We start from the raw sequence: 61,165 nt of genomic DNA, 5'->3' as shown, positions 1-61,165 counted from the left end.
TGACACACGCAACGCACGCACACACGCAACGCACGCACACGGACGCAACGCACGCATGACACACACAACGCACGCACACACGCAACGCACGCACACACGCAACGCACACACGCAACGCACACACGGGCACACGCAACGCAACGCACGCACGCACATTTGTATACTTGCGAGGACATCGATATTTTGGATTTCATGAATGCAAATCCTTTTACAACCTTTGACTGTTTTTAACCCTATATATAACTCTCTAAAGCTTTTAATATATTGCTGTTCTTTGACTGTTTTTAACCCTATATAACTTTTAATATATTGCTGTTCTTTGACTGTTTTTAACCCTATATAACTCTCTAAAGCTTTTAATATATTGCTGTTCTTTGGGGCACGCTGACAATGCGAGCGCAAAAACTACAAGTAAACTCTTAACCACGACTCCTCCTCCTCCTCCTCCTAAACCTTCTAAAAAAATCTAATCTTAACTCCAACCTGAATATAGTTTTCTATAAGCCTTAAAACAACCATCAAAAACACAGACCATTTCTGGGAACATTTGGCCCTCACAAGTCTAGTAAATACAGACACACACACACGCACACGCAGACGCACACGCACACGCGCACACACACACACACGCACACGCACACGCACAAACACACGCACGCACACAAACACACGCAGCCTCGTCCGATTGCTTAGATAGAATGTTCTCAGGGAGTTGCGCGTTCATTAAACTCCAGCGTATAAACATCCTACTATTTGAACTCGTCTGTGAGGTTTCGATGGAGCTATATTATATTATGCCACGGAGTCTCGTCAAAACCCCTAATTTAAATCGCCTCACACACACACAGGCCCCCTTAAACAACACCCTGGAGAAACACACACACACAGGCCCCCTTAAACAACACCCTGGAGAAACACACACACACAGGCCCCCTTAAACAACACCCTGGAGAAACACACACACACAGGCCCCCTTAAACAACACCCTGGAGAAACACACACACACAGGCCCCCTTAAACAACACCCTGGAGAAACACACACACACAGGCCCCCTTAAACAACACCCTGGAGAAACACACACACACAGGCCCCCTTAAACAACACCCTGGAGAAACACACACACACAGGCCCCCTTAAACAACACCCTGGAGAAACACACACACACAGGCCCCCTTAAACAACACCCTGGAGAAACACACACACACAGGCCCCCTTAAACAACACCCTGGAGAAACACACACACAGGCCCCCTTAAACAACACCCTGGAGAAACACACACACAGGCCCCCTTAAACAACACCCTGGAGAAACACACACACAGGCCCCCTTAAACAACACCCTGGAGAAACACACACACAGGCCCCCTTAAACAACACCCTGGAGAAACACACACACAGGCCCCCTTAAACAACACCCTGGAGAAACACACACACAGGCCCCCTTAAACAACACCCTGGAGAAACACACACACACAGGCCCCCTTAAACAACACCCTGGAGAAACGGTTATTTGTTTGTGTTATATATCCTCCAGATGACCGTCCGGGACATCACTTTGAGTTGTGTGTGTGTGTGTGTGTGTGTGTGTTGCAGAGCCACATCAAAGGGCTGTATTTTGCGTGTCTTAAGTACCAGGTCTTATTCCCTAACTTGAGTAAACTAAAGACCTGGAGGCGTGATCAATGCTCTTTGGCCACTCAGAATAGCCAAATGGCATTGATCACGCCTCCAGGTCTTTAGTTTACTCAAGTTAGGGAATAAGACCTGGTACTTAAGACACGCAAAATACAGCCCACTGTCTCCTATAAATCAACAAAGCACTGCAGCAGCTTTTTATACACAACATGGATCAGAGCCATGAGGAGGAGGCATGGAGGAGGCATGGAGGAGGCATGGAGGCTAAAGTCTGTTTAGAATACGATGCCTCTGTGTCGGGCGGGGGGGGGGGGGTCATTGTCTAGCATATAGTGACCGCTGACCCACATCAAACAAAAAGGCAATCTGGGTTTTTTGCCTCTATAAGACCGACCGTTCCTGCAGGGGAATAACCCATTCTGAACGGGAACCCATTCTGGTGTTGTATACTCGTGGCGCGCTACGAGCTTGTAGATCTTGCTATTTTTTTTAAAAATCGAAAGAACGACTGACATGTTTTTTAGGAATCTAATCTCAGGTCAGAATGGGTTATAATCAGACCAGTATGTGTGTGTGTGTCCGCAGTGGAAACCTGGTATGAATCTGATCTCAGGTCAGAATGGAATAAACAACGCCAATTGCACCAGATGGCCTGGCTGCTGGCTCCGTGCCTTATTGTTATTATTATTATGGGATGGAACGGAGGAGGGACGGACGCTGAGCCATGGCAGACCCCGCGTGGTGTTGTGTTGTAGAAGGAAGCAAAATAAACGCTGTTTGTCAAAGTTGCTTCGGGAGGGGAGGGGGGAGGTCGAGGTAAAACAGTCAACCCCCAGCCTCCACCACCACCACCACCACCACCACCACCACCGCTACACCACCGCTACGCCGCAGGGAGAGTCCTGGGTTCGATTCCCGGCAGGCAGGCAGCGGTGAAATGCCTCCGACTTGGCCCGGGTGTTGTTTTTTATACGACAATTAACGCAACACGATTATTGGCCAGTGTTTTTGCGGCTGAGAAGAAGCCAAGCAGCCACCAGGGGATTGATTGTGTCCACCACAGCGCGGCATTTGTGACGCCCACCACGTTTTGGTATCAGCGGGGAGGGAGGGGAACTGCATGGGGAGAGAGTGTTGCTCTTTCCAAAAGGAAATGCCACGACCGACGCTGTCAGGTGAAAAGGAGCATGCTGGCGACTCACCAGGGGAGGCATGTGGTGGTTGTACCCCCTCCTTCCCTCCCTAGTCTTTGTCTTCAGGGTCTATAGAGCGCCGCAGTCCCCGCCCCCTTTCAGAAAGCGAGTGGCCCAGGAAGTGAAAGCCCCATGCATTCTGCCATCGGCACTTTTAATATAATTTATTTAAAGACGGTTACGCCGCGGACAAAGCCAATTCGGATCGTGACGAATCATGACAATGAACAAAATATTTTGGGCCGATCAAATAATTTATAAGACGAAAAATAAAACAAATAGTGTTGTCTCCTGACTTTCTTTTCTTCTTTCTAATGATTTGATCGTCCCAAAATATTGTGTTCATTGTCATGATTCGTCACGATCCGAATTGGCTTTGTCCGCGGCGTAACCGTCTTTAAATAAATTATATTAAAAGTGCCGATGGCAGAATGCATGGGGCTTTCACTTCCTGGGCCACTCGCTTTTCTGAAAGGGGGCGGGGACTGCGGCGCTCTATATCTAACCTGACGCTGCCAGATCCAAGAAGCTTGCTACACAAATTTGTTTCACAGCTTATTGGGATCTGGGATCTCGGGAGGCAATTCGATGACGGGGGCTGTTCCTTTTTTTTTCAAGATACTTGGTAGATGATTGGATGGGACCGCCTGTCTATCACCGTGTGGGGCGTGCAAACACAACCAATCATATTGACGTGTCTGTATAGCGTCACATCCGGTTTCGCACACGTCCCGCCCCTTAGCTCACGCTGATTGGTTCGAACCACGAGTGGTTCGGCGTTAGCTCAACTCCCTGAGAGATCCCAGATGGGATGCTGTGTTGGGGAACATGGTTACCCAATACCGCCCCCAGCTGGCAGAGTCAGGTTAGTCTATATCTGCCAAGCTTGGCAAAAACATGGGCTTTTGAGGAAACTATATATTTTTTTATCTCACGATTTTGTAACCCATTTTTCACCCCTGTGTCAATCATCTAATGTGATCCTGGGCTCTACACACCCTCCGCCAACCTAGTCCCCATATATGGGGGACAAGGGGAGAGCAACCTAGTCCCCATATATGGGGGACAAGGGGAGACCAACCTAGTCCCCATATATGGGGGACAAGGGGAGACCAACCTAGTCCCCATATATGGGGGACAAGGGGAGACCAACCTAGTCCCCATATATGGGGGACAAGGGGAGACCAACCTAGTCCCCATATATGGGGGACAAGGGGAGACCAACCTAGTCCCCATATATGGGGGACAAGGGGAGACCAACCTAGTCCCCATATATGGGGGACAAGGGGAGACCAACCTAGTCCCCATATATGGGGGACAAGGGGAGAGCAACGGACTTGAACTCATGCTTCCTTCATGCCTGAGTGTCCAAGTTGCTCCTTTTACACCTGACAGGGGGGAGTTTCCCTGGTTGGACGTAGCGCGTGGAAGGAACACGTTATTCCAACCAGTTCCTTTCCCCTCCATCAGGCGCCCCGGCTGGCCAGGGGGAGGCAGTATAGAGACCAGGATTAGGTCCAAATGGGTTAATGGGCGTGCATCTGGCAGAACACGTCGCGGGCTCTGCAGGGCAGAGTTTTGAGGGGCAGCGTGCCACAGCCACAGTGACCCCCGGATCACATGCTGTTATCCCCCTTTTCCTTTGGATTCAGATCGGGGAGGAGGAGGAGGGGAAGAAAATGGCATTCTGAAGAAAAGCCACAGAATGCCTCCTGTGTCTGTATAGCATAAACAGATGGGAGCTCTTTGCCCCTCGTTGTCGAGAAGGAGGAACGAACGGCTAAAACTCAACTTCTCTTGATCCATTGTTTTATTTATAACTTTGCAGTTTATACTGTGTTGTTGTAAAAGTCTCTGCATGCCAGGTAATCAGAGGTATAGCTCAACAAAATAATGACCCAATTGGCGAACGCTGTGAAAAATGATAGTCGACGTGCTGTGTTATATCACGAAGGAAGGAGTTCATTCAGGGTGTTGAAATGCACTATGAAAGGGTTTCCTTTATTATGAATAATTGTAATAATCACAGCTTGCTCCGTTTCCAAGGTCATAATACGACTTGGCTCGTTGTACTGATCCTTTATTACAGTACTGATTATTTACAGTACTGATACTTTACAGTCACATGAAGAGAAGCTGACGATGGTTGACAGTTTGACACAGAGACGCGGTGTGAAAATTACCGCCTGGGAGGACAGTTTTTCACAATGGGAGTTTTGCACATTATGGATCAATAGTGTGGACTTAGACTGTTTTTCGTCTGTGGCATTCATTTATAGACAATTCTATTATACAAATGTCTTCTAAATCCTGACAGTTTTCTTGAAAAATCCATGTTCAGTCAGTCAGACAACTCAAGAAGGATGTAATATAATATATATTTATTGAATATAGATGAGCATTATATTTATTATGGTTTGGCGATGTATTGGATCTGCTTTTTAGGTACTCAGATCAAGCGCTGCATCAGTCCCGGCCATAGGGACTCTGAATCCCACCGTACCTAAACAGTAGATCCCAAAATTACCTTTCTTTGTAGTTGTCACGTCCCCACCAAAGAGGTCCAGGTGTTTTTCCAATTAAATTCCCATTCAATTCAATGCAATTCATTTAGGGCTCATGGTAGGGGAAATAGCCAATAAGGAGCTTTTGCACAAAATAACACCTGGACCTCTTTGGTGGGGACGTAACAACTACAAAGAAAGGTAAGAAAGCCTTTTAGTATGGAATTCTCCTTTAAAGTAGCCGGTATGAAGATGGAGTGAGTGTGTGATTGGCTGAGTGAGTGAATCATGTGAATGAGAGCGGGATGCTGAGGCGGACCAATTAACGGCCGGCAGCATTCTGCACTGAGGTTCCCTGACTGAACTTGCGCTGCGCAGCATGTCTATATGACATCGTGTCTATGACATCATGTCTATGACATCATGTCTACGACAGACAGGCACAAATGCTCATTTTCTATATCAGTGGTTATCAAACATTTATAATGTTACTCCTGTGAATGCTCCAGGTAGCCAGTGCAGGTGTAGCCATTTATAATGTTACTCCTGTGAATGCTCCAGGTAGCCAGTGCAGGTGTAGCCATTTCAGCAATTAAGTGATTAGCAGCAGGAGTGCCAGCTTTGCAGTTATACAGTTCTTTCACAGTGAAAGAAGGCAGCTTCAGTTTGATGTCCTGTGTTTTCTGTGTGCCCTTGAGTCAGAAGCAAAGTGTGTAAGTAAATATGTTTCTATAATCTAAGGCCAGTTATGTAAATGTATGGGACGTTGGAGAACATATTATGTACGTTTATATTTACTGGTTTGAGTGTTGTTAAAGCCATGCTTTCTGGTATCTGATGTGTTTGATTTTGTTACAGTACAGATCCATGCCTATATACAGATAACTGGTTCCACTGTTTGGTCAATTATTGCTGTTAAATTCCTGTGATTTATCTATCATTGTATATAGATTATTCCTGTCATTTCAGTTTCATTACTTTAGTGATATAACTCATAATAATGCTCATTAGTTTTGATTATGCAAGTTGTGTACAATTATGTGGAATTCACACATTTCTCTCTTTTGTAGTTTCACTGCAGCTTCTATTAAAGATGTGTCAAGTTCAGCTCCTGTCTTAGAAGAGTGTTTAGCTTCGCTGCGTGCATATAGCCACATACGCATATGTGTGGTGAGGGCGGCAGAAGACCGTACGTTGTGAAGTTGTGAATACTCTCTTTGCGAACGCAGTGATTGCGAACCCAGTGAGCACTTACTATGAGACCTAGCAGATCATGTCTGTCTGTCTATGTGTCTCCTTTGTGCCCATATATGGAGCTGAGTGATTTGTTTGTGATTGATGCAACACACTCCATATTTGGACGTATAGCTGCTTTGGGGACTCCTTATATGGTTATGCGTTCGCTTCCCGCGTTTGCGCGTCTTACTGGTATTATACCTGGTGAATTAGTCTTTTTGTACTTTTTATATTCATACTTCTGATTGCAAATGTGCACTGTTCTTGTGATATACCTTGTGAATACTCTCACCAATGATTGTGCAATATGCTGCTATTGTGTATTGCCTGTGTGTGTTTTAAAACGTTGATGTATACATATGTATAATGTATACGTGAGGATTGGGGAGCAACGGATCACTGAATGCTAACGACCCAATGCAGCGTTTGGTCGTGCATACTAATTTGTCTTATTCTCTCCTTCTGGCCAACGTGTTGATGTTCCCTGCTACAGTTTACAGTAGGCTACCTCCTCCTCGCTTTTCTCTGCTGTAATTTACTTCTCCTCCTGTCTCTGTGTGTCTGTCGTTCAGACAGAAACACAGCCTTCTCCTGTCCCTCTCTGTGTGTCTGTCTCTGTGTGTGTGTGTCTGTCTCTGTGTCTGTCTCTGTGTGTGTCTGTCTCTGTGTCTGTCTCTGTGTCTGTCTCTGTGTGTGTCTGTCTCTGTGTCTGTCTCTGTGTGTGTCTGTCTCTGTGTGTCTGTCTCTGTGTCTGTCGTGCAGACAGAGACACAGCCTTCTCCTGTCCCTCTCTCTGTGTGAAACACAGCCACAATAGAGGCAAATATAAAAAGTCAATATCTCGGCCATCCCTACTCAAAAGTATATACTTAAAGTATACAGTACTTATACTGCACTTTCCACCACTGCAAACTACAGCAGCAGGGCAGTGCTTTCAAGACCCCCCCCCCCCCTTCCCCACCCCTTGCTGTCTTCATCCCCAGCTTGTTTACTTTTCCTCTGGTGCCACACAGGAGTATCAGTGTTTGAGTATAAATTGGAGCCATGCTCCCCCTGCTATCACGGCTGCTTTCATGTGGGACGGGCACACACTGTGTTGTCCTGAACTCGTATAGTTCTCTACCCACAACAATAATATAATGCTGAACAGGGATTCTCTGTTATTTCCCATGCTGGAGTCTGTATACTGTATATATAACCACTTCAACCTGTGTTGTGTACTTTGTTGTATAAGTATAAAAAATTGAAATAGCAAAAATCTACAGAAGATCACAATACGTGGCAATGCGACACACTGTGAGCCAGGGACAAAAATCTGCCATTGCGGGCCAGTGGGGCCCAATGTGTCCCATGCAGCTCTTGGCTCTCACAGGGGCCCTTCGGAGAAATTGGACCGCGCAGTACTATAGGTTTGACGTCCCTGAAAAGGGCCCCTGGGGGGCCCTTCATTGGCCGTTGACTTAGTTAAATTTAGGTCAAAAAGTTAAAAACACGGAAAAACATAAAAATGTTGCGTGTGCGCGCGCTATGGGGGGCCCTGCAAAAATGACCGGCCCAGGGGCCCTGGTGGGGGAAATAATCCGTCCCTGCTGTGAGCTTGTTGTGAGACACTACTCCTTTCGCAGAACGATGAGTGCCTCTGACTATAACAGTGTTGTTTTCCTCGACTAAAACTAAGGCGGAAAATGTTCGTCGACTACCATTTTTCCACTGACGAAAACTAAATGGAAACTAAATGAAAACTTAAAGCTATGATGACTAAAACTAAGACTAAATATACTGACGATTTGGTCAACAGATTAAAAACTAGACTAAAATGTTATAAGAAGGGACGAGTGGACAAGAGATCCAGCATAAGTCATTTTACACTTGGTTGCATGCTGAAAGTAGCAGATCTACAAGCTCACTGCGACGCGTTGTGGGCTTGTAGATCGGCTATTTTCAGCATGTGAAAACAAACAGCCATTACGACAGCATCAAGGCCCGCCTAAACACATTTTTTGTTCGACTAAATCAACTGTAGATTTAAGTCGACCAAAATCTTATGATATTTAGTCTACTAAAACTATAGACTAAAACATTCCAGGTGACTTATATAAAAATGTGACTGAAACTAAAATGAAAACTATAATATATTCAAGAGACTTATAGGACAATAAAACTATAAAATCTAAATATGCCTCATGCCAAAACCAACACTATGTATGAAGACAGACAGATCTCTCTTGGCCCCGGGAGACCTTAACCCATTCTGAACGGGAACCCCTTTTTGGTGTTAGCATTATGTTATGCTTTAGCTTTTGAAAAATAGCAGACCTACAAGCTCGTAGCGCGCCACTCGGTGGCGCGCTACGAGCTTGTAGATCTGCTATTTTTTTTAAACTGTCAGGATTTAAGACATTTTTAGAATCTGATCTCAGGTCAGAATGCGTTAGAGAACCACCATTCTTCTGTGCGTTATAGAATCTGATCTCAGGTCAGTATGGGTTAATACCGTGCTGTGTTGTGTACAGTGTGTTGTACAGTGTGTTGTACAGTGTGCTGTGTTGTGTACAGTGTGTTGTACAGTGTGCTGTGTTGTGTACAGTGTGCTGTGTTGTGTACAGTGTGTTGTACAGTGTACTGTGTTGTGTACAGTGTGTTGTGTACAGTGTGTTGTACAGTGTGCTGTGTTGTGTACAGTGTGTTGTACAGTGTGCTGTGTTGTGTACAGTGTGTTGTACAGTGTGCTGTGTTGTGTACAGTGTGCTGTGTTGTGTGCAGTGTGTTGTACAGTGTGCTGTGTTGTGTGCAGTGTGTTGTACAGTGTACTGTGTTGTGTACAGTGTGTTGTGTACAGTGTGCTGTGTTGTGTGCAGTGTGTTGTACAGTGTACTGTGTTGTGTACAGTGTGATGTACAGTGTGCTGTGTTGTGTGCAGTGTGTTGTGTACAGTGTGCTGTGTTGTGTGCAGTGTGTTGTACAGTGTGCTGTGTTGTGTACAGTGTGTTGTACAGTGTGCTGTGTTGTGTGTACCAGAGCGTCATTACATGCGAGGGAAACTATGCAGATGGTCGGTCTACTCGGTCGGCTGGCTTGTGGTGCCGTGCCGGGGAGGCATTTCTTTTCTCAGCCCTGCTCAGCTTTTTGTTTGGATTGTTTCTTGGGGGTTTGCGTGAGCTGGCAACGTTCAGCGGAGTGTGAGCATAATGGTTCCTGCTGTCCCCAAGCTTGTTCTCGATAATGCATCATTTGAACCCGGATTTGTCAGATGCAATTTGTTTAACCCATTTTGGAAGGGGGGGGGGGGGGGGGCTTTTTTGGTGTTTTATTAAAGCATTATGTTATACTTTAGGCTATTGAAAAATATCAGATCTACAAGCTCATAGCGCGGCACCGAGTGCCGCGCTATGAACTTGTAGGTCTGCTATTATTTATTTTTTTAATCGTGAAAATGTGCCTACATTTTAACTCAAATCAATTTGCTTCCCTGGAACAACATATTTTCAGATGGGGGGGGGGGGGGGGCGGAGGGGTCGGAGGCATATTACATAATAATTTTTGGGGGGTTCTTGACATGAAATATTTTACACCACGGATACAGAAACATGCGGTATTTCAGAAAACTTCTTCTTTTTCGACGTCAGGCCTGAATGGGTTAACGCTGGCGGGCACATTCTCAACTATAAAAAAAAGGCCCCACGGTTCAGTGGATCAGTGGTTCAGCGGTTCAGTGGCTCAGCGGTTCAGTGGCTCGCTCTGTATACTTTCTACGACGTGTCACTTTCTATCTGGCTATGATAACCCATTCTGAACAGGAACCCCTTTTTGCCGTTAGCATCATGTTATGCTTTAGCTATTGAAAAACAGCAGATCTACAAGCTCATAGCGCGCCACCGAGTGGCGCGCTATGAGCTTGTAGGTCTGCTATTTTTGAAAAAATCGAAAAACCGCACTGACACATAGAAACACAGCTTTTTCAGAAAACTGTCAGGATGTATAGAAGGCATTTTTTTTAGAATCTGATCTCAGGTCAGAATGGAATAACTTATATAAGAATAGCCCTTCAAGGCTTTTCCGCAACGTTTTCCACCCTTCACTGGGAGTTTGACGCGGATTGGATTCTGGGGTTTTTTTTCCTTGCATTGTTGCTGCTGAGCTGATACATGTTATTGGTTGTGGTTTTTAGGCCGCAGAAAAATACCAGCTCAAAACCCGAAGCCACTTGTGACACAGATCTGTCGTCAGCTCCTCCAATCAGCAGGGAGCATGCAGTGCAAGTTGGAGGTGGTGGTTGTTGTATATTTACGGCCAACGTTTCTGCTTCCTGTCAAACCAAAATGGTCACGTGGTTTCTATAGTGGCTCTATAGGGCATATATTATGCTCCGTTCCGGGATCTCTACTGCTGAGAGAAACAACGTGGTTCCATACACATCGGTGCATTCCGAAGAAAATCATATTTTTTGAGTGTGTGTGCATTTTTGCACATCTCTCTGCTAACACACCAGATGTTGTTGTGGTCAATGAAGAGAACAAATCAGTTTTCATTCTTGAAATGGCCTGCACCTTTGACTCTAGCTTAGAGGAAGCCTTTATGACTAAGGTCATTAAGTACCAGCCGCTCCTCCAGTCCATCATTGAACTAGGCTATAGGTGCAATCTATATGTGTTTATCTTCGGCAGCCTAGGACATGTACACAGTTTGGTTGTAAGAGGCTTCCAACAACTTGGGATGCCAAAAAAAGCAGCCAAACGGCTTGCGAAATTCTGTGCAATATCTTCCACTATCGGTAGCCGCCAAATATGGCGAAGACGCTGTTACCTGTACCCCTGAAGGGTGTGCGGGTATTTGTTCGGGATTTGCTGATTGCATTCTGTACGGCACCTTGTAAATATTTGTGTCCTTGTATTTGTATCTCTTATGTGGACATAAATAAATGATTAAAATGTGTGTCGGCGAATGTGGCCCCCGGGGGCCGCCAGTTGCCCATGTATGTTTTAGACATACAAGGTTTCTAGCCTACGAGGTTTCCCCCCCCGCCGACAGCAACAATACACAAACGCTGTGGTTGCCATGGTTTCCCCGCAGGCTGCGTGTTCAACAGCCCTTAAAGTTCAGACCCCTCTAAGGGGGTTATTTTCTGCCCTCGTGATGTTTGGTTTTGGGTGAAAGATATAAGTGGATGAAGAGGTTGGCTTTGTACTGATTGGTATAACGCATTTAGACCGGATCAGGACCATTCTACCAATGCCTTCTAAATTATGACCGTTTTCTGGTAAAAAAAAAAACCCTAATGTTTCTAATTCTGTGTCAGTCGTTTTTCAAACATTTTCATGTCCGAGGACCCCCAGAAATATATGTATTTGGCCGCCGACCCCCATCTGAAAAAGACCCCCCCCAGAAGCAAAGATTTGAGTTAAAAACAAATTGCAGATCTACAAGCTCGTAGTGCCGCGCTACGAGCTTGTAGATCTGCTATTTTCCAACAGCTAAAGTAGGCCTACAACATAATGCTTAAAACACCAAAAGGGGTTCCCGCCCAGAATGGGTTAATTCACCCCTCCGTTGCCGTATAATATGCATGTTGCTGAAAACCCCCCCCCAAAAAAAGTAAATATGACGTTCTATAAATGCTTTTAATGGCAGAATGGAAAAATGCAAACTGTCGCTTGAAATTGCAGCATGTTTGATGAGGTTAAGTGCAAACGGCCCATTATGGGGTCGTCAGGAAGACATCAGTAACGTAGAATTATAGGTAGGCCTACAGTATAAGTACAGTATAGTATTTTATTTTTATTTAACCTTTATTTAACCAGTAAAATCACATTGAGACTGCGTCTCTTTTACAAGCGGGAACTGAAGGCCAAGAGGCAGAAATAAAAATTACACTTCAATACCACATCGTCAAAGTTACATTTTGAACCAGCAAATACAACATCCATAATACACCTTAAAGTACCTATACATAAATACAACAAGTCACCTGTCCTACTTTTTTCTTTTTAGTAGCAGGGCAAAATACACCATATACACAAATATACACAATCTCCACGATTTTAGCCGATATAATAGATATATAGGCATAAACATAGGCTATAGTACATATCCAGACATGTGCAAGTGTTGGATTGTACATCAAAGATGATCCTTTTGAAAGATCTCAAGGGAACTTTCAAAGCCAGTTTTAGTCTGGACTGTAGGTCATTCCACGACCAAGGGCCAAAGAAGGCCAGACATTTTTTCCCCCCCTCAGATTTGAATGCTGGTACAACACACTACACACTACACACCGCAGCCAAGCATTTGACCTGAGGTTTAGGCCGTTTTGGACCAGATCGAATTACAGTATGTGTACTGTACCTGCCCGCAGACACCGTCAACAGAAAGCACACACTGGCAGTCCACTGCAGTCACAGTGTTGTGTTTTTGGCAGCACATTCTTGTCATACAGTCCCTTGAATAGTTTTCAGTTAGCTTTAGTCACATTTTAGTCACCTGGGATGTTTTAGTCTAGTTTTAATTTCAGTCGACTAAATATGATAAGATTTTAAAAATGCATTTTGGCGGGTCTCGATGCCGTCGTACAATGACTGTTTTTACACCTGCTGCAAAATGGCAGATCTACAAGCCCAAAACGCGTCGCGCTGCGATGCGTTTTGGGCTTGTAGATCTGCTATTTTCAGCACGCAAATAAGTGTAAAATGACTTGTACTGGATGTCTTGTCCACTAGTCCCCTTCTTAACATTTTAGTCTAGTTTTTATCTGTTGACGAAATCGTCGAGTATCTCTGCTCTTTTCTTTTTGTTTCATCGCTTCTAACTTCACTTGTCTATGCTGCGTCCATGTTCTCTCTCCTGATTGGTTGAAATTGGCATACTAATTAGAGCTTTGGCGAGATGAGGAGACCGACCACTTCACTGGGGGATTTGAAGTGCAGCGCAGAGCAGGAGGGCTACATTCGGACAAAATGTCCTCTCAGTATACAACGTTGTTGGACATTGTTGTCGATTAAATAATCGTCCAAAGATGAAGGAATGACAAAGTGAAGTGTTGAGAATTTATTAAGAAGATTCAGCAGAGAAACAACATACAGAGAGTGAGGAACAGACCTCGTGGCCTGTTCCAGCAGCCCCTCTGGGCACAAGCCTCCTCAACCCCATCCTCAGACAGTCCTTAAAGTCATATGTAATGTCCATACAAGGATCTGCGCTAAACATAAGGGCGACACACAAATAAGTATACCTTTAGCTGACAGCGTGGAGGAGTCAAGTCAGCTGTTATAGATTGACAGCTGCATTAATTAGACTGAGCACATTGTTGAGCAAAGACACTTAATGGAAGGAAGATAAATACACGAGTAAGACGCGCAAACGCGGGAAGCGAACGCAGCTCGTACATATTTGGGTTTTGGACGTATAGCTGCTTTGGGGACTCCTTATATGGTGCCCCTTTTGTGCCCATATATGGAGCTGAGTGGACCTGGCCCCTTTTGTGCCCATATATGGAGCTGAGTGATTGCTGATGCAACACACTCCATATTTGGATAGCGGGACAGACACATGGACAGACACACAGACATGATCTGCTAGGTCTCATAGTAAGTGCTCACTGCGTTCGCAACAATATATCTGGCACTGTAGTTGGCATTCTAAAAGTCCTGTTTCTGACGCTTTCTTCTGCTTGTCAATATTTAGACCAAGAATTGCCACTAGCCTACAACATGGAATAACCTTCCGTTGGCCATAAGAGGATTGTCCAGCTATAATACAATCAAGTAGCTACAATGTTCCATCCTTGAATTTCAAGTAATCTATTAAATGATACACTTGAACAGCAATCGTACGACCATTCATAACCAACCCTGCACTATATTTGACGATTATGCATCCTGTACTGCTTGAAAGTTTATTAATCAACATCCGGATTTAGTCGACTAAAAATGTGTTTTGGAGGGCCTTTGATGCCGTCGTCGTAACGGCTGATTTCACACTCGCTGAAAATGGCCGATCTACAAGCTCTCTGTGAGCTTGTAGATCTGCTATTTTTCAGCATGCAACCAAGTGTAAAATGACTCATACTGGATCTCTTGTCCACTAGTCCCTTCCTAACATTTTAGTCTAGGTTCTTATCTGTTGACGAAATTGTCAACATAATTAGTCTTAGTTTTAGTCATCGAAGCTTAAAGTTTTCATTTAGTTTCCATTTAGTTTTCGTCAGTGAAAAAAAGGTAGTCGACGAAATATTTGTCGTCTTTTGCTTGTAGATCTGCTATGTTTGGCTATATTGATCAGAATAGATACTATAGGGATCAAATGGTTAGTGAATAAAAATATGAAAGAAAAATCACACTTGTGAAGTGAGGGGCGCTCTTATCATCATACATCACATCCCGTGCTCAGCCAATCAGATCATTGCTATGGGGTACACACAGTGCTAAGCCAATCAGATCATTACTATCGGGTTCACACACACACACACAAAGCTGAGCATAGGAGGCGCTAGCGAGCCTCACAAATCACACCTGTGTGAAGTGAGGGGCACTCTTATCATGTTGTAACTGAATGATACATTAATTAAAAAATAATATTGATAATTATTAAATAATAATAATGAGTAATTAATGACCTGCCATAAAAGGATAGCCCTTTAATCAATACCAGATCAATATATTCTGGAGGTGTTTGTATTGGACACCAGACGTTCTAACTGTGGTTTTCCAGAGTGACACAGATCTTCCCTGGTAACATCTTCAGAGACTTATCATCTTCATTATAAATGAATGGAAACAGTGTCTCAGGGAAGGTGTGTGTGAAGGTGTGCAGGTCTGTGTTAGAATCAGGATCAGAGAAGGACAGCTGTCCTCTGTCCCAGTCCAGCTGGACTCTGATCCTCCGGGGTTTCTGATTCACTGAGAGAACAGTCTCATCAACATCAACATCATCATAAACATCATCATGTCCTTGTGAGTAGACTGCTTTGTATTCATCATTATATAACTCTATTCTCCAGCCTCCTCTCCCTGTGTCTCCCTCCCTCCAGTACGACTCCTCACACACACCTACCTCCCAGTTTGTATTGTCTCCAACCTCAACATCCCAGCTTTGAGACCCTGAGTCAAAGCCCTCAGAACCCTGGACTCTGAGACAGCCAAACCTCTCTGTGTTGTCAGGAAGCTGCTGCTTCTCTTCTTCACGTCTCACACTGGTCAGATCACCAGACAGCACGAGATATGGACCAGCAGTGTTGGGGTCCAGGACGACAGGAGTGTAGGAGACAATGTCCTTCATCTTGTCCTTTTCTTTTTAGTAGCAGGGCAAAATACACCATATACACAAATATACACAATCTCCACGATTTTAGCCGATATAATAGATATATAGGCATAAACATAGGCTATAGTACATATCCAGACATGTGCAAGTGTTGGATTGTACATCAAAGATGATCCTTTTGATCCTCCCGCAGAGCGGCCATCCTGGCCTCCTCTTCCTCCTGTAGGAACCGACGGAGATTCTCTTCTTCAAATATCACACTGGTCAGATCACCAGACAGCACGAGATGTAGACCAGCAGTGTTGGGGTCCAGGACGACAGGAGTGTAGGAGACAATGTCCTTCATCTTGTCCCAGACTCTGAAGGTCAGGTTCTTCAGGTGTTTGGCCTGGTCTATCAGCGCTCCTCCTGAGAGCGGCGGTGGGTCCTGCAGGGTGAGCTGGACTCCCTCCATGGTGGTCTTGTAGTTCTGCAGGAAGGAGACGTGGTCGTCGGCTCTCAGCTGGTCCTCGGCAGCTTGGATTGCGTTGGAGACGGTTTCCATTTCTCTGCTCAGAGCCTCAATCCTCTCCTTCATCTCCTGACTCTTCTGAGCCTCTTCCTCTCGAAGAGCGGCCATCCTGGCCTCCTCTTCCTCCTGTAGGAACCGACGGAGATTCTCAAACTGTTCCTTGCGACAACTGGCAAAAGTAAAACCCTTCTTAACCACTCAGCACCTTGAGACAGTAATCCATGCCTTTATTACATCTCGGCTGGATTACTGTAACGCCCTCTACCTTGGAGCCAGTCAGTCCTCCCTTGCTCGGCTCCAGCTAATTCAGAACGCGGCTGCCCGACTTCTTACTGGCACGCGTAAGAGAGAGCATATAACGCCCATCCTCGCCTCTCTCCACTGGCTGCCAGTGAATCTTAGAATTAAGTTCAAGGTTCTGCTTTTTACTTTTAAAGCTCTAAGTGGTCTCGCCCCTCCATACCTCTCCGAGCTCCTTCACCCCTACTCTCCTGCCCGCTCCCTCAGGTCAGCTGACCTGATGCTGCTAGAGGTCCCGAGGGCGAAGCGGAAGCTTAGAGGGGACAGAGCCTTTTCAGTCGCTGCCCCCAAGCTCTGGAACGACCTTCCCCTGCAAATTAGGCAGGCCCCCTCTCTGGCCATTTTTAAAACCTTGCTTAAAACGCACTTTTATTCTTTGGCTTTTAACACAGCATGAGACCTCTGTTTCCTGAACGAGCCTCCCCCACCCTCCTTCCCCTGTTTTGTGTTTTGTTTTGTGGGTTGTCTTTGTTTTCTGTGTTTTTAGTATATGCGTTTACTTACTGTTTTACCTTTGTACTGTACAGCACTTTGTGGCAGCTATGGTTGTTTTAAATGTGCTTTATAAATAAAGTTGAGTTGAGTTGAGTTGAGTTGATCTGCGTCTCTGTGTTCCTGGCCTGATCCTTCATGTGATTTTCTGTTATGTCGTAATTTGTTTTAACTTTATCAAAGACCTTCAGTTTCTCCTTTAAAGGCTCCAGTGATTCCTGGACCTTCTGTTTGCAATGTCCAGACGCTTCGTCCACGGGTAAGAACTTGTGTCTGCCGTGTTTCTCTGAGTCGCGACACACGAGACACGCCAGCTGTTGGTCGTCCAGACAGAAGAGCTTCAGCTTCTCGCCGTGTGCGCTGCAGAGGACCTCCGAGCTCAGCAACGACGAGCTCCGGCCTTTCTCCTCCAAGAGCTTCTCACACAGGTTCTTCAGAACAAAGTTTAGAGGTGGAATGCCCTTGGAGGATCTCTTCTGACAAACGGGACATTCCCTCGTTGGTCTTTCCGTCCACCATTCCTGCAGGCAGTCTTTGCAGAAGCTGTGTCCACAGGACAGCACGACGGGACGTTTAAAGATGCCACTGCACATGACACAGTACAGATCCTCTTCCTGACCAGTCAAACGGGAAGCCATTTTGGTCTGCCGCTCCCTGACGCTCCCCGATCTGGAATGTTCTCTGAGGCTGTCGTTACCCTGGAGGAATACTACAAGACAAAACAACAACAGTAACATTATGAGTATCAATAGTAGTAATAATAACCCTAACCCACAATAGCAAAGAGATGGATCATTTGTTCCGTCAAATATCACTGTCATGTCCATTGGTCAGTAGGCCTACTACTGTAGTGGACACTTTTTCATGATTGGCTGCCTCTAAGCCAATGGGAGATTTAGCCAACCAATAAAACCAATAGTCTGAACGGCGCAACGTGTCTGCAAGAGGAACAGACGGAGCGAGAGTAGCAACAGAAACTAATGCCAGGGCTGGACTGAGACAAAAATTCGGCCCCGACATTTTCACGGAATTTGGCCCAGACTGGACCACCGCACCACAACCAGCGCACAGATATACTCTACCGACTTTTCGTGTTGTGGCCCATACAAATACCAGCCCTTAACCCGCATTAATTTCTACTTGCAAAAAATTGATTTCAACCTTACTACTACTTTGTACTACTAGCACTGACACTAAAAAAGATGTTAAAAAAAATAAAAAAATAAAGTTTGATGAAAAATTTATAATAATTATATAATAATTATATAATAATATAATAAATTAATAATTTACATTTGGGGGATATCTTTCACAATAATGAATAAAACATGTTCTAGACATTCTAATGATCACAAAAAAACATATATTACAATTATTTTACCTACTTTTATTAGGGTAAAGGTCAAAGGTTTTAGGTTAAAAAATGTTCAAAATTGCACAGAGTCCAAACATTATTTATTTGTGTGAATTTCAGCCTTTGTGGGGGGTATTTATATGCAAATATCATGACTAATGGCATTTCATTGGCATTGCAATGAACATCACTGATGACATTTAGGTGAAAAAATAATAATAATTTAGTAATTAATTAAAATAAAATTGTAGCTAAAAAGCAACTCTGGGTGCTAGAGGGTTAACACCACCACATTTACAGTACAACACACATGTAATATTTGGCCCAGCCCCAGACCTGCCCACCAGAGGATCGGCGCACCGAGCATGCCTGGTGCGTCCTGTGGCCAATCCAGGCCTGGCTAATGCTATGAGCTAACTGAAGCCACAGGAAAGCCATAACAATACAGAGTGAGTGAACCAACAGAAGCTAATGCTATGAGCTAACTGGAGCTAATGCTATGAGCTACCTGGAGCTAATACTATGAGCTACCTGGAGCTAATGCTATGAGCTAACTGGAGCTAATGCTATGAGTTAAATGGAGCTAATGTTATGAGCTACCTGGAGCGAATGCTATGAGCTAAATGGAGCTAATGCTATGAGCTAAATGGAGCTAATGCTATGAGCTAAATCGAGCTAATGGGAAGCCATAATAAAACAGTGAGTGAACCAACAGAAGCTAATGGAGCTAACTGGAGCTAATGCTATTAGCTAACTGGAGCTAATGCTATGTGCTAACTGGAGCTATAGGGAAGCCATAACTAAACACAACGAGTGAACCGAGATCTTTCTGTTCTTACCTCGGTGTAGATGTTATCAGATAACAGTCTGTCGGTCTGCCAGGGTGTCTAAAGGATCCTCCGTCTATTAATTCATGGATCTATTTATTTAGTGATTGATCGATATTTGTCTCTCCGGTTGTTTTTCGCGTCTCAGTCTCTGACGAGAGAATGTCAGTCCGAGAAAAATGCTGAGCCGACTATAGAAGGAAACGGACTTCGATTCATGTCCGTCTGATAACAGGAACACACACACACACACACACACACACACACACACACACACACACACACACACACACACACACACACACACACACACACATTAACTCTACTGTCAATAGACAATGAATCAAAGTTCATGTACTTGTAGATGGCTGGTTGAACTGTTTCTCCGAGGCTGTTGCTTTATGACTATGGAGACTCTATGGAGACTCTATGAGACTCTATGGGACTCTATGGAGACTCTATGAGACTCTATGAGACTCTATGGAGACTCTATGGAGACTCTATGAAGACTCTATGAGACTCTATGAGACTCTATGGAGACTCTATGGAGACTCTATGAGACTCTATGAGACTCTATGGAGACTCTATGGAGACTCTATGAGACTCTATGGAGACTCTATGAGACTCTATGGGACTCTATGGAGACTCTATGAGACTCTATGAGACTCTATGGAGACTCTATGGAGACTCTATGAGACTCTATGAGACTCTATGGAGACTCTATGAGACTCTATGAGACTCTATGAGACTCTATGGAGACTCTATGGAGACTCTATGGAGACTCTATGAGACTCTATGAGACTCTATGAGACTCTATGGAGACTCTATGAGACTCTATGGAGACTCTATGGAGACTCTATGGAGACTCTATGAGACTCTATGAGACTCTATGAGACTCTATGGAGACTCTATGGAGACTCTATGAGACTCTATGAGACTCTATGAGACTCTATGGAGACTCTATGAGACTCTATGAGACTCTATGAGACTCTATGGAGACTCTATGAGACTCTATGGAGACTCTATGGAGACTCTATGAGACTCTATGGAGACTCTATGAGACTCTATGGAGACTCTATGGAGACTCTATGAGACTCTATGAGACTCTATGGAGACTCTATGAGACTCTATGAGACTCTATGGAGACTCTATGAGACTCTATGAGACTCTATGGAGACTCTATGAGACTCTATGGAGACTCTATGAGACTCTATGGAGACTCTATGAGACTCTATGAGACTCTATGGAGACTCTATGAGACTCTATGAGACTCTATGGAGACTCTATGGAGACTCTATGGAGACTCTATGAGACTCTATGAGACTCTATGGAGACTCTATGAGACTCTATGGAGACTCTATGGAGACTCTATGAGCCTCTATGGAGACTCTATGAGACTCTATGGAGACTCTATGAGACTCTATGAGACTCTATGAGACTCTATGGAGACTCTATGGAGACTCTATGGAGACTCTATGAGACTCTATGGAGACTCTATTAGACTCTATAGAGACTCTATGAGACTCTATGGAGACTATATGGAGACTCTATGGAGACTCCACCATTACAACTGTTTCTAATACGCAAGATGTGCCTCGGGGACCCCCAGGGGTCCTTCAAGGCGTTCCAGTGTGTCTCCTGCAACACGTGGTCATAAAACATCCAATTCAGTTTAAAAACACTTTTGTGCAGAGTATGGCTGTGATCAAGCCAACGGTGTCGGATATAGTCTCTCCCCGTGCCTTCGGCCTGGTGGAGACAATAAAACATACTCTCTCCCCGTGCCTTCGTCCTGGTGGAGACAATAAAACATACTCTCTCCCCGTGCCTTCGTCCTGGTGGAGACAATAAAACATACTCTCTCCCCGTGCCTTCGGCCTGGTGGAGACAATAAAACATACTCTCTCCCCGTGCCTTCGTCCTGGTGGAGACAATAAAACATACTCTCTCCCCGTGCCTTCGGCCTGGTGGAGACAATAAAACATACTCTCTCCCCGTGCCTTCAGCCTGGTGGAGACAATAAAACATACTCTCTCCCCGTGCCTTCGGCCTGGTGGAGACAATAAAACATACTCTCTCCCCGTGCCTTCGGCCTGGTGGAGACAATAAAACATACTCTCTCCCCGTGCTTTCAGCCTGGTGGAGACAATAAAACATACTCTCTCCCCGTGCCTTCGTCCTGGTGGAGACAATAAAACATACTCTCCCCGTGCCTTCGGCCTGGTGGAGACAATAAAACATACTCTCTCCCCGTGCCTTCGGCCTGGTGGAGACAATAAAACATACTCTCTCCCCGTGCCTTCGGCCTGGTGGAGACAATAAAACATACTCTCTCCCCGTGCCTTCGGCCTGGTGGAGACAATAAAACATACTCTCTCCCCATGCCTTCGGCCTGGTGGAGACAACTAAACATACTCTCTCCCCGTGCCTTCGGCCTGGTGGAGACAATAAAACATACTCTCTCCCCGTGCCTTCGGCCTGGTGGAGACAATAAAACATACTCTCTCCCCGTGCCTTCGGCCTGGTGGAGACAATAAAACATACTCTCTCCCCGTGCCTTCGGCCTGGTGGAGACAATAAAACATACTCTCTCCCCATGCCTTCGGCCTGGTGGAGACAATAAAACATACTCTCTCCCCGTGCCTTCGGCCTGGTGGAGACAATAAAACATACTCTCTCCCCGTGCCTTCGGCCTGGTGGAGACAATAAAACATACTCTCTCCCCGTGCCTTCGGCCTGGTGGAGACAATAAAACATACTCTCTCCCCGTGCCTTCGGCCTGGTGGAGACAATAAAACATACTCTCTCCCCGTGCCTTCGGCCTGGTGGAGACAATAAAACATACTCTCTCCCCGTGCCTTCGGCCTGGTGGAGACAATAAAACATACTCTCTCCCCATGCCTTCGGCCTGGTGGAGACAATAAAACATACTCTCTCCCCGTGCCTTCGGCCTGGTGGAGACAATAAAACATACTCTCTCCCCGTGCCTTCGGCCTGGTGGAGACAATAAAACATACTCTCTCCCCGTGCCTTCGGCCTGGTGGAGACAATAAAACATACTCTCTCCCCGTGCCTTCGGCCTGGTGGAGACAATAAAACATACTCTCTCCCCGTGCCTTCAGCCTGGTGGAGACAATAAAACATACTCTCTCCCCGTGCCTTCGGCCTGGTGGAGACAATAAAACATACTCTCTCCCCATGCCTTCGGCCTGGTGGAGACAACTAAACATACTCTCTCCCCGTGCCTTCGGCCTGGTGGAGACAATAAAACATACTCTCTCCCCGTGCCTTCGGCCTGGTGGAGACAATAAAACATACTCTCTCCCCGTGCCTTCGGCCTGGTGGAGACAATAAAACATACTCTCTCCCCGTGCCTTCGGCCTGGTGGAGACAATAAAACATACTCTCTCCCCATGCCTTCGGCCTGGTGGAGACAATAAAACATACTCTCTCCCCGTGCCTTCGGCCTGGTGGAGACAATAAAACATACTCTCTCCCCGTGCCTTCGGCCTGGTGGAGACAATAAAACATACTCTCTCCCCGTGCCTTCGGCCTGGTGGAGACAATAAAACATACTCTCTCCCCGTGCCTTCGGCCTGGTGGAGACAATAAAACATACTCTCTCCCCGTGCCTTCGGCCTGGTGGAGACAATAAAACATACTCTCTCCCCATGCCTTCGGCCTGGTGGAGACAATAAAACATACTCTCTCCCCGTGCCTTCGGCCTGGTGGAGACAATAAAACATACTCTCTCCCCGTGCCTTCGGCCTGGTGGAGACAATAAAACATACTCTCTCCCCGTGCCTTCGGCCTGGTGGAGACAATAAAACATACTCTCTCCCCGTGCCTTCGGCCTGGTGGAGACAATAAAACATACTCTCCCCGTGCCTTCGGCCTGGTGGAGACAATAAAACATACTCTCTCCCCGTGCCTTCGGCCTGGTGGAGACAATAAAACATACTCTCTCCCCGTGCCTTCGGCCTGGTGGAGACAATAAAACATACTCTCTCCCCGTGCCTTCGGCCTGGTGGAGACAATAAAACATACTCTCTCCCCGTGCCTTCGGCCTGGTGGAGACAATAAAACATACTCTCTCCCCGTGCCTTCGGCCTGGTGGAGACAATAAAACATACTCTCTCCCCGTGCCTTCGGCCTGGTGGAGACAATAAAACATACTCTCTCCCCGTGCCTTCGGCCTGGTGGAGACAATAAAACATACTCTCTCCCCGTGCCTTCGGCCTGGTGGAGACAATAAAACATACTCTCTCCCCATGCCTTCGGCCTGGTGGAGACAATAAAACATACTCTCTCCCCGTGCCTTCGGCCTGGTGGAGACAATAAAACATACTCTCTCCCCGTGCCTTCGGCCTGGTGGAGACAATAAAACATACTCTCTCCCCGTGCCTTCGGCCTGGTGGAGACAATAAAACATACTCTCTCCCCGTGCCTTCGGCCTGGTGGAGACAATAAAACATACTCTCTCCCCGTGCCTTCGGCCTGGTGGAGACAATAAAACATACTCTCTCCCCGTGCCTTCGGCCTGGTGGAGACAATAAAACATACTCTCTCCCCGTGCCTTCGGCCTGGTGGAGACAATAAAACATACTCTCTCCCCGTGCCTTCGGCCTGGTGGAGACAATAAAACATACTCTCTCCCCGTGCCTTCGGCCTGGTGGAGACAATAAAACATACTCTCTCCCCATGCCTTCGGCCTGGTGGAGACAATAAAACATACTCTCTCCCCGTGCCTTCGGCCTGGTGGAGACAATAAAACATACTCTCTCCCCATGCCTTCGGCCTGGTGGAGACAATAAAACATACTCTCTCCCCGTGCCTTCAGCCTGGTGGAGACAATAAAACATACTCTCTCCCCATGCCTTCGGCCTGGTGGAGACAATAAAACATACTCTCTCCCCATGCCTTCGGCCTGGTGGAGACAATAAAACATACTCTCTCCCCATGCCTTCGGCCTGGTGGAGACAATAAAACATACTCTCTCCCCGTGCCTTCGGCCTGGTGGAGACAATAAAACATACTTTCTGACACTGAACCATATAACAAACATACAGAGGGTAACAAGACAACTCACCCCGTTTCTGTTTTCCTCCCAGAATGTTCCCCCAGTGAGGGGTTGGTGGGAGAGGCTGGACAGCAGACGGCTGGACTTTGAATTTCTCCAACTATAAACTTTCATGACAGCAGAACAGCCTAAGTAAGTACAAATATAATTAATGAAAAGCTACTACAGTGAAGTCTGTTCACAGAAGTTGTTGTAGGATTATGTGGGGGATTATCTGACGAGGTACCATTTGAGTGTGCAAAACCTTAACATATACTAAATAATACTAAATTGTTTATTGGGTCAATGTAAGTAAAATAATATAGCCTTTCCCACAGGAGTATCTTTTTTATATTTTTCCAAAAAGAATACAAACAGCCAATATTAGCATATTACAAAGTTATCCCCCTCACTGGGGGAAATTTCCGGGAGGAGAAACGGGCAAGCACCGGGGTGAGTTGTCCGGTATTCCATACAGAGGAGGTGCAGCCGTATCACCTGCCCAGACAGACCCTGTCAACAGAACACACCCCCCCCCAGTCCACCCAGATAAGACCAGAAAGGAAACGGGGCTTCTTTCTCTCATATGAAATTACAAGGAAATCCTCCAATAGTGCAATTCAAAAGCCATCCTGTTATCGCTATACAGATAATAACCTGCATGAGCGAAGTGGTTTTTTCAAACACACACACTGTCTGGAATGGAATGTCTCCTGTCCCTTTGTGTGTGTGTGTGTGTGTGTGTGTGTGTGTGTGTGTGTGTGTGTGTGTGTGTGTGTGTGTGTGTGTGTGTGTGTGTGTGTGTGTGTGTGTGTGTGTGTGTGTGTGTGTGTGTGTGTGTGTGTGTGTGTGTGTGTGTGTGTGTGTGTGCGTGTGTGCGCCAGCCAGGCCTTGATATCTCAGACTGTTTATATGGATATCTCCGGCTGCACAGAGAGTCCCCTGTGATATGGGATAGTGTGTCATGGAGGAGAGGAGTCCCATGGGCCCTGCTGTAATCTGTGTGTAGGCCCAGGCAGACACAGCACACAGGGGGTGGGGAGAGACACACAGGGGGTGGGGAGAGACACACAGGGGGTGGGGAGAGACATGGGGGACATGGGGCACAATATTTGGGTTGCTTGATAAACACCCACTTTGATAATGTTTTGACATTTTGACTGGAATTAGATTTTGGGTTGTTTCCTGCATGCTGTGTGATCTTTTGGATTTTTCTTTCCTTTTCTCCCTTTTTTTCCCTTTATCCAGAGCTCAGTTTAGTTATTCAGACATTCAGTGCACTGTTTGGCAGCAGCATAACTTATGATTTAAGAGGGAAAAGAAACATAACTGAAAACTGAAGAACTACACAAATGTTTTATTATTTATTGCTTATATCTTATTTAGATACCGTACTTATTTTTGTTTTGTTCATACAAGTGCATGTGCAGCAATATCTGTTTGTGTGTGAGTGTGTGAATGCGTTAATATGTTATGTAATGATACCTAACTGTACCCTAGGTACAGTTAGGTATCCTAACTGTAACTAACGGTACCCTAACTACCAAACGCACTGAACAAATGCTGTCTTGACGCCATCATTGTTTCTATTTGGCAGAATTACAAACTAGTGCACGGAGCCAAACATTCCCCTGTGCTACCAGCAGTAATAGTTTAGTTACTATAGTAAAGGTCAAAGATTCCCCTAGCTGCTACCAGCAGAATAAATTAGTTACTAGTAAAGGTCATGGCTCTGATGAAAGCCACTAAATCCAATTAAGCAGTGGATGGTCAGGATGCCACCATGGTGATTATTAAACTGTGTAATTATCATCAGGCAACTTGAATGACGTGCATTGGCTTTGGGTCACCATTTATGAATGAATGGACAGTCGAAGCTGATACACATGGCCAGGATCCAATTCTCATCCTTTTTGTGCAAAAGGTCACTGTCATGTATTGATGGCTGCCGTGCTGTTATGGCGTTGATGACATCAGTGGACATGCTGCTTCCTGACTTTGGGGTGAGCTTGTTATTGTTTACAAACACATAAAGAAAGGAAAGGTACTATCTTTACCCAGGGTAACTGGACTAAGGAAAGGAAAGGTACTATGTTTACCTGCAGGGTAACTGGACTAAGGAAAGGAAAGGTACCATGTTTACCCAGGGTAACTGGACTAAGGAAAGGAAAGGTACTATGTTTACCCAGGGTAACTGGACTAAGGAAAGGAAAGGTACTATGTTTACCCAGGGTAACTGGACTAAGGAAAGGAAAGGTACCATGTTTACCCAGGGTAACGGACTAAGGAAAGGAAAGGTACTATGTTTACCCAGGGTAACTGGACTAAGGAAAGGAAAGGTACTATGTTTACCCAGGGTAACTGGACTAAGGAAAGGAAAGGTACCATGTTTACCCAGGGTAACTGGACTAAGGAAAGGAAAGGTACCATGTTTACCCAGGGTAACTGGACTAAGGAAAGGAAAGGTACTATGTTTACCCAGGGTAACTGGACTAAGGAAAGGAAAGGTACTATGTTTACCCAGGGTAACTGGACTAAGGAAAGGAAAGGTACTATGTTTACCCAGGGTAACTGGACTAAGGAAAGGAAAGGTACCATGTTTACCCAGGGTAACGGACTAAGGAAAGGAAAGGTACTATGTTTACCCAGGGTAACTGGACTAAGGAAAGGAAAGGTACTATGTTTACCCAGGGTAACTGGACTAAGGAAAGGAAAGGTACTATATTTGCCCAGGGTAACTGGACTAAGGAAAGGAAAGGTACTATGTTTACCCAGGGTAACTGGACTAAGGAAAGGAAAGGTACTATGTTTACCCAGGGTAACTGGACTAAGGAAAGGAAAGGTACTATATTTGCCCAGGGTAACTGGACTAAGGAAAGGAAAGGTACTATGTTTACCCAGGGTAACTGGACTAAGGAAAGGAAAGGTACTATGTTTACCCAGGGTAACTGGACTAAGCTCAAGAACTTGTTTACAGCCATGTCGTTTGTCATAAGTCACTGAACGTCCCTGCGTACCACCTGTTTTGCATTTGCACATAATGCAGGAGGCAGCAGCGCGACCCGTTAACAAAAACGAGCGCTTCCAAACTGCAACACTTGGAAAAAGAATCACCTGCAGAGGATGTCTTGACAGAAAGCAGCTCATAACAACATCTGTACGGTGGATTTTTATGGACAACAAGCTCGGCAGATTGAAAGAGGATAATTCAAGCTTGGACTACTAGCTGCAATGTTGGTGAGTTTAACGTCGTTTAAGACAAGCAGATCACAAACGCAAATTGGATGAGTGGGGAGTCAATGGAGGGTATTGCAACTCTAGATTCATCCCATTATTAAAAAAAATCTAGAGTTGCAAATTGCGGCTATACTCCTGAGCCACTGAACCAATGAAAAGTTAACAAGATAAATAATAACTACACATTTGGAACACACCACAGTGACATATTGCTTTTCACAGTGATGGCGCCAGAATGTGCCAGCCATCTTCTAGACCAGCGTACGGTATGTCTGCATCTCTGTATGCATCTCTGTCCCCATAAATATAGACCGGAGTCACTCATACTGTAGTCTAGGAAAATTGGCCTCAGATCCTGTGCAGCAGGGGGCGTGGCCCAGTGCGTTGCGTTTCAAATTAAATGCGAATCAAAAGACAGGGGCGGGTTCCACATGGAGTGGGCGCTACATCTAAATAAGACGGAAGGGAAACAATTGCTCCTTGAGCGGTGGTGGCCTACTACAATTCAATTTGGAATTGGATTCCCTTCGGACTATTTTCATGGTATGCACAGTGCTTCAGACCGGAAAGGGGAGTGTCCGCTTAGATTCTGAGCGCAACGTACTTCCCTCACAGGGAAGTACCAGAAGTTCCTTTTTTCTCGCCCGCCTAGTGGCGGAAAATAAAACTTCTGGGAACTCAGATTACTCATACTGCCACGTGCACGATGCCACCAACCACAGCGCTCGGCTGACGCCTGCATGCTATACGGCCAATTACAGCACCGCGACATTACACACTGCTACGCCAATCACTGCATCGTCCACTCATGCCACAGCAAGCCACGAGTATGCACGGCTTGCATGCATTGCTCACGTTACGTTAGCCACGATGGCATATCATTGGTGAGGTGTACAGTAGGCATTGTTCAAGATTAGACATGCGTATCTTGAACAATATGCCTTCAGCGCTACGAGCTTGTAGGTCTGCTATTTTTGAAAAATCGAAGAGCGACTGACATATAAGAAGACATTTTTAGAATCTGATCTCAGGTCAGAATGTGGAAAACTGTCAGGATGTTAGAAGACATTTTTAGAATCTGATCTCGGGTCAGAATGGAAAACTGTCAGGATGTGTAGAAGACATTTTTTATAATCTGATCTCAGGTCAGAATGGAAAACTGTCAGGATGTAGAAGACATTTTTTATAATCTGATCTCAGGTCAGAATGGAAAACTGTCAGGATGTGTAGAAGACATTTTTTATAATCTGATCTCAGGTCAGAATGTAAAACTGTCAGGATGTGTAGAAGACATTTTTAGAATCTGATCTCAGGTCAGAATGGAAAACTGTCAGGATGTGTAGAAGACATTTTTAGAATCTGATCTCAGGTCAGAATGGAAAAGGCATGGTTAGGCACGATGGCATATAATTGGTGAGGTGTACAGTAGGCATTGATAGATTAGATATGCGTATCTTGAACAATATGCCTTCAGTAAATGGAGGGATGCTAGTATAGGACATGCCTAGTGGTGGATATGGAGTGATTGTGTGTGTGTTTCAACTCTCCCCTTATATACTGTACGTAACGTAAGTTAGTTGACTGGGATCCATGGTCTCTATGGTAGGTGTGCTCATATTTCCGGCACGCATCGTGGATCAAATGATTGACTGGGAAAATGGGGGGGGGGGGGGGGTTTAGCGCATCCCCAGCCGATAGGTGTGAAGTGTGAACGGTTTGAGGGACCATTTAAAAACAAAGGCAGCTTGCATTGCATGCTGTAGTTTGCTGTACTAAAACAGACATTTGCATGCACAAATGGCTGCCAAAGTATACAGTATATAGGCCATATTTTGTTGTTTTTCTCGTCCTCTCTTCGAAGTTAGACTGGGCCAGCTCTAAACTGACTGGGCCACGGGCAGTTTAGAGCCCACGTGGCCCAGTGGACCATATAGCTACACCTGCAGTGCTCCCACACCAAATCTCTAAACTGAGAATAGCCTTATCTACGTACGATCTATGGATCCTATAAGTAGAGGATGCATCCTCCCCTCTAGGGGATTGATTGTGGGGCTTTTTTTTTTAGACAATCTTGTTTGTCCAAGGTCTAGTCTAGACCACCAGGCTACTCCCCCTCTTACCTTGTGAAGGAGACAGGCAGCAGTGTGTGTGCTTTGCTTAACCCCAGCAGGCACCACAGAAGAGCTCATGTCTGTCTTCATGGAGTGACACCATACATGAATGGATATCTGGGGTTGTGTAAGAAGCAGTGGTCATATGGCCCCTTTTGGTGTTTTAAATGATTATGTTATGCTTTAGCTATATTGAAAAAATAGCAGATCTACAAGCTCATACGCTTGTATAGGTCTATGAGCTTGTGAGGTCTGCTATTTTTTTGAGAAATTGTGGTGCAAATCTTTGATTATATGTATTCTTTCACAGTGAACGTTCTTAACTCAAATCTTTGCTTCTGGGGGAGGGGGGGGCAGGGGGTCCCGAAAACAACATATTATCAGATGGGGGGGTCGGTGGGCAAATACACTAATAATTCTGGGGGTCCTTGACATGAAATATTGAGCACCACTGACATAGAAACATGAGGTATTTCAGAAAACGGTCAGGATTTAATTAGAAGACTTTTTTTAAATTTCGACGTCAGGCCTTAAACGATACCGGTGGGCCGCTGTACCACATATAGGCATTCTGACAGCAAGTCACTGGTTCGATTCCTGATGACCTTCGACTTTGACCGCATTGTTGAAAATAAATTGTCACACCATTATCAAATGGATAGATGCAACAAAAATAAAATAATCCCGCTTTCATATGTATACGTGCAAATTATGTTGTAGTGTGTAATGTGATAATGTGATGTGTCTATGTGTAATTGCACTTACAGTAAGTCCACGCTCCCAAACGTGCCAAAAGGTTCAAATACTGTCAAATTTCTAAAACTATAATAAACCTTTATATGCGTTTGTTGTAAACTGTGCGTTTGGTTTGGTGGGAACGTGACAAATACCACGCTTGATTTTATGTGATCGGACAGCTTAAGGCCCAAATCCTTTTTCCCATATACCGCATAGCACACGCCAAGACACCGCATAGCACACGCCAAGACACCGCGTGCACACGCCAAGACACCGCATAGCACACGCCAAGACACCGCATAGCACACGCCAAGACACCGCATGCACACACCAAGACACCGCATAGCACACGCCAAGACACCGCACTACACTCTCACCTTCTCCGGTTCCATCACAGTGAACGGCCATGCCATCTCCTCACCTCCCTCCCTAACAGAGAGGAGGCAGAGCTACAAATTATATTAAACCATTCTTTACGGGAACCCGTTTTGGTGTTTTATCACTATAAGTATTATGTTATGCTTTTTAGCTATTGAAAAATAGCAGATCTACAAGCTCATAGCGCGCCACCGAGTGGCGCGCTATGAGCTTGTATAGGTCTGCTATTTTTGAAAAAATCGTGAAAATGTGGCACAAATCTTTGAATATATATATATTCTTTCAGAAGACTTTTTATTTTTAATTTCGACGTCTGGCCTAAAATGTGTTAAATGCCGATCCCACCGTTTTCTGCATAGAAGCACGCGCATTGCAAACACACGCACACACGCACACGCACACGCACACGCACACGCACACGCTCACACTTATTTCTATATCCATCTACATGATGTCCTCCCACCCGTCCAGTCCCGTCAAAACCTGGAAGTGGAACGTGATTTAGCGGACGGTGGTCTGGCATGCAATACTGTAGGATGACTTTAAAGGTCTAAAACATAATGATCTATCAGGTTGTCCCTGTTGGCGAGCAGACTTGTCGCTTTTGGATGCACAGATTGGAAAGCAGACGGCTGTAGAGAAGAACGCTCTCTGGAGGCTCTGTTGGAAAGGCGAAAATAATAGTAAACACAATATTGGAATGATGGAGAGGAAATGAGGAAAGATAATAGCTGACGGGAATAATAATTCCTTGGATGAAAAGTCTGGGACGATAAATATAATGTCCAACTGGCTGAGTGTTGTAAAACACAGGATAACCCATTCTGGGCGGGAACGCATTTTGGTGTTATAGCATCATGTCGTGCTTTAGCTGTTGAAAAATAGCAGATCTACAAGCTCGTAGCGCGCCACCGAGTGGCGCGCTATGAGCTTGTAGGTCTGGTGTTTTTGAAAAATCTAAGAGCGACTGACATAGAAGACATTTTTAGAATCTGCACGATCTCAGGTCAGAATGGAAAACTCTCAGGATGTAGAAGAACATTTTTTAGAATCTGATCTCAGGTCAGAATGGAAAACTGTCAGGATGTAGAAGAACATTTTTTTAGAATCTGATCTCAGGTCAGAATGGAAAACTGTCAGGATGTAGAAGAACATTTTTAAATCTGATCTCAGGTCAGAATGGAAAACTGTCAGGATGTAGAAGACATTTTTAGAATCTGATCTCAGGTCAGAATGGAAAACTCTCAGGATGTATAGAAGAACATTTTATAGAATCTGATCTCGGGTCAGAATGTGGAAAACTGTCAGGATGTAGAAGACATTTTTAGAATCTGATCTCAGGTCAGAATGGAAAACTCTCAGGATGTGGAAGACATTTTCATAGAATCTGATCTCAGGTCAGAATGGGATAAGATTCATTCTGTGGTCCTGGCAGTCGCATCTACTGCTATACACTACTACCCAACGTGTCTCTTCCAAAAGGTCAATGAGGATTTAACCCATTCTGAACGGGAACACCATTCTGGTGTCAGCATCATGTTATGCTTTAGCTATTGAAAAATAGCAGATCTACAAGCTCATAGCGCGCCACCGAGTGGCGCGCTACGAGCTTGTAGGTCTGCTCTTTTTGATAACTGTCAGGAATTTAGAAGACATTTTTTAGAATCTGATCTCAGGTCAAAATGCGTTAAAGAACCACCATTCTTCTGTGCGTTAGAATCTGATCTCAGGTCAGAATGGATTAACGACGCCTGTTTGCTCGTTCATCAGGTAGGAGGGGGGTGATAGGGGGGGGGGGGTGATATTCTATCCAGAGGTTCTAGTCTGCTGTCCGCCCCGACCCACTGTGTGTGTAAATCCCTCAAAAAAACATCCCAACGCAAATGCCTTCCATTCAAGTGTGTGTGTGTGTGTGGTGTGTGTGTGTGTGTGTGTGTGTGTGTGTTTGTGTGAGTGTGTGCCCATATTTAGGAAGGCCTGCATTTTTTAGCCCATTTGGTCGGGAACCCCTTTTGGTGTTTTAAAGCATTATGTGTTATGCTTTAGCTGTTGAAAAAAATAGCAGATCTACAAGTTCATAGCAAACTTGTATAGGTTTGCTATTTTTTTAAATTCGTGAAAATGTGGCGCAAACCTTTGAATATAATTATATTATTTAGTTATATTCATAACATAACTATAACTAAATGCATAAAAAAGGGAAAAAATTGAACTTCAGGATTAAAAAAAAAAAAGGCAAACAAAGACAAATCTGGATAAACATGGTCACTTTTTTTTAATTAAATTTTTATCCCACGATTTTGTAACCCAGTTTTCTTTTCACCCAATTATCTAATGTAATCCTTCTGCCAACCTGGGGGGGGGGGGGGGGGGGCAGCGGACTGACCTCATGCCTCCTTCTATGCATGAGGAGTCCAAGCTGCTTCTTTTCACCTGACAGAGGGGAATTTCCCCGGCCGGACGTAGCGCGTGGAAGGGACACGTTATTCCGACCAGTTCCTTTCCCCTCCATCAGGCGCCCCGGCTGGCCAGGGGGAGGTAGTTTTAGAGACCAGGATTACGGCATGTTTTTGTGAGGGTACCTACCCTAGGGGACACGGGGAGAACATGTGAGGGTACCTACCCTTGGGGACACGGGGAGAACATGTGAGGGTACCTACCCTAGGGGACACGGGGAGAACATGTGAGGGTACCTACCCTAGGGGACACGGGGAGAACATGTGAGGGTACCTACCCTAGGGGACACGGGGAGAACATGCAAACTCCACACAGAAAGGCCCTATCGCCAACCCCCGCCTCGGGTATGGTACTCTCTATCTCTCGGTACTGGACTGGTGATGACTATTATCTTGATACGGTGACACACTGACTGTAACTAAAGGACACTTTATTCCTTTTCACCTTCCATAACCGAGAAAGAAAGATCACACTCATCATGTGTGATGTGTGATTTTAAGAGCGGAATGAATGTGATCATGTGACATTCCGTGCTCAACCAATCAAATCAGCACTGTGATTACACACAGACACACAAAGCTGCATGGCATATAGGAGGGGCCGGCGCCCCTCAAATAAAAAGAAAATCACACCTTTGTGTGTCAAACAACATGGATTCAACACGAAAAGGCCTTCCGGAAAATAAGAAAAAATTGTTTTTAAGCCCGTTTTAAAAGACTCCATGGTCTGCGGTACTGTCAGGTCCATATAAGGACGGCTGTTCCACAGGCGCGCTGCTGCCCAGCAGAAGGAAGGCCTGGTCGGTCCCCCATGGTGTACATGGTTGGTGTTTGGAACCTCCAGTAGGAATATCTTTTCAGATCTGAGGGTGTGGGTGGTTTTTTTTGTAGGGTAGGGTAGGGTAGGGTAGGTAGGGAGGGGCAGTTGTGACGGGTGGCCCAGACAAACAAGTCAAAGGCACCGCTCACTTCACACAAGTGTAATTATTTTTTGCCGTTTTATGAATTTGTCCGATTTTTGAGGGGCCCTTCCTATACACAGGTTTAATGTTTGTCTTTAGTTCAAAGTTTGTTTAGTAAACGCATCGACAACGAAGGGAACATTTACGCCATAATGTGTGGTTTACGTCATAATATTGTCTCTTTATCGTTAATGGCGTTTAATGTTTGTGTTGGCACCGTTTGTTTTACATCACCTAATCAACATGACTGAGTTAGACTTTAATATATTAGCGCCCCTCACTTCACACGGGTGTGATTTTTATTTTTTATATTTTCTTCTTTATCGTAGGCACGCTTTTATCATGTCGGCGTGGTCGGGTTGTTATTGTTGGTCGTCATGGCTGCCAGTTCCCACCTGATGTCGTGTGTGAGCTCAGACTGCTCCAGACCGCACTGAATAACTGCTAGCTTACATAATGTCTTGAGGCTCGGATTGAAGTCTAAGACATACAGGTCATCAGGGCTGGTGTCTCCAACGAGGAACATACGATCTCCCACCATGCATGCAGCAGCATATCCCATACATCGGACCCGGTCCTTTCCCTTGGGCTCAACCTTCTTCCAGGAGAAGGTCTCTGGACTGAATCTCCACACATCATTGTTGTTACGGCCACCAACTATGTACAGCTCTCCATTGTAGGTAAATGCTGAACGATAGCAGCGTCCTTCTGGATGAGGCTCTGGAGATGGTGTGCTCAGCCAGACGTTGGTCTCTGTGTCAAACACTCTGAGGGGGTTCCCATAGTCCCAAAATACAAACATCTTGGTACCAATGATGGTGGCAGAGTGACAGTTTGAAGCAGGAGGTGGAGTTCCTCTGGTGTTAATTAAAGACCAAACCATTGTGCTGGTGTCCAGCTTGTACATGTCATTAGTCAATCCAGTCAGCTTGGTTTCTCCTCCATGGATAAACATGACCTTCTCCAACACACAGGCTGAGTGGTGCCCCCTCGCCTCTGGAACAGTCCCAGAAACCCTGGGTTGGAACCATCTGTGGGCGTCAACATCAAATGCATAAAGCACATTGCAGTAAGGAACACCTCCCCAGATGTAGACTGTATCTTCAACCAACACAGCTGTGTGGCCCCAGCGCCTGGATGGAACCTCTAGGTGGCGTCCTTCTCCTCTTCCTGGGGTCAGCTTCCTCCAGCATAAAGACACTGTGTTGAAGACGTGAACATCAATGTGATCACCGCCTCCTCCAAAGCAGTACAGCTTGTCCTGCAGCACCACAGCTGCACGGTGACATATCTCAGCTCCTCCTTTCAGACGGACGGTCCAGCGGATCATTCTAACGTCAGGTTGTTCTTGCTTCTCTGTCCCACAATGCAGTTCTGTCTCTCCGTCCGTCTCTGTCCCACAATGCAGTTCTGTCAACCACACGCTATCTCTTATATCTCTACAGTGGTACAAACGTCATGTGACGCCTCTGGCCAATCCGTGAAGCCGGTGTGTTGCGTCAGCCAGACATACAGTAGTCTGTCTGTCTGTGTCCGTCACTCAGGGAAAAGGCTCCAGTTTTCAGTGTGACTCTGTGTGTGTCTATCATAGAGTAATAAAATCGTACGGCATACTATAGCGCGCCGTTTTTCATCATTTTTGAGGATTTGAAAAAATGAAAAAAAAACGATGGGTTATAGCCCATGTTTTTTGAAATTTTGAAAAACAAAGTTAGGCTCGTTTCTCATCATTTTGGACCGTGGGCTATAGCCCATATCGTACGGCATACTATGGCACGCCGTTTTTCATCATTTTTCATCAAAGGAGGCCTCTTCTCCCGAAACTATACGTTGTATAAATACAACTTCCCTTTGATCATATCATGGCCTATATATACAGTATGGAACAGTATATACAGTACAAGGTCCCATAACACGTCACACTCCGTCGTGTTTCGAGGTTGTAGATCAGCTCATTTAACATTTAACATTTGGGGAAAATATCAATTTTTTTTTTGGGGAAAAAAATAAAAATACATTTGATTTTTCTTTTTACACTAAATATTTTCTTATGGGGGCCCAGGGCACAGAATATTGACATTTGGGGGGTCCGTGACCAAATGGGGGTCCTTGACATGAAAACTGTCATGTTTTTCTTTTGAATGCGAACGGAAATAAAAGCCTGGGTACAGAGACTGCTTTATTTCCCTTTTTTTTTTAAACACACTTAACATTTCTTCTGATTTTTTCCACACAGAAGTGATTTTGTCTTCTGACGTGGGTCTGAACATGTAATTACCTCCTCACAGCCTGAGAGCGTTGTCCTGTAACTCCTCTAACGGGACCCTGAAGATTAGGGAGGTCCACACAGGGAGGTCCACACAGACAGACAGACAGACACACACACAGACAGACACACACACAGACACACAGACAGACAGACACACAGACAGACACACACACAGACAGACAGACAGACAGACAGACAGACAGACAGACAGACAGACAGACAGACAGACAGACAGACAGTTTATTGTTTGATTCAGGTTGGGATACCAATGTTAGCCAATCAGAACTCACGTAGGATAAACAATGGGATCACACAAATACATGAACGGACACTTGTAAGCAAAACTGGATCACTATCAAATTCAAGCTGATTAATGTGTATACTTTACTACTAAAGAATTGCACACTAGCCTTTTTTAAAGATTTTTTTGTGGCTTTTTGCCTTTATTGATAGTTACAAATGTAGAGTAGAGTAGATTTTATTTATTTTGGTCATTAAAACAAATCAATACAGTGCCTGCTTTTTTTTCTTTTGCCAAAGAAACATTGACCAAAAAGGTGTAGGCTGAAGCCTATAGCTTATAGTGCCTTAACCCTTCTAACAGATAAACGGCTTTCATAGGTAGAATAATACAACAAAGCATACAGAAAGGAAAAATAAACAAGAAAACAAAACAAACACAAACAAACATAACATAAAACAAAGACAAAGACAGACAGGACAATACAGTTAACAGGAACAAGACAACAAAAAGAACAAAAACAACAACACAAAACGAGAAAACAAAACATCAATCAACTTAATTGTTCTACTATAGAGGAGGGGAGAGACGCAGCAAAGGTGGTCATGAGCGCGGTGGCCAATTAAAATGCACGGTACAGTAATGACAATGCTTTGGAAATGACTGTATATTATACGTATAGTTTGCTGCATATATCAGCATATAAGTATAATGTATTTCAAACCAACATAATAGTCCATGTTGCATAATTATTCAGGCAAAGGTCATATTTAGCACATATGCCGGTTAGTGGTTATACTCTTATAGGCCTATATGCGCTTTATCCCATTTTGGGTGGGAACCCCATTTGGTGCAGTTTTAAAGCATTAGGTTATATTCTTTAGCTATTGAAAAATAGCAGATCTACAAGCTCATAGCGCGGCACCGAGTGCCGCGCTACGAGCTTGTAGGTCTGCTATTTTTGAAAAACCGTGTAAAACGTGGCACACATTTCGAATATATATTCTTTCAGAGCGAACGTTTTTAACTCAAATCTTCGCTTCTGGGAGGGTCCCTGGAACACCCTATTTTCAGATGGGGGGGTCGGTGGCCAATTACATATCATTTTTGTGGTCCCTGACATGAAATATTGAGCACCACTGAGATATAGAAACATGAGGTATTTCAGAATACTGTCATGATTTAGAAGACCTAGATGGGTATATTTATACCTTCAAATCGGTGGTTTTCAGTCCTCCTACACCTCCTTCAGAACCCAGCTGTTACACATGATTGATTGCAGAACATGCAGGGGCAAATGTTCAACACTCTCATAATAAGTATTATTAAGAAAAAGAGAGATTTGAAAGAATGCTTTTACTGTATCTTGAGGCACAAAACACTATCTGCACTGACTTTATGCCACCTGAGCCCTCTACTGGTCAATGTGTGCATTGCACCAGAAGATAGTCATAATACTACTTATTTCAGAGCAATGCTTGAAGGATTTCTACCCTGTTTACTGTATCATATAATAGAGTATGCACATGCATGATTTTTCCATCAGGACACGCCCCCCTCATCTAGACTGAGTGGCAACACATTGATACCATACATAAAATAAAATGTACTACTGAGCAGCATGTTGGAGTGTTGGAGTTTGGAAGCGCTCGTTGGAAATCACTCAACCGTCCTGCCGTACCTGGTCGGGGGGGTAGGACCAAGGGATTTGGGATTTGTTTATAAACATTTTGGTATTTGTTTATAAACATTTGTGATTTGTTTATAAACATTTGTGATTTGTTTATAGACATTTTGGGATTTGTTTATAAACATTTGGGATTTGTTTATAAACATTTGGGATTTGTTTACAAACATTTGGGATTTGTTTATAAACATTTGGGATTAGTCTCATGGGGGGGGTAGGACCACTACCAGTTTACCTGTAGTAAGTCTCATGGTCGGGGGGGTAGGACCAAGGGATTTGGGATTTGTTTATAAACATTTGTGATTTGTTTATAAACATTTTGGGCTCTGTATAATATGTTGCCTAGGGCCTCAAAAGGCCTAGAACCGGCACTGGCCGTACCACCTGTTTCTAAATGTCACATAATGCAGGAGGCAGCAAAATGTTAGTGTTATTGAAAACAAGCACTTCCAAACTCTGACCGACACTTGGAAAAATAATCAAATGCAGGGCATTTCTTTCTTGACAGAAAGTAGCTCATCATAATGGTTTCTATGGTGGATTTTCATGAAACAAAAATTTTACAGGTATAGGAAGAGGATAATTCAAGCTTTTCGTACAGCTGCAATTTTGTTGGTGAGTTTAACATTGTTTAAAACCCATTCTGACCGGGAACCCATTTTGGTGTTATAGCATCATGTTATGCTTTAGCTATTGAAAAATAGCAGATCTACAAGCTCATAGCGCGCCACCGAGTGGCGCGCTACGAGCTTGTAGGTCTGCTATTTTTGAAAAATCGAAGAACAACTGACATTTTTAGAATCTGATCTCAGGTCAGAATGGGTTAATCAGACCAGTGTGTGTCCAGTGGAAACCTTCGTATGAATCTGATCTCAGGTCAGAATGGGTTAATGCAACCAGACAGAACTTTTCTGTTTTTTTGCCACTCAGTGGGCGTTCCCGCATAACTTCCAGGTACGATGATGTCACGCGCATAATACCCTTTATTGAACATTGGAGAGAAGCTGATTTTTGATGAATTGAACATGGTGGACCCTGTTGTAAACAAGTGTAATGCTTAATTGGGTCGTCCAACTCACAGTTAACAGTCTTTGTATTGAGTTCGTGCCTGAAATGTACTGTAATTCTGCAAACTGTTAATACATATTTCAATCAATCAATGTGATCATTCAGCTTAATTTGGTGTGATCGGATATAACGTCTCCCAGGATAATCCTTCTTATTCATTCAATACTGTGTAGGCTAAATTAGTCGCACGGCTATAATCAATGTTTTCCATCTCAAACTTATAGCTTTTCATTTATTTCAGACTAATTTAATTGGTATTATTTACTAATTTAGTAAGGCGAGTCAAAGTAGGATAATAATAACATTATGGGATCTTGTTGACTCGGGGGTCCACACAACCGTCCCTTGTGTGTGTGGACCCCCTGGAACCGTCCCTGGAGCCATAATATGGATATTATGAGGAACAGTTGAAACGAACAGACACGTTGTGAGCTTTACATGTGATATTTTTGATGAACAGTTTGAACAATCAATCATTATGAATTTGGAATATTTATTATTATTATTAATAATAATTATATTAATTATATTAATATTAATCTCCTACCTGTAAGTATACAGGTCCCTGGTAGTGGCACAAAATATAATTTCAAATGGGGAATTGGCGATATACCATGCAGACAAGATGGGATTCAAATCATGATTGACACGAATAATAAAAGGTATTGAGATAGATTATAGCCTCGGTCGGAATTAGTTTTTAGAAATGTAATATAGTCAGATAAATGTAATTTACTGTCCGCTTGCGCTCATAAGCGACACCATATCGTACAGGCACCCGACAGGCGCGGCCGTTTTCTGCTGTCGGCCGGCGTCTCTTCCGGGTTTTTTTTTTAGACAGCTTGGTGGATGGAAAAGATCGCTCCACCCACGCGGCTGACTGCCGCTGGGGGGGGGGGGGGGCAAGCGTTTCCAGGAAAATCTGCCACATGGGGGTGCATGGAACTTCTTTTCCATCTAAAAACCCGAAAACGACGCCGGCGGACAGCTTCTCTTTGGCCGCGGCCTGTCTGCTCAGGTCTGGGTGCGAAACAAACGCTGACTTTGATTTGGGGCTGGTGGTGGTGGGTGGTGGGTGGTGCGCACTGCGCATGCGTCTCCGATCCAAACCACACGCGGCTCAATCACGCCGTCCTCCGTGCAGCCTTGCATCACATCACAGCGAGGGCTCTCCGAACCAACACCGTCCGTCACGGTCACAGAGCAACGCTGCTGCTCTGCTGGGCGCTTTATTAATACCTTACCTTCTACCGACCAAAGGAAGGCTTCCAGCCTGTTAAACAACATGGGTTAGGAGACGGAGGACCTTATAATATGGATCATTATGGATTATCCACTTTTATCTGCACTTCTAGGCGGAGGAGGAGGATCCGGAGGATGAGCAGCGGAATGACTGGAGATCATGTTGTTTTACAAGAAGAGGTCGACTCCTCGTCTTCCTCTTGACAAAGACGGAGGAGACTGACTGGACTGGACTCACGGAGATCACATTTTTCCCGGATCTCTCCCTGTTGGTGTTCTTTTGTTTTATTTTATTTTATTTGTTTTGTTTTGGTGAGAAATGTTTGCAGAACTGGTGAGCAGCGGCGTGGCTTTGCTCCTCTATGTCAACACGCTGGACGCGGATTTCTGCTACGATGACAGGTAGGAGGAGGCAGCCCTGCTTTGATGGATGAATGAATGACATGATGTGTTTTAATGTGTTTTAATGACAGGTAGGAGGCAGCCCTGCTTTATGGATGAATGAATGACATGATGTGTGTGCGAACCGAAGCCTTCCTAATGTCCGTTCCTCCCTGATTGCGATTTATACGTCCCATATTTATACAGCGCTGTCGTTGTTGTGGCGGTTGCCGCAGTCAGTCGAGAACAAACAATTATGTTGTTTATGTACCGTACCGCCGGTACCGGCCTATACCGGGACCGGGTCCACACACTACAGTCCACACAGATAGATATAGACAGAACAGAACCACATAACAACGCACCGGATTCCGAACGCAGGCAAACGGCTGCAGACAGAGTGACTGTTGTGTGTGGATTCGGTGGATTCGGTGCGTTGACACATGCTGGCTGGCAGGCATGTCCTCCAGCGATACATATTGGTTGTTGTCACTTACAGGCATTACAATATGATAGATAGTGTAGATTCACATATAAGTATTGGAACACGCCGATTGTTGACTGTACACATGCAGGGCAGCCTTGTTAGACTGCTTTACTCGTTCGGTACACTGAATCAAATCACAGTCACATTGCATGTAATCACCACCACTTAATCACAATACGACCCACCTGTCTCTAACATCCTGGTACCCTATGCAATACAAGTGGCTGGACACTACAGATATATATATATATATATATATATATATATATATATATATATATATAAAACTATCCATGTATAAGAAATACATTAATAAGTAAACTACAATCAATCATAATAGTAAGGTGTTTAATTGTATAATTGTGACCCCAGAGTACAGATTGATTGATTGAAATATTTATTAACAGTTTGCAGAATTACAGTACATTTCAAGCACAACAAACTCAATACAAAGACTGTTAACTGTGAGTGGACGACCCAATTAAGCATTACACTTGTTTACAATTAAGAGGGTCCACCATGTTCGATTCATCAAAACATTTAGAGACATAGGCTACACATAGACACTTCTATAATATAGTCAAAGAACAGAACAGGATTTCATCATAAAGGAGGTAAAAAGGGAAAATAAACTTATACAGTGAGGGGAGATAGCGTGCCTTTCTTACATTGTATCTGCTATGTTAGCAGTGCGCCATAAATATTAAACAATAAACAATATGACCAAACATGACCAACTTACACGATAAACTGTCTTTATTGGGACTGGACCATTCATTTCTGAGCTTTTGATGAATTGAACAAGGTGGACCCTCTTGTAAACAAGTGTCATGCTTTATTGGGTCGTCCACTCGCAGTTAACAGTCTTTGTATTGAGTTTGTGCTTGAAATGTACTGTAATAAAATTCTGCAAACTGTTCATAAATATTTCAATCAATCAATCAATATACCGTTACCGTATTGTATTGTACATTGTTGGCCGCAAAGTCATTATGAAGACCTTTAAGATCTAAATGGTAAATATATTTTGTGCAAAATATTGCATAATTTACTGACTAGGAGTTGAACGGTAATGCAAAAGATATATCCATATTGTTGTAAAGTTTAAGCACAACATGATATATTATATTCTACAGTATATACAGGCAGGACCTTCAGCTTATGCAGTTTAATAGAGGTGTTGGCTTCAAGGTTCTTTATTTAACCCATTCTGAACGGGAACACATTTTGGTGTCAGCATCATGTTATGCTTTAGCTATTGAAAAACAGCAGATCTACAAGCTCATAGCGCGCCACCGAGTGGCGCGCTACGAGCTTGTAGGTCTGCTATTTTTTGAAAAATCGAAGAACGACTGACATTTTTAGAATCTGATCTCGGGTCAGAATGGGTTATAATCAGACCAGTGTGTGTGTCCAGTGGAAACCTCGTATGAATCTGATCTCAGGTCAGAATGGGTTAAGGTTGTGTGCAGGACAGTACAGGACAAATGTGCTTCTGTTAGGCTTCTCAGATATTGCAGCAACTTTGTATATCCTCTATAGCAGGGGTGGTGCAACTCTGACGATGGAGAGGAGCCACTATATTTACACACTCACTCCCTAGGGCCATATATTACTGTCGTAGCATTGCGCTGCGACGCGTTTTGAGCTTGTAGATCGGCTATTTTTGCTATATTCGAATTGGAATCCTGAGAATTTACATTTTTATGTAATTTCAAATGCCTTTAATTATACGTGTGTTGAAGCATTGAGCTATACTAATTTAGACTGAAGTATTTAAAGCGGGTCATGTTTGCATGTTGTGGAATTGTAAACAGCTGGAACCAATATTATTATTATTATTATTAACCTGAGGGCCACATTAAGTGAAGGTGGGGGGGCCGCATGTGGCCCCCGGGCCGCCAGTTGCCCACCCCTGCTCTATAGTGGTTCCCAAAGTGGGGGGGGGGTTCGGGGGGTCCCCAGCTAAATGATAGTTTGGAACCTATAATGGACCCTTATGGGTTTGTAACCCAGAGTGTACACATGGATGGAACCATTCCATTTGTTCACTCTCAGAGTTAAAATAACATTGATTTTACAATATAAATTGGGGGGTCCCAGAGATATAAATGGCATTAAATATGGGGGTCCGTCCGTAGACTAATGCAGGTCAAACTGGGGGTCCTTGATATTGAACAGGTTGAGAATCACTGCTAGATCCGTATAAATCTTCTCTTATGGCTGGGGGTCCCTGGCATGTTGTTTTCAAATGGGTGTCCCTGGCATGTCGTTTTCAAATGGGGGTCCACGGGGCTAATTAGTGTAAATGTGGGGGTCCCTGACAGAACCCCTGCATATGTATACTGGGACCGTCGGCAGGCTAGCAGACGATACTATAGGGATGCTCCGATCAGGTTCATTTGGGACCGATGCCGACCACCGATTGTCCGATACTGATCTTGTGAAATAATGTAAAATGTCAAATTTGCCAATGCCAATTATATGTCAAAAGGAAGGGGAGAATGTTATTGTTCAGACCTGTCACAGAAATGCACAATGATGTTACTATTACTAATATACATCTGATCCACTTAAATTTAAATGGTGTAAAATATCAGTTTTCTCCCGACAGGGTGAATTACCGATCGGAGTGAATATCGGCCGATCACAGATCAATCGCTGGCCGATTTATCGTAGCATCTCTAATCAATACTGTAACTTCTGTAAGCACTATAGCAGGTTATACTGTAGGTAATACTGTAATACTGCAGGTAATACTGTAACTTCTGTAAAGCACTAGCAGGTTATACTGACTCACACAGAAGCTTTTGAAAAGTCACGTTATTATTATTATTCATAATATACCATTCTCTTGGACTTGGACAGAAAAGCATGCCTGATCATTTTCCAGTTTTTTAATCAGCATAACAGTTTGGCCTCTCCGCTTTGACATGAAGTATTCTGTTTTTGACATGCTTCTGGTTGTAGGCGACACATATCCCATCACCCAGAGTTATCTCAGTTTCAGCAGCGCAGCGCGTTGCGTTCGGTTTGGTTCAGACTTGTAATTAGCAGGCGTCTCAATACTGTCCCTGTGGGCTGTGTGTGTGTGTGAGTGTGTGTGTGTGTGAGAGAGAGAGAGAGGGGGAGAGGGGGAGAGGGGGAGAGAGGGAGAGAGAGGGAGAGAGGGGGAGAGAGGGGGAGCGAGGGAGAGAGAGGGGGAGAGAGAGAGAGAGAGAGAGAGAGGGGGAGAGAGAGGGGGAGAGAGAGGGGGAGAGAGAGGGGGAGAGGGAGGGAGATAGAGGGAGAGAGGGAGAGGGAGAGAGAGAGAGAGAGAGAGAGAGAGAGAGAGGAGAGAGAGAGAGAGAGAGAGAGAGAGAGAGAGCAATTGAAAATGTCTGAGGACGTACAGACTTGTTAACCCATTCTGACCTGAGATCAGATTCATACGACGTTTCCACTGGACACGCACTGTTCTGATTAACCCATTCTGACCTGAGATCAGATTCTAAAAATGTCAGTCTCTCTTCGATTTAAAAATAAATAAATAGCAGACCTACAAGCTCGTAGCGCGCCACTCGGTGGCGCGCTACGAGCTTGTAGATCTGCTATTTTTCAATAGCTATAAAGCATAACGTAATGCTATATAACACCAAAAGGTGGTTCCGGCCAAAATGGGTTAAATCTGTATTTGGAACAAAGACCTGACGTGACCTTCGTGTGTCTGGTCTGGAAAAGCTGTGAAATGTACGTGACGTTGCATGCAGCTTTCATCCTCTGGTTATTAATTTAAAACGGCAATTTTCGGTCTCTACAGCAACACCCCTTAACCCATTAACCCATTCTGACCGGGCACCCATTTTGGTGTTAGCATCATGTTATGCTTTAGCTATTGAAAAATAGCAGATCTACAAGCTCATAGCGCGCCACCGAGTGGCGCGCTACGAGCTTGTAGGTCTGCTATTTTTGAAAAATCGAAGAACGACTGAAATTTTTAGAAATCTGATCTCAGGTCAGAATGGGTTCATCAGACCAGTGTGTGTCCAGTGGAAACCTCGTATGAATCTGATCTCAGGTCAGAATGGGATAAGACCCGAGGACGAAAAAATGGCTTCTGAAATACCTCATGTTTCTGTATCAGTGGTGCTCAATATTTCATGGCCGAGGACCCCTAGAATTATAATAATAATAATAATAATAATAATAATAATAATAATAAACCTTTATTTATATATAGCACCTTTCAAAACGAGGTTACCAAAGTGCTTTACACAAAAAAAATAACATCAAATGCGGTGCACACCATAAACAACAGTTGACAATGAAAAAAATAATAATTAAAGAACAGGCAATGTACAGAAATGTACAGTAGGACATAAAAAACAATAGGGAATGTTTTAGGTGTTAAAATGTGTTAAAATGTTTTAGGTGTTAAAATGTGTTAAAATGTTTTAGGTGTTAAAATGTGTTAAAATGTTTTAGGTGTTAAAATGTGTTAAAATGTTTTAGGTGTTAAAAGCAGCTTTATTAAAAATGAGTTTTTAGGAGGGATTTGAAGCGGGGGGCGGATTCTGCGAGCCTTATATATGTATATTTGACTGCCGACCCCCATCTGAAAATATGTTGTTCCAGGGACCCCCCCCCCCCCCCCCCCCCTCAGAAGAAAAGATTTGAGTTAAAAACTTTCACTCTGAAAGAATATCATATTCAATGATTTGAGGCACATTTTCATCATTGTTCAAAAACAGCAGACCTACAAGCAGTGCCGCGCTACGAGCTTGTAGATCTGCTATTTTCCAATAGCTAAAGCATGACATAGTAATGCTTAAAACACCCAAAAGGGGTTCCCGCCCAGAATGGGTTAACTTGGAATAATAGAGCGGGCTTATTTTAACCCATTCTGACCTGAGATCAGATTCATACGAGGTTTCCGCTGGACACACACTGGTCTGATGAACCCATTCTGACCTGAGATCAGATTCATACGAGGTTTCCACTGGACACACACTGGTCTGATGAACCCATTCTGACCTGAGATCAGATTCTAAAAATGTCAGTCGTTCTTCGATTTTTCAAAAATAGCAGACCTACAAGCTCGTATCGCGCCACTCGGTGGCGCGCTACGAGCTTGTAGGTCTGCTATTTTTCAATAGATAAAGCATAACATGATGCTAACACCAAAATGGGTTCCCGGTCAGAATGGGTTAAACGTGAACATGGTGATGGTTTACAGTTTCTCTTCCTCCACCACAATCTTCATTCCTTCAGGGTTGCCGACATCAAAGGACAAAATACTGTACATTTCCAAAGGGAAAACTGGTAGTTCATGTAGACATAACACGCATGCACACACACACACACACACACACACACACACACACACAGACACACACACACACACACACACACACACACACACACACACACACACACACACATACTGTATACGCAAATTGTGATGTGGGGATACTTTAGTTTGCCTTAAAAAAAAAAAGCTGAATGGAAAAAATAGCATCTTCTTCGTCTTCTCTTTTGTGTGTTTTAATCAAATTGTCACTGTCGGGTGGAAACCTAGATTGTATTATAATTATACCCGAAAGCGTTACTCCTCCACAAAATGATCGCATCGCGACACACTGTCTATTTTTTTGTGCCAAATGTGCATGTTTATCTGTTCATTATAAGAGAGAGAGAGGGAGGGGGATCAGTAGAGAGTCATGGGGAACACCTGCCGATGTGCTGATCTGAGATCAGCGTTGTGACTGCAGGGGAATACATAATGATCCCAGAATCCATCTCCATCCAGTCTGCTGGTTTTAACCCATTCTGACCTGAGATCAGATTCTAAAAAAATTCTTCTAAGTTCTAACATCCTGACAGTTTTCTGAAAAAGCTATGTTTCTGTGTCAGTCGTTCTTCGATTTTTTCAAAAGTCACACCTGTGTGAACTGAGTGGTTCACCTCTCTCTTTCTCTCTCTCTCTCTCTCTCTCTCATTAGCAGGCAACAGTGCAGCACTATCCCTCTCTCTGTTTCTGGCACAACAGCGCCCCCTACTGGTACTAATAGTCATACTGGTGCTCATTAACGTCACATACATATAGGGCGGACACATAGATGAACAACACGGACATGTTGCTGTTCCTTGGAGTGGTTGCACCACTCAAAAATAGCCAGCTCTACAAGCTCATAGCGCGCCACTCGGTGGCGCGCTATGAGCTTGTAGATCTGGCTATTTTTCAATAGCTATAAAGCATGACATGATGCCGAAACCAAAAAGGGGGGTTCCCACTTCCCGTCCAAAATGGGTTAAGTAGAAGGTTTTTACTAGAACCCAGACTGTCTGTCTATATATAATTAATGCAGGTTTTTTCCTGGATGGGAGGAATTCTGGGCCTTTAGGGGGAGACTGACTACACTTTGACAGTAAGCATGATCCGACCTTGTTGTGTCTTTAGCGCTTATGGAACTGTCAGTGAGACGTCAGTGTGTGAGAGCCTGTGTTGTGTTACATTATTTGACAGTCAGAAATCTATGCATTTTCTTTCTGTTATTTCACTCTGAGCAGTTTGATTAATGTTTGATTATGTTTTGAGTGATGAAACCCACATGAACAAAATGTTTTTCATTTGATTTATTTTTGTTTTTGTTAGCCTTTATTCGATATATTTTGAGTGGTGCAACCACTCCTACAACCAGCACATAGGTGTGTGTGTGTGATGTGTGTGTGTGTGTGTGATGTGTGTGTGTGTGTACGGGTGTGCGTTTGGGCAGCGGTGGCCGAACGGTTTGCGAAGCGGTCTTGATATTGGAAGGTCGCTATAGTTCGTATCCCCGGACCGGGACGTTAAAATGACCACCGCTAAAGTGCCCTTGAGCAAGGCCTCTACCATGAAATGTTCTATGAGCACTAGGGCCTGGCTGTAAACAAGTTCTTGAGCTTAGTCCAGTTACCCTGCAGGGTAAACATAGTACCTTTCATTTCCTTAGTCCAGTTACCCTGCAGGGTAAACATAGTACCTTTCCTTTCCTTAGTCCAGTTACCCTGCAGGGTAAACATAGTACCTTTCCTTTCCTTAGTCCAGTTACCCTGCAGGGTAAACATAGTACCTATCCTTTCCTTAGTCCAGTTACCCTGCAGGGTAAACATAGTACCTTTCCTTTCCTTAGTCCAGTTACCCTGCAGGGTAAACATAGTACCTTTCCTTTCCTTAGTCCAGTTACCCTGCAGGGTAAACATAGTACCTTTCCTTTCCTTTCTTTCGTGTGTGCGTCGATTTAACAAAGGTGCAGACGATCAGGAATCAGCAGAGTGATGAACGTTTGCGATACTCTATGTCGTATTGAAGTGGACTCGGTCCCAGACTACTCTATGCCGTATTGAAGTGGACTCGGTCCCAGACTACTCTATGCCGTATTGAAGTGGACTCGGTCCCAGACTACTCTATGCCGTGTTGAAGTGGACTCGGTCCCAGACTACTCTATGCCGTATTGAAGTGGACTCGGTCCCAGACTACTCTATGCCGTATTGAAGTGGACTCGGTCCCAGACTACTCTATGCCGTATTGAAGTGGACTCGGTCCCAGACTACTCTATGCCGTATTGAAGTGGACTCGGTCCCAGACTACTCTATGCCGTGTTGAAGTGGACTCGGTCCCAGACTACTCTATGCCGTATTGAAGTGGACTCGGTCCCAGACTACTCTATGCCGTATTGAAGTGGACTCGGTCCCAGACTACTCTAACTCTATGCCGTATTGAAGTGGACTCGGTCCCAGACTACTCTATGCCGTATTGAAGTGGACTCGGTCCCAGACTACTCTATGCCGTATTGAAGTGGACTCGGTCCCAGACTACTCTATGTCGTATTGAAGTGGACTCTGTCCCAGACTACTCTATGCCGTATTGAAGTGGACTCGGTCCCAGACTACTCTATGTCGTATTGAAGTGGACTCGGTCCCAGACTACTCTATGCCGTATTGAAGTGGACTCGGTCCCAGACTACTCTATGTCGTATTGAAGTGGACTCGGTCCCAGACTACTCTATGCCGTATTGAAGTGGACTCGGTCCCAGACTACTCTATGTCGTATTGAAGTGGACTCGGTCCCAGACTGCTCTATGTCGTATTGAAGTGGACTCGGACCCAGACTACTCTATGCCGTATTGAAGTGGACTCGGTCCCAGACTACTCTATGCCGTATTGAAGTGGACTCGGTCCCAGACTACTCTATGCCGTATTTAAGTGGACTCGGTCCCAGACTACTCTATGCCGTATTGAAGTGGACTGACTCGGTCCCAGACTACTCTATGCCGTATTGAAGTGGACTCGGTCCCAGACTACTCTATGCCGTATTGAAGTGGACTCGGTCCCAGACTACTCTATGTCGTATTGAAGTGGACTGACTCGGTCCCAGACTACTCTATGCCGTATTGAAGTGGACTCGGACCCAGACTACTCTATGTCGTATTGAAGTGGACTCGGTCCCAGACTACTCTATGCCGTATTGAAGTGGACTGACTCGGTCCCAGACTACTCTATGCCGTATTGAAGTGGACTCGGTCCCAGACTACTCTATGCCGTATTGAAGTGGACTCGGTCCCAGACTACTCTATGCCGTATTGAAGTGGACTGACTCGGTCCCAGACTACTCTATGCCGTATTGAAGTGGACTCGGTCCCAGACTACTCTATGCCGTATTGAAGTGGACTCGGTCCCAGACTACTCTATGTCGTATTGAAGTGGACTGACTCGGTCCCAGACTACTCTATGCCGTATTGAAGTGGACTCGGTCCCAGACTACTCTATGCCGTATTGAAGTGGACTCGGTCCCAGACTACTCTATGTCGTATTGAAGTGGACTCGGTCCCAGACTACTCTATGTCGTATTGAAGTGGACTCGGTCCCAGACTACTCTATGCCGTATTGAAGTGGACTCGGTCCCAGACTACTCTATGTCGTATTGAAGTGGACTCGGACCCAGACTACTCTATGCCGTATTGAAGTGGACTCGGTCCCAGACTACTCTATGCCGTATTGAAGTGGACTCGGTCCCAGACTACTCTATGTCGTATTGAAGTGGACTCGGTCCCAGACTACTCTATGCCGTATTGAAGTGGACTCGGTCCCAGACTACTCTATGTCGTATTGAAGTGGACTCGGACCCAGACTACTCTATGCCGTATTGAAGTGGACTCGGTCCCAGACTACTCTATGCCGTATTGAAGTGGACTCGGTCCCAGACTACTCTATGCCGTATTGAAGTGGACTCGGTCCCAGACTACTCTATGCCGTATTGAAGTGGACTGACTCGGTCCCAGACTACTCTATGCCGTATTGAAGTGGACTCGGTCCCAGACTACTCTATGTCGTATTGAAGTGGACTCGGTCCCAGACTACTCTATGCCGTATTGAAGTGGACTCGGTCCCAGACTACTCTATGTCGTATTGAAGTGGACTCGGTCCCAGACTACTCTATGCCGTATTGAAGTGGACTCGGTCCCAGACTACTCTATGCCGTATTGAAGTGGACTCTGTCCCAGACTACTCTATGCCGTATTGAAGTGGACTGACTCGGTCCCAGACTACTCTATGCCGTATTGAAGTGGACTCGGTCCCAGACTACTCTATGTCGTATTGAAGTGGACTCGGTCCCAGACTACTCTATGCCGTATTGAAGTGGACTCGGTCCCAGACTACTCTATGCCGTATTGAAGTGGACTCGGTCCCAGACTACTCTATGTCGTATTGAAGTGGACTCGGTCCCAGACTACTCTATGCCGTATTGAAGTGGACTCGGTCCCAGACTTTTTTTTTTTCTTCTCCTCCCTGGAAATAAAAACGTCTGGGTTTCCGAGGCTAATAGTCCCTCTGGTGCAGTTATAGTAGACATCTAGAGCAATCAACATGTCATGGTTATCAATATGCTTATTATGCAGATAAATGTGTCCATACTCGTCACTGAGTCGGGCTGCTAGCTGAGGCCATATTTCATTACAATTGGCTTACAATCCTAAATACGGTTGATTTGTTGATAGGCAAACATTACTATCTTATACTTGATCACTAAGGGATACATGTTACATATTTTATTCTGTCAATTCCAGTGGTTTTGGTCCTGGTCCTGGTCCTGGTTTTGGTCCTGGCATGGTGGTTTTCTTTTGTGGGCGGCTAAGACCTTTTATTTGGGGGGCGCCAAAAATTCCTCTCTGCAGGATTGTCACACTGCTTGTTAACCCATTCTGACCTGAGATCAGATTCTAAAAATGTCTTCTACATCCTGACAGTTCTCCATTCTGACCTGAGATCAGATTCTAAAAATGTCTTCTACATCCTGACAGTTTTCCATTCTGACTTGAGATCAGATTCTAAAAATGTTCTTCTACATCCTGACAGTTTTCCATTCTGACCTGAGATCAGATTCTAAAAATGTCTTCTACATCCTGATAGTTTTCCATTCTGACCTGAGATCAGATTCTAAAAATGTCTTCTACATCCTGACAGTTTTCCATTCTGACCTGAGATCAGATTCTAAAAAAAATGTCTTCTACGTCAGTTTCTCTTCGATCTTTCAAAAAATAGCAGATCTACAAGCTCGTAGCGCGCCACTCGGTGGCGCGCTATGAGCTTGTAGATCTGCTATTTTTCAATAGCTAAAGCATGACATGATTCTAACACCAAAAGGGGTTCCCGCCCAAAATGGGTTAACCAAATGATTTGATTAAATTGTACAAATTCCATACGCGACCCCTGAGGTCATTCAGAGGTCACGATTAAAGGGAAGGTCTGCCCCCGAAAACAGAATGGACATCGTTTTCATGTTAAATGTTAGCCTAATTTATCCTTTAAGCCATTTTGGGGTCAGGAACCCCTTTTTGGGGTTTTAAAGCATGATGTTATGCTTTAGCTCAGGGGTGGGGCAACTGTGACGATAGAGAGAGGGCCACAATATTTCCACACTCACTCCAGTGGGGCCGGCCACATTACATATTAATGTCGTAGCAAAAAAAATAGCTGATCTACAAGCTCAAAACGCGTCGCACTGCGACGCGTTTTGAGCTTGTAGATCAGCTATTTTTGCTATATTTGAATTGAAAATCCTGAATATTTTTTTTTGCTATTTTTAAATTGGAATCCTGAAGTAAAAGTTTTATTGAATTTCAAATGGGTTTATTCAGCTATAGTTATGTTATAACTTTATGAATTAAATACAAATACATTGGACATTAAAAAAAGAGAAGACAATAACATTGCAATACTAGTAATTAACTGAAATCAATACGTTATCAATGTTGGGATATTAACCTGAGGGCCGCATTACGTGATGGTGGGGGGGGGGGGGTGGCATGTGGCCCCCGGGCATGGCATGGACACCAAAGCCCCCAGTAAGGCTATCCAACGTTGAAGCTGCCACTACCTACTGGCAGAATGTGGAACTGCATCACTTTAATGGAGGTGGACGGACGTTCATGAAGTTGAGGTCCGGGGCTAGGCTAGGCTACGCTATGCTAGGCTAGGCTAGGCTAAACTTCCGCTCGCTCGAGCCATTGAGTTATAATCATGCAGTACTTCCGGCAGTCTTCCGGGTGCTTCAAAACGCCACTGAGCGACTTCTATTGAAGTTAATAGCCTTTTCCCCTGAGTGACGGACACAGACAGACAGACTACTGTATGTCTGGCTGACGCAACACACCGGCTTCACGGATTGGCCAGAGGCGTCACATGACGTTTGTACCACCGTAGAGATATAAGAGTTGGCGTGTGGTCGACGGAACTGCATTCTGGGACAGAGACGGACGGAGAGGCAGAACTGCATTGTGGGACAGAGAAGCAAGAACAACCTGACGTTAGAATGATCAGCTCGACCGTCCGTCTGAAAGGAAGAGCGGAGAGATGTCGCTTTGCAGCTGTGGTGCTGCAGGACAAGCTGTACTGCTTTGGTGGATACGGTGATCACATTGATGTCCACGTCTTCAACACAGTGTCTTTACGCTGGAGGAAGCTGAGTCCAGGAAGAGGAGGAGGACGCCACCTAGAGGTTCCATCCAGGCGCTCTGGCCACACAGCTGTGTTGGTTGAAGATACAGTCTACATCTGGGGAGGGAAGCCTTTCTGCAATGTGCTTTATGCATTTGATGTTGACGCCCACAGATGGTTCCAACCCAGGGTTTCTGGGACTGTTCCAGAGGGGAGGTGGTACCACTCAGCCTGTGTGTTGGAGAAGGTCATGTTTATCCATGGAGGAGACACTAACCTGACTGGATGGACTACTGACATGTACAAGTTGGACACCAGCACAATGGTCTGGACTTTAATTAACACCAGAGGAACTCAACCTACTGCTACATACTTTCACTCTGCAACCATCATCGGGACAAAGATGTTTGTATTTGGGGGGGACATGTACCCCCTCAGAGTGTTTGACACAGAGACCAACCTCTGGCTGAGCACACCATCTCCACAGCCTCATCCAGAAGGACCCTATCATTCACCAGCATTTACCTACAATGGAGAGCTGTACATAGTTGGTGGCCAGAACAACAATGATGTGTGGAGATTCAGTCCAGAGACCTTCTCCTGGAAGAAGGTTGAGCCCAAGGGAAAGGACCGGATCCGATGTGTGAGATATGCTGCTGCATGCATGGTGGGAGATCGTATCATCCTCTTTGGAGACATCACCCCTGATAACCTGTATGTCTTAGACTTCAATCCGAGCCTCAAGACATTATGTAAGCTAGCAGTTATTCAGTACGGTCTGGAGCAGTCTGAGCTCACACACGACATCAGGTGGGAACTGGCAGCCATGACAACCAACAATAACAACCCAACGACGCCGACATGATAAAAGCGTGCCTACTAGGGATGCCAAACGACTCATATGTGGCCAATCGACGAATCGAGGCTTAAAATCGACGTGTCGAACGACTCTTTTCCTTTTTTTTTCTTATTTTTATATTTTTGTTGTTGCTGCGCAGCAGTTGAGGAGAACGCAACTATGCATTCCTTTAAGCAACACAACTTCTGCAGCTGCATCCATATGTTTAGAATTTGCATCAATGATCAAATCCCAATAATAAAAAAATAACTTTATTTTGTAAACAACTAAACTGAAGGAGCAGCGGCGCTATCGGCTAGTAGTCCCAACTCTGTGTCTGCAGCCTGTCACGAGCCCCGTAATGAACTGATACGAGACGCACGTTGTTCCGTATTTTAATGTCATATCGGAGAATAAATACAGTATGAATGACGGCGCGATTTTTCTGACAACTCTGTCCTGCTTTCTTCACGAGAAGAGAAGAGCGCTCACCGCTCAGAACAGAGCAGACCTGTGGCTGTCAGCTCACTTTACGGCATGTGTAGATGATATGTGAACCTGGGTCTGGGAATCTCAGAGCTGCAGCCATTGGCTCATGATACGAGCACACGACCAATGGGACAGATCATTCAGTGTTGCTAAGATACCACACCCCACCACACACACACACACACACACACACACACACACACACACACACACACCCTTGGACGATGGGGTCCACAGCGGCACTGACAGGCGCAGCAGCACAGCACAAACACGTACCTCTCCCATTTGGAAAACATTTGAAACGGCAACGTTTATAACGTTTTACATTACAAAAAAAGTATAATACAAATAAAAACGATTTTTCGACTCATACGTTTTGAGTTGCGGGAGGCATGAGTCGATAATCGAGTCGATTTTCAACATTTTTCAACATCCCTAGGGCCTACGATAAAGAAGGAAATATAAATAATAAAAATCACACCCGTGTGAAGTGAGGGGCGCTAATATATTAAAGTCTAACTCAGTTCATGTTGATTAGGTGATGTAAAACAAACGGTGCCAACACAAACATTAAACGCCGTTAACAATAAAGAGACACTATTATGACGTAAACGACACATTATGGCGTAAATGTTCCCTTCATTGTCAAAGCGTTTACTAAACAAACTTTGATCTAAAGACAAACATTAAACCTGTGTATAGGAGGGGCCCCTCAAAAATCTGACAAATTCATAAAACAGCAAAAAAATAATTACACTTGTGTGAAGTGAGCGGTGCCTTTGACTTGTTTGTCTGGGGCACCCAGGGTCACAACTGCCCCTCCCTCCCTAACTATACCCTATACCCTACCCTCCAAAATACCACCCACAGTGGGCAAAACCTTACATAAAACTAAATAATACTAAATTGTTTATAGGGTCAATATAAGTAAACTAATATAGCCTTTTCCACAGGAGTATCTTTTACCCCTGTGGTCGGTCTCTTCACGGGGTGAGTTGTCCAGTATTCTTTCCCGTCACCCCTGTGGTCGGTCTCTTCACGGGGTGAGTTGTCCGGTATTCTTTCCCGTCACCCCTGTGGTCAGTCTCTTCACGGGGTGAGTTGTCCGGTATTCTTTCCTGTCACCCCTGTGGTCAGTCTCTTCACGGGGTGAGTTGTCCGGTATTCTTTCCTGTCACCCCTGTGGTCGGTCTCTTCACGGGGTGAGTTGTCCGGTATTCTTTCCCGTCACCCCTGTGGTCGGTCTCTTTACGGGGTGAGTTGTCCGGTATTCTTTCCTGTCACCCCTGTGGTCAGTCTCTTCACGGGGTGAGTTGTCCGGTATTCTTTCCTGTCACCCCTGTGGTCGGTCTCTTCACGGGGTGAGTTGTCCGGTATTCTTTCCTGTCACCCCTGTGGTCAGTCTCTTCACGGGGTGAGTTGTCCGGTATTCTTTCCTGTCACCCCTGTGGTCAGTCTTTTCACGGGGTGAGTTGTCCGGTATTCTTTCCCGTCACCCCTGTGGTCGGTCTCTTCACGGGGTGAGTTGTCCGGTATTCTTTCCCGTCACCCCTGTGGTCAGTCTCTTCACGGGGTGAGTTGTCCGGTATTCTTTCCTGTCACCCCTGTGGTCAGTCTCTTCACGGGGTGAGTTGTCCGGTATTCTTTCCTGTCACCCCTGTGGTCGGTCTCTTCACGGGGTGAGTTGTCCGGTATTCTTTCCCGTCACCCCTGTGGTCGGTCTCTTTACGGGGTGAGTTGTCCGGTATTCTTTCCTGTCACCCCTGTGGTCAGTCTCTTCACGGGGTGAGTTGTCCGGTATTCTTTCCTGTCACCCCTGTGGTCAGTCTCTTCACGGGGTGAGTTGTCCGGTATTCTTTCCTGTCACCCCTGTGGTCAGTCTTTTCACGGGGTGAGTTGTCCGGTATTCTTTCCTGTCACCCCTGTGGTCGGTCTCTTCACGGGGTGAGTTGTCCAGTATTCTTTCCCGTCACCCCTGTGGTCGGTCTCTTCACGGGGTGAGTTGTCCGGTATTCTTTCCCGTCACCCCTGTGGTCAGTCTCTTCACGGGGTGAGTTGTCCGGTATTCTTTCCTGTCACCCCTGTGGTCAGTCTCTTTACGGGGTGAGTTGTCCGGTATTCTTTCCTGTCACCCCTGTGGTCGGTCTCTTCACGGGGTGAGTTGTCCGGTATTCTTTCCTGTCACCCCTGTGGTCGGTCTCTTCACGGGGTGAGTTGTCCGGTATTCTTTCCTGTCACCCCTGTGGTCAGTCTCTTCACGGGGTGAGTTGTCCGGTATTCTTTCCTGTCACCCCTGTGGTCGGTCTCTTCACGGGGTGAGTTGTCCGGTATTCTTTCCTGTCACCCCTGTGGTCAGTCTCTTCACGGGGTGAGTTGTCCGGTATTCTTTCCTGTCACCCCTGTGGTCGGTCTCTTCACGGGGTGAGTTGTCCGGTATTCTTTCCCGTCACCCCTGTGGTCGGTCTCTTCACGGGGTGAGTTGTCCGGTATTCTTTCCTGTCACCCCTGTGGTCAGTCTCTTCACGGGGTGAGTTGTCCAGTATTCTTTCCCGTCACCCCTGTGGTCGGTCTCTTCACGGGGTGAGTTGTCCGGTATTCTTTCCCGTCACCCCTGTGGTCAGTCTCTTCACGGGGTGAGTTGTCCGGTATTCTTTCCTGTCACCCCTGTGGTCAGTCTCTTTACGGGGTGAGTTGTCCGGTATTCTTTCCTGTCACCCCTGTGGTCAGTCTCTTCACGGGGTGAGTTGTCCGGTATTCTTTCCTGTCACCCCTGTGGTCAGTCTCTTCACGGGGTGAGTTGTCCGGTATTCTTTCCTGTCACCCCTGTGGTCAGTCTTTTCACGGGGTGAGTTGTCCGGTATTCTTTCCTGTCACCCCTGTGGTCGGTCTCTTCACGGGGTGAGTTGTCCGGTATTCTTTCCTGTCACCCCTGTGGTCAGTCTCTTCACGGGGTGAGTTGTCCAGTATTCTTTCCCGTCACCCCTGTGGTCGGTCTCTTCACGGGGTGAGTTGTCCGGTATTCTTTCCCGTCACCCCTGTGGTCAGTCTCTTCACGGGGTGAGTTGTCCGGTATTCTTTCCTGTCACCCCTGTGGTCAGTCTCTTCACGGGGTGAGTTGTCCGGTATTCTTTCCTGTCACCCCTGTGGTCGGTCTCTTCACGGGGTGAGTTGTCCGGTATTCTTTCCCGTCACCCCTGTGGTCGGTCTCTTTACGGGGTGAGTTGTCCGGTATTCTTTCCTGTCACCCCTGTGGTCAGTCTCTTCACGGGGTGAGTTGTCCGGTATTCTTTCCTGTCACCCCTGTGGTCAGTCTCTTCACGGGGTGAGTTGTCCGGTATTCTTTCCTGTCACCCCTGTGGTCGGTCTCTTCACGGGGTGAGTTGTCCGGTATTCTTTCCTGTCACCCCCGTGGTCGGTCTCTTCATCAGTGTACACACGGCCCGTGACACCCACGCAGGCACATGGGACTCATATGATGTCACACGCCGGTTCATATTACCATTACCGCTGTAATGTATACAGTTACAGTATAGTACTCATGCATGGGAATGTGAGAGCCCAGATATACATGTCAGGGAAAGACACATTGTCTCAATATTCTTACTATACGTTGCTATGAACCTGTAGATGAAGTCATAGAGAGACAATCAGAAAAATAGATCACTGTATATGTACTGTATATGCTTGGCAAAGATATTTGGTATATATGGGGATATGGAGGTTGGCGCCCTTAATTAATAGACGGGACCCCCTTTTGGTGTTGGCATTATGTTATGCTTTAGCTATTGAAAAATAGAAGATCTACAAGCTCATAGCGCGGCACTCGGTGCTTGTAGATCTGCTATTTATTTTATTTTAATCGTGAAAATGTGTCCCAAATGTTTGAATATATTCTTTCAGAGCGAACGTTTTTAACTCAAATCTTAAATCTCTAAATATACTGACAATTTCGTCAACAAATATAAACTAGACTAAAATGTTAGGAAGGGACTTTAGTGGACAAGAGATCCAGTATAAGTCATTTTACACTTGGTTGCGTGAAAACGCTCGATTTAGTCGACTAAAATCTTCTGACATTTAGTCGACTAGTCGACTAAAACTAGACTATAACACTAAAACATTCCTGGTGACTAAAATGTGACTAAAACTAAATGAAGTTTCGTTCCACTGACGCTACGACTAAAACTCAAATAGAAATGTCCTGCCTAACGCAACACTGCTCTCTACCCAGTATAACACATTTTGGGGCGGGAACCCCTTTTGGTGTTAGCATTACGTCATGCTTTATAGCTATTGAAAAATAGCAGATCTACAAGCTCATAACCCGCCACCGAGTGGCGCGCTACGAGCTTGTAGGTCTGCTATTTTTGGAAAAATCGAAGAACGACTGACGTATAGAAACATAGCTTTTTCAGAAAACTTGTCAGGATGTATAGAAAGACATTTTTTAGAATCTGATCTCAGGTCAGAATGGTATAAGCTTCGGCCGTCACATGTGAGCTGAGAAATGGGCATAAATGCCGTATTTGATTCCAAGCCTATAGTTTGATGCAGATGTGCCGTTTTGAAGAGCTTATCATGTCCTGCCACTAGAGGCAGTACAGCAGACTGTCAGAAACACAACATTGTCAGGGAGGAGAGGTGTTAATATTTATGTTCATTCTATTCAGATCCCCTGAATAGATGTTGGTTCCTCTGCTGGCACTTCTTTTCTTTTTTTTTAAATATATTTGTTATCCCACGATTTTGTAACTCATTTTTTTCACCCCTGTGTCAATCATCTAATGTGATCCTGGGCTCTACACACCCTCCACCAACCTAGTCCCTATATATGGGGGACAAGGGGAGACAAACCTAGTCCCCATATATGGGGGACAAGGGGAGAGCAACGGACTTGAACTCATGCTTCCTTCATGCCCGAGTGTCCAAGTTGCTCCTTTTACACCCGACAGGGGGGAGTTTCCCTGGTTGGACGTCGTAGTGTGTATAAGGAACACGTTATTCTGACAGGGGGGAGTTTCCCTGGTTGGACGTCGTAGCGCGTGGAAGGAACACGTTATTCTGACAAGGGGGAGTTTCCCTGGTTGGACGTCGTAGCGCGTGTCGTAACGCGTCATAGCGCGTGTCGCTAGTCCGACATGTCGGACTAGCGTCTGCTCCCGTGCTTGCGGTATATGGTTCTAGGTTAGGAGATGAGGAGGTGGGTTATGGTTCTAGGTTAGGAGATGAGGAGGTGGGTTAGGGTTAGATGTTAGGAGATGAGGAGGTGGGTTAGGGTTCTAGGTTAGGAGATGAGGAGGTGGGTTGTGGTTCTAGGTTAGGAGATGAGGAGGTGGGTTATGGTTCTAGGTTAGGAGATGAGGAGGTGGGTTATGGTTCTAGGTTAGGAGATGAGGAGGTGGGTTAGGGTTATAGGTTAGGAGATGAGGAGGTGGGTTAGGGTTCTAGGTTAGGAGATGAGGAGGTGGGTTGTGGTTCTAGGTTAGGAGATGAGGAGGTGGGTTAGGGTTCTAGGTTAGGAGATGAGGAGGTCGGTTAGGGTTATAGGTTAGGAGATGAGGAGGTGGGTTAGGGTTCTAGGTTAGGAGATGAGGAGGTGGGTTAGGGTTCTAGGTTAGGAGATGAGGAGGTGGGTTATGGTTCTAGGTTAGGAGATGAGGAGGTGGTTTATGGTTCTAGGTTAGGAGATGAGGAGGTGGGTTAGGGTTCTAGGTTAGGAGATGAGGAGGTGGGTTGTCACTTATCACACCAAATGACTATAGTCTGAACAACGTAGTACTGCACCCCGTGGAAGGAACACGTTATTCTAAACCAGTTCCTTTTCCCCCTCCATCTTTAAGTTTGTGTGCGTGCGTTTGCAAATAGTTTCCGTCTCAAGACGAACAGACACAGACAGAATACAGGGTGCTGATATGAAGATGAGCCATCCTGTGTCCTGTGTGGACTATAATTCTAGGCTTTTGGTCCAGCCTGGGTTGAATGCGTAATGACTCTGACTCTGGGGTTATCCGTTCTGAGGTGGAGGAGGCCCGTAAATAGCCTTTAGCCCATTCTAGACGGGAACACCCTTTTGGTGTTATAGCATTACGCTACGCTTTAGCTATTGAAAAATAGCAGATCTACAAGCTCGTAGCGCACCACCGAGTGGCGTGCTACGAGCTTGTAGGTCTGCTATTTTTTTTTAAATTTAAAGAACGACTGACATATAGAAACATAGCTTTTTTTCAGAAAACTGTCAGGATGTAGAAGAACATTTATAG

The 61,165-nt window shown here is 45.0% G+C and overlaps 3 protein-coding genes across 3 annotated transcripts in view; 2 read left to right on the top strand and 1 right to left on the bottom strand.

Moving 5' to 3' along the window:
- Nucleotides 1–15,253: 15,253 nt before the first annotated feature.
- Nucleotides 15,254–35,050, bottom strand: LOC308314660 (zinc-binding protein A33-like; the record flags this gene model as incomplete). The annotated part of the gene is made up of 4 exons (XM_080762292.1): nt 15,254–15,849; nt 16,085–16,503; nt 17,373–17,835; nt 34,813–35,050. 4 exons carry the CDS (start codon nt 35,048–35,050, stop codon nt 15,254–15,256), a joined length of 1,716 nt encoding a protein of 571 aa, XP_080618418.1.
- A 5,676-nt stretch (nt 35,051–40,726) lies between these two features.
- Nucleotides 40,727–61,165, top strand: part of LOC308314659 (protein O-mannosyl-transferase TMTC2-like) — a 257,266-nt gene continuing 236,827 nt past the window's right edge. The window contains exon 1 of the mRNA XM_080762291.1: nt 40,727–41,157. Coding sequence (XP_080618417.1) covers nt 41,075–41,157 — 83 coding nt within the window. The 5' untranslated portion in view covers nt 40,727–41,074. The remainder of the gene's footprint in view (nt 41,158–61,165) is intronic.
- On the top strand, nt 53,454–54,443 carry LOC308313849 (kelch domain-containing protein 3-like; the record flags this gene model as incomplete). Its single annotated transcript, XM_080761177.1, has 1 exon — nt 53,454–54,443. The coding sequence occupies one exon, from the start codon at nt 53,454–53,456 to the stop codon at nt 54,441–54,443; it is 990 nt and encodes a 329-aa protein (XP_080617303.1).

This window comes from Protomyctophum bolini, assembly GCF_963924005.1.
Source record: "Protomyctophum bolini genome assembly, chromosome: 4".
Classification (NCBI taxonomy): Eukaryota; Metazoa; Chordata; class Actinopteri; order Myctophiformes; family Myctophidae; genus Protomyctophum; species Protomyctophum bolini.
This window is presented reverse-complemented; position numbering and strand designations above follow the sequence as displayed.